A 70,660-nucleotide genomic window follows, 5' to 3' on the forward strand; every position below is an offset into this window, starting at 1 on the left:
TCCCACTTCCTGATTGTTTCCCACAACTGATTGTCCCTCTCATTATCTGTGTATAAAAACCCCTGTTTGTGTAGTTTGTGGTCAGATTGTCCTATGCGTTTGCCATACTATCCTGCATGTATTTCTATCTGATCTCCTGTTTGACCTGTTTTTTTTACTACTACTTTTTGGATTTCCCATCTGTTCTATTTTGACCCTTAGCTTTTGGATTCCCTTTGGTTTTTCAGATTTTGATTTTGGATTTTGTTTCTGTTTGGACTGCCTTTGTGTTTTCAACTCTTCACCTGTGACCATGACCACTCTCTGGATTATCTGTTTCCTGGAAGACCCGACCATTGCCTGAAATTTTGTTTACGAACTGCCTGATCTGCATTATATCTGTTTGCTGGTTCTAGGCCCCTGCCTGTCTGTTCTTCTCTGAAGTTAATAAAGACTTTGACATTAACTTCTGTGGTCATGCTCTTGGGTTCAGTGTTCTGGTGCCTGACAACATCAAACATATCTGTAATTTTCAACCACATTGTGGTCACGATGTAGAATTAAATTTAGTATCAGGACTATCTTGAGATCTTTCTCACCACATTTGGTGTGAATGTGAAGAACCCCCTTGGAGGAGTATTTAAAAGTCTAAAATGGCTGACTTCCTGTTTGTCTGTCTTGAGTAGATGCCCACCAAATTTGGTGCATGTAGGTGAAAATGTATGCCCACAATATAAGATAAACGCTTATTTCATGTATATTTACATGAGTTATGTAAGGAATAATCCATGACTAGGTGGTCATTACACAGTTTTAATGCACGATGTGGAGGCAAATAACTGTATAATCACCACCTTGGAGTGGATTATTCTGCTTATAACATGATCTTTTACTGGGTCATCAATATTTTTGCCGAATTCATCCAGGAAGACAACACTGATTCATGTGGGCCTTTAATGGGCTTCTGACATCTTAGTGATAGATAGAATCTAAATTGCCCACAAAATGTTTGTAAATAGCAGTGACGTAGGTTTTGTGAAAAGTACCCAACCCCTCGTACTCCACCTCACTGCTTTCACATTGACAGTGACAAAAGTGCAGCTTCAGTGGAGAGAACACAATAGTGAAGCATTTGTGAGAGGGATCAAGGAGCAAAATGACCAGTAAATGACTAACAACTGACTAACAAATTTAGAAGATCAACAGGGTTCTCAAAACAAGTCAAAAGGCTTTTGGCTTGTCCCAAAGATATTAGGCAGGCTCAGAGATTTATATTTAGCAATGTCATCCGATAATTATGCAAAAACATGCATCATGTCACATGGAAAATCATTTTATGAACAGCTCAGAAAAATAGCAGTCAAACACTAAAATATGCATAGTCCAATAAAAATTTTACGTGAATCAGTATGGAACACAAATCAAAGGCTCAATGATGATATGAAAAACGTGAAAAATATGCATAATCATCAAGTGTAACGTTAACTTTACAAACATTTGTATTTTAAACTAAACAAAGTACTGCAAGACAGATAACTGATCATTACACAGCTATAACTACAACATTATCCAAAAGGAAATCCAAAGTATGAAAGAGAGAAAGACAGGTTATTGAAAGGGGGTCAGGGGAGCCAAGGTGCTGTCTGAAGAGGTGAGTCTTCAGTCTGTGCCAGAAGATTTCCAGGGTTTCTACTGACTGCAGTGGGAAGCTCATTCCGCCACCAGGTCCAGTGGGGCCAGAACAAACAAGAGGCCTGGCCTGTAAGTGCAGATACGCAGTGGTGAAGCCAGCCAACCGAAAATAGCTGGATGGAGGGGTCTGGTACAGTAGGTGTGTTGGGTGATAACGATGATCCAACGGAGTTGTCCCTTTGTCAAACAGGCTAGCAGCAAGGGTTTGAATTTGAAGAGAGCCGATACAGGTGAAACAGGTGGCCAGTGGAGGGAGATGGAAAGGATGGTGCTGAGTCTGAGGACGTTGTAGATCAGGAGAGCAGCAGCATTCTGAGCTGCAGAGGTCTGATGGCAGTGGTAGGGAGGCCTGCAAGGAGGGAGTTGCAGTAGTCCAGACAGGAGATGATTGGTGCCTGGACTAAGAGCTGGGTTGTGCAGGCAATGAGGAAGGGACGGATTTCTGAATATTGTACAGTAAGAATCTGCACGTCCAGTCACTTCATTGTAAAGCGGTGCATTTTTTGAGCCAAAACGTGAGAAATCTGTTTTCACTAAGCTCTGCCTTTGTCACTGGGGTAATCCTAGACCAGAGAGCAATGTCCTGCTCTGCTCTGCAGACTGCTTGCTTCCATACCCCACTTACAGTAAAACCCCTGAATTCTCTAGAACTCCATTCCTTTCAGTTACCAGTAGTCATTGTTGCATCAGCAATGGGATGTTGGGTTAAAAACGTTCTAATCACATATTTCTGATCTTACACTTTAAAGGTGTCCCTGTCAATCCTGCAATCGCCCTGCCTGGCCGTAAGACAGTTTGATGCTGTAGAAGGTGATGTGTAGGGGTTGGAATATTTGTGTTATTTCGTATTCATGATGCCTTTACATTACAATGTGATTATCTTTACTTATGTTCGCACTTCTGCGCACAATGTCTTGAATGTGACAGGTCTTCCATGTCACTTGCGACAGGATCTACATATCAGCGCTTTGTTTATATACTGTATGTATCTGTAGGAGGAGTGTGCGTGCAACTAGGTTGACGCAGTACAACATGACACAAGCAGTTCTCCTGGTGTGATGTCACGATGGCGCCAGTGGCCTCTCTTCCTCCCTCTACACAATCGCTCGCTCCTCTGAACCCTGCAGGATAATGCCGAGTTAGTCCATTCGTAGCCTCAATATTCAGGCTCATAACTTCACAGTTCTACCAGCCTGATCCAGCTGAAACTGTGACATGTAGCCCAACAAGTCGGCTAAAGCTACTAGATGTAATGAGATTGCACAATGTGAACAGAAAACCAATTTCTTAAACCTGATTCATACTTTGTCGCACAATAAGTGTCCGTGTGGCAAAAATGAAGGCATATCAGACCTGCAGGGATCTGTTGGCAGCAATCATCAAATCTGGCCTCAAATCTAAATCCGGCCTAAATCCCAGACAATTAGCTGAACAGTTACTGCTACTGTCTTCACACCTGACTCCCAGGTAAAGGGAGGGTGGAAATACAGCAGTTCTCAGATGTCGAGGTCTAGGATTTGATGATTCCTGCTCAGGCGTGAACCAGGGTAATTTAGAGCTGTCAGCAAATTAAAAACAAGACAATTGGTTGGAACAAAAACCAGTATGCAGACCGGCCTTGTGCACCCCTGTTCTCGTGGTATGCCTCATTGAGGAACACTTGTCAAGAGGGTTGTCCGGCAAAGTATGAATTAGGCTTTAAACTGTGAATATAAAACATATACTGTATGTCAGTAAATGACACAGATTTTGCTTGTTAATCATTGTTAATTGTGTCAGGACTAATTCTGGGGTCATTTCTGAGGGTATACCTGAGTCACTCCATGACAGAAAATTTAATAAAACAGCATATCACTGCAATCTTTATAAATGCTGAGCGGGTTATCTTTCACATTTCCATCCGTGTAATAGGGACTGCCATTTGGCCTTCAGCACTCACAATATGAAATGAAGCGTTATCAAATCCGTCTTCTGGCTTACTGTTGACTGGGGGCACAGTCACTTGGTCCTGCTAAGAGATGGAAACGCACCATCATTACAGCTGGAACAAAGACCCCTTTATTATGGCCAGCATGCCAATGTCACACACCATCTTATCGCTGTTTCTGTCTATTAACTGATGAGTATTTCTCCAAAAAACTACCATGACTCACAGCTTGCTGCAGTGTGAGACAGTTTAATATGTAAAATGTGTACCGCAAAGTATATGTTGCACTTATACAGTATGTTGCAATAATAAAAAAATGATTCGCCTTTATTGGAAGTTTTTCAATTGAGGGCCATTGACTGTAACGTCACATACTGTGGTCTTTGGATCGTATGCTTCATTGGCGATGCCACAGCTGACTTGTGTCTGGGCTTCCCCCGAGGGGCCGGCATTTTGCTTCCTCCGCAGGTAAAACGCCAGCAGGCCAGCCAGAGTGACCACGAGCAGCAGCATCACAATGACTGACGCTGCGATCCCGCCGTTGTCATCAGAAGGGGGTGGGGCTAACAGGGGAAACAGGAGGAGCATCTATGCACATAACTGCATGGCAAGATATTAGATTGACACTGATAGACTCTCTCAGACTCATAAAAAGTCCAGAGAAATTACATTCAAAACTATTTACTGTGTGAAAGTGCACGGATGGCATCCCCAGGATGCCCAGGGGTCATGCAAGTGAATTAACAAGTGAATTGACCATGTTTGCTTTATAAACCTGCAGGAAACATCACTATTTTATTTTAAAATAGTGGAGCATGTGACAGTGTGTCTTACAGTCTGTATCCAATGCATTTAATGTCCTGTGGTACTCTGACGAGACATTTCCTGAAATGCTAATAAAGTCAGTATGAGAGTTGAATTCGGAGAGAGGCGCTGTCTCACGTTTTGTGTCTGTGTTCTCCCCCGCACAATTGACTCCTGGTGTGTACTGAATATCATCCAGAGCCAATGGACTGTTCCTCCCTTTCACCCCCTGAAACACAATCTACCACACACACGCACACACATTTGCATTAATTTAATTAGCTATTTATTTGCATAATTTTATGTGTGCCTGTGTTTGTGTGTATATTTGTGAGTAAATGAGTCTAAGTGTTTGTGTGATTACATGCATGTTTGTGTGTGTGTATGTGTGCATGCGTGTGTACTCAAACGTTAGCCTGTGTATGCACGTTTGCACGGCTGGGAAGCAACAGCGGCAATGCAGTACCTGGTATTCCTCCTGAGAGATTATGTCGATGTCAAAGCGTCTCCACACTTCAATAACCTGGCCCACACTCAGCAGCTGCACCTGGTCCTCTCCAAACAGCCTCACCACCAACAGATCACCTTCATCTGTAGGGGCGTCAATCAAACTCAAACACCAATCAATCAACTGGGCCTCTGCATGGCTCAGGCAGTAAGAGAAACCATGGCGATGATGGGCGGGGCTCTGCAGAGGACACATCGCAAGCTGGGCAGAGGGAAAAAGGGAACAGAAAGAGGAGAAACAGGAGGGGGAGGAGGAGGGGGCAGGGTGGGGCAGTTCTTACGGGATTCGGGCTTGTGAACCCAGAACCTTAGGCAGGTGCCGAGCGTGGGTGCCAGGTGAGGGCTCAGCAGCCACGCCTTCTGACCTGCCGTGTCCCGGGTGCTGCTGGGAAGGAGCAGGAAGTGACCTGTGGAGGAGGAAGCGGCAGGGCACGGTCAGCCTCAACAGAAAACGCCACCCACGCCACCTCCTCTGGGGAGGTGACCCATCTATCAGCACCTGTGAGCTTTCTGTTTCATCAAGGGGAGGGGTATTTAAATACGACAATATTTTCTAAGAATAGTCTCCTGGACTAAATTGTGTTTAGTATGGAGAACCTCCATTGAGAATGTCATTTAGTCTAGTTTAGTCTATTTAATTTAGGACTTGGCTTGTCTGTGAAACTGGCCCATGAGGATACACACAGACAAACACACAGTAAAAGGGTTTCCACAGTACATTTAGTTTTACACAATTAGCAAGTGCTCTTACCCAAAGAAGCTTACACAACTGTACATAGGTTCAGGCAACAAGTAGTGCCACGTACAAGGGTACAAGGTGGAAACGTAATAGAATGTAAGATGCATTCAGTCGACCGCACTGATGAATGGCCTGTCAGTACCAGACTGCGCCCGGTGTGCTTACTTGCACATGAAGTTTGGCATTTGCCATAAATAACATCTTACAGCCATTACATTTTTCAGGCAGAAAAATACATGGATTATAAAGAGTACAGTGGAGACTGAGACCTTGCATACATACTCACACGTATGTACACACACACACACACACACACAGGATGCAAGGGGATGAGGCATCACCTGTCTCTGACTGCAGGGTATGGTCAAGGGGCGGAGTGGAGTAGTGTTTCTCTTGTGCTGGGCTGGTCACCTCCCAGTCCAGCTGATCCCTAGACTGAGTGTTGGACCAGCCACATAGACCTTTCTCCAGAGTGCACTTTGCATCTGAAACACACACCCACAGACAAACACAAAGACACAAAGACACACAGACACACACCATTAGCATAATAGGGATGTAATTGTTCCACGGACAAATAGTGCAAGATTACCACTTGTACGGGTACAATCAGAATCATTAGACTCTCCTGTCAAAGACTTTATTTCAGATATGCATATTACACTACATTACATTACATTACAGGTGCGTTGAGGACCCTAGAGGAAAGTACAGTTCCAAGTGCTAGCATGATCACATAGATACAACTTGAACTAGATATATTCTCTCACTCTCAATTTCCGTTTTAATTTCGTAAAGGTTTGCGTTTTGCTTTGTTCAGTCCTTTTGTCCGTTTTCCGTTGTTAAAACTCACACACACACACACACACACACCCACCTCGTGGTGGACAGCTTTCAGCTGAGATGGCAATGTCGTCAATGGCAATGTGCACTTGATTGCCGCCTGCCCCCACCACCTCGAACTGCAGCTGAAACACACAACACCATCTCTGTCACCACAGATAACACAGGGCATCATCTCTGTCACCACAGACAACACAGGGCATCATCTCTGTCACCACAGACAACACAGGGCATCATCTCTGTCACCACAGACAACACAGGGCATCATCTCCGTCACCACAGACAACACAGGGCATCATCTCCATCACCACAGGCAACACAGGGCATCATCTCCATCACCACAGACAACACTGGGCATCATCTCTGTCACCACAGACAACACAGGGCATCATCTCCATCACCACAGACAACACAGGGCATCATCTCTGTCACCACAAACAACACAGGGCATCATCTCCGTCACCACAGACAACACAGGGCATCATCTCCATCACCACTGACAACACAGGGCATCATCTCTGTCACCACAAACAACACAGGGCATCATCTCCGTCACCACAGACAACACTGGGCATCATCTCTGTCACCACAGACAACACAGGGCATCATCTCTGTCACCACAAACAACACAGGGCATCATCTCCATCACCACAGACAACACTGGGCATCATCTCTGTCACCACAGACAACACAGGGCATCATCTCCATCACCACAGACAACACAGGGCATCATCTCCATCACCACTGACAACACAGGGCATCATCTCCATCACCACAGGCAACACAGGGCATCATCTCCATCACCACAGGCAACACAGGGCATCATCTCCATCACCACAGGCAACACAGGGCATCATCTCTGTCACCACAAACAGGCAGGGCAAAGGCAGCAGTACACCGCTCTAGCCGAACTCCAGTAAAGCGCAGGGGTGCTGCGAGTCTGTACAGTACCTGCCAGGACTCAGAGCTGCTGATGTTGCCATTGGCATGGCGCCAACCTTCCCCCTGGTTTAGGCTGGTGGAGAAGATCTTTGTTCTCGTCTCACCAACTTCAGGCTTGACATACACATTCAGAGTGCCTGAAACACAACATTACACAGCATACTTCACACCCTGCCGGCTATCGGTGGATGGGCTCCCCCTCTACAGCCTGGTTCCTCCCAAGATTCCTCCCCACTGGGGAGTCTTTTTTTTAATCTCATGTGCTTGCTATTTGGAGGTTCAGGCCAAGTTTTTGCCCTTCTGTTACTCTGTAAAACATTTTAGTTGCAGTCTTCTGTAGAAAGCACTATACAATTAAAATTGAACGCACACTCAGAGTGTCTGAACCATAGCATGATATGACACACATTGAGAGATCACAACACAATCAAACGCAACACAACACAAAATATATCAGATAGCCTGGAATACAATATAACACACATGCAGCAAGCTTACTGTAAACACAACACACTATAACACACATTCATATAGCCTTGAACACAGCACAACACAAAACAACACACATTGAGCGGACAATGCAATCCTAAGAAGACTAACCTAGGACACAAAACAATTAAAATAATACAACACACACACACAAAATACACATTAAAAGACCCGGGAACAACGCACAACATGACTTACTGTAATATAACACACATAACATACTCCACATAGAACATAAAACACCATAGAATAAATGGTGTACCTACCTGGCTTGTTTCCCCCCATGTGATACCAGAAATTAACACACTCTGTGTGGGGGGCACTGTTGCGCATCCGAGAGGTGAGAGTTGCGACATCACCCACAGGAAGGAACTTTGCGCTGCTGTCCACAATCATATAGTACCCTAAATACCAAGGGACAGACCAACCCCTCCACAATGAAACATAAATGGCTGACAGATTGACTCCAAATGATAAATACAACGTAGGGAAAGTGCAGTTACACATACTGTCTATTTCAATAGTACCTGTCTGTGGGGCCCACTCTCATACATTCCAGTAAGCTGTACAGTATGCTTTCTGGTTTGAATTTGTTCCAATGCATGTTAAACATTTGAATCCACATTTTCTAACTACTCCCTTGCTACTCCCTTGAACTCCCTTGAACTTTCGATGTAATTCAAGAAATGTCATCGCAAATTTAAGGCCCTCCAATCACAGCAACACAGTCCTAAATTATCCTGAGAAATGTAGAATAGCATCTAAAAATGTAATTCAGGAAATTTGTATTGAAAACTATCCTCAGAAATGCAGAAAAGTGGAGGGTGTCCCCAGAGTTACAGGGTGTCCCCAGAGTGCACAGACAGACCCTCACCCTGCTCCGTCTCCAGGGTGTGGTCGGATTTGGGGCTGGGCGTCACCCCACCGGAGATCTTGTTCTGGTGGACCCAGCGGGAGGAGCCAGAGGAGATATAGCTACAGGTCTGGCCCTCGAAGGAGCAGGCGAATGGAACTGAGCAGGGGCGGGCCAGAAGCGACACGTCATCTATCCCAACCTGTCCATCAAACCCAGAACGAATCACCTCAAAGACGACCTGGGAGAGAGAGGGGCAGGGAGTGGGGGACCATGGAGAGTGTGGGGAATGAAAGGGGGAGAGGGAGAGCAGGGGGAAGGGAGAGATAAAAAGAAAGGTGGACGAGAGACAATAATGTTTTATCAGTCTTTTTCTCACCTTTACCAAATTTGCAATTTCCATTTACAGAAAACCTGGATACCACTTTTTAAAACGCCACTGTACAGAAGCATAGGAACAGGCTGGCCGCACCCTTCCAAAATGGAGGCTGTTTTGGTTGATGAGGTGAGGGATAACTGTAAACTAAAGCCCTGATTGCAACCAATTACACACCGCCTCACAGGAGTCCTGTCCCAGTCATGATCACCTCACAGACTTTATTGAGAACCATTGTTTTACCTGGATTCACCACCCACAAATCCTCTTCAGTGAGAGTTCTGTGAGCGTATATCAATGAAAACATCATGGTATAAATGGCGGTAAGTTACCTGAAATTGGATGTGCTGGTGGGGGATGGGGCAAAGGCCCTGGAGCCATTGGTTGCCATGGGCACCTCCGCGCGTCCAGACCAGGACCTCATCCCCGCCCGAGAGCAACTTCACGTTGAGGGAACCTGGGAGGGAGACAGAAGGGTCCGTTTCAAAAGTCGGGGGGAGCGGGCGATTTATTGATTCAGGGAGAGTGACTTGTGGGGATGCTCCTCAGGAGGAGCGACTGATTCAAGGGGAGGGACTGATTCAGGGGGAGCGATTGATTCAGGGGGAGGGACTAATTCAGGGGGAGTGATTGATTCAGGGGAAGTGAGGACCAGCAATCACTCTCCTCTCAGCACGCTCGTACAGCTGGTTTTCCCTCCGCGGTGCAGTCAGCGTTGCTCAGCAGAGCACGTCACGCTCAGCCGACATGCAGACAACCTCAAATCCCTCCCACCCTAAGTGACGGTACAGTGCAGCCCGGCCCCAGGCAGCGCTGGCTGGGTGCTGCACGACCTCACCTGTCTGAGGGCCGTAGAGTTTGTAGAAGAAGGACAGGCAGTATTCAGTCTCTGTGGCGGCGTGAGGGAAGGACAACAAGCGAGCAGTCAGCCCTCGGAGAGAAGAGTTCCACATGTCCACAACCAGACTTCTACCTACAGGGAGAGCAAGAGAGATTCATTTCTTTCATGTGTAGTCTACATAATAGACTATGTTTCACATGTCCAAAACCAGACTTCTACCTACAGAGAGAGTGAGAGAGAGAGAGGGACAGAGGGACAGAGACAAATTTCATTTTTTTCATTAGTAGTCTACATAATAGACTACATTTCATATATCCAAAACCAGACTTCTACCTACAGAGAAAGCGAGAGAGAGAGAGAGAGAGAGAGAGAGAGAGAGAGGGATTTGATTTTCATTTGTTGTCTACATAATAGACAGTCAATAACCAGACTTCTACCAGACAGAGATAAATAACTTTATCGATTAACATCCCCTCTCGTACATACCGATGCCTATAGTGTGGTCCATTCCATTCAGCAGAGTCCAGTCAAAGTTGTCAGACTGGTCCTGATACCACTTGCAACTATCGGTCTCAAAGTTGCAGTATAGGTCTGAAGAAAACACAAAATCACCATTAAAAAGCAACATCAAGTAACAATATGCATCTTTTGAACAGTAACATGTCAAGTAATCAAGTAACAGTTACACCTCTTTCAATACTATTTTATATTTTAGGACATGACTAAACCTCATCTGGTCTTAAAGTCCTAACAATAGAAACATCTAACCTCTTGTGACTCAAAAGTTGCTGCACAGGCTTAAACAATGACAGAGCTACCTCAAGCAATGTAGACGGAATAGCGGTTAAAGTGCTTTTACCTTTAATTTCATATCAACCAGTCAAACAAACTCCAGAGAGCTTACAGTTACATTTGAGCACCCGAAAGGAATGCTGGGTCCTAATTGAAAAACTATATTCATGGAGACACCGCTCACCTTGGTTAGTAGCTGGCAGATCTTGTGCGTGACAGTTGAGAAAGCGGACATCTGTCACAACTATTTGAGCATGTTTGTATTTGGCGAGGGCCCCCAGTTCCAACTGTTGGGTGTGAGAAACATTTTTTTTAAAATGAGCAGACAACATCAGAAGCACTGAGTCACAGAGCACTCCAAACAATGACAGCGGGGGACGGGGGCGGGGTCAGTCCTCTCTGATGAGCACAAAGGGGGGGACATGTAAATGGTAAATGGTTGGAATTTATATAGCGCCTTTATCCAAAGCGCTGTACAATTGATGCTTCTCATTCACCCATTCATACACACACTCACACACCAACGGCGATTGGCTGCTATGCAAGGCACCGACCAGCTCGTCAGGAGCATTTGGGGGTTAGGTGTCTTGCTCAGGGACACTTCGACACAGCTTGGGCGGGGGATCGAACCGGCAACCCTCCGACTGCCAGCCGACTGCTCTTACTGCCTGAGCCATGTCGCCCCACACATGTCTGACGGTGCACGACAGACGCACTTGGAAGCGGTGGCCCCGAGCACCGATGTACACCTTCGCCTTCAGCCCCTCGCCCTCAGTCTTCCCGGCGGCCTCCCACAGGCGAGACCGGGTCCCCAGAAACCCGTCGATCACACTGACGGACAGCTCGCCTGGGGGGCGTAGAGGAGAATACCATGATTAATGTGGAGAAAGGGAACGGGGGAGGATGGTGGGAGAGAGACAGGTTAAAGAGACAGCAGGAGGGAGCAGCAGTACCGATGTGGGAGTTGTTCCCGCTCAGATTGTAGGAGAACTCTAGGGTGCAGGCTGGGCCAGACGGGCCCAGGAGAGGAGTGCGAGTTTGAGCCTCGGTCAGCTGCTGCCCTGGGAACTCAGTCACGTAGAGATAAGCACCTGAAGGGAGAGAGAGGCACAGTCACACACTCACACTCACACACACACACTTATTCAAACACATGGTTGTTTTTACACACTCACACAACTGCACACTCCCCCCCACACACACTCATTCAAACACACACACACACACACACTTATTCAAACACACGGTTGTTTTTACATACTCACACACACAACTGCACCCTCCCCCACACAAACTCATTCAAACACATGTGTGTGTATGCGTATAGTGGTGTGTGCATGTGTGTGTGTGTGCATGTGTATAGTGATGTGTGCATGTGTGTGAGTGTGTTTGAGTGAGTGTGTTGCTGTGTTTGTACATACACAGCCACATTGAATTATATACACGTATAGAGGCACAAATTAATTTACTCTCACACATATACAGTACCTTGCGAGGACCCATTCTGTGGTTGGTTCTGAGACCAGCCTTGTGTCCCAATACTGGTGTCAGTCCAGCCAGTGATGCCCTGAGCATAAGAGAAGTCTCCTGCAACCACACAATATAGGCCCACCATCCGTCACAGAGAACTAAATGGTAAATGGTTGGCATTTATATAGCGCCTTTAACCAAAGCACTGTACAATTGATGCTTCTCCTTCACCTGTTTATTCACACACTCATACACCAATGGTGATTGGCTGCCATGCAATGCACCAACCAGCTCGTAAGGAGCATTTTGGGGTTAGGTGTCACTCAGGGACACTTCAACACACCCAGGGCGGGAATCGAACCGGCAAACCTCTGACTGCCAGACGAATGCTCTTACCACCTGAGCTAATGTTGCCCCATACTAGCCAACAGAACTTACAAAAACAATTACACTTAAATATTCCCATATATACAGTATACTGTATTCATATACACTCAGACAAAAAGGGAATAAAACATTTGCTAAACCTATGCACATAAAAAAGCATGTATAAGTAGTACTGTGAAGGAGTGGCCCTAACACTGATGGCTGGTGAAGGCATGTATTATAGGCGAGCATACTCCCACATGTACGCACACACACATACACACACATACACACACTCACCACATTTGGCCTCGTCTTCAGAGATCGCACAGTCTTGGTGAAAGTCACACATCTTCTCACTGGAAGTGCAGGGGTGGCTGGGGGGACTGGGGTGGGTCACCGCTGGGGAGGACTCTTTGGAAGCAATTAAAGGGAAGAAGAAACAGGAACGATAGAAACGGCTCTTTCTACCAACTATGTATCTTATCCGTACTTGTGCTTATCGTTGCTTCTCTGGCCCTCCATTCCAACCCGTTCCTTGAAGGAGCTGGGAGCCAGCAGCTTCCAAAGGAAACATGAAAACAACCTTTGTGGAAGTATTCTTTCTGAATATAAGACGGCCTGTAGCGTAATGGTTAAGGTACAAGACTGGGTCCTGCAAGGTCAGTGATTCGATCCCCGGTGTAGCCACAATAAGATTGCATTGCATTGCTCTAGGGGAGGATTGTCTCCTGCTTCGTATAATCAACTGTACGTCGCTCTGGATAAGAGCGCCTGCCAAATGCCGTTAATGTAATGTAATGCTGAGAAGCACTTACATTATCTAACCCAAACAGGAAGTTCAGAGGGAGGGGCTTTGAAACCTCTACAGCAGGGGTGTCCAAAAAAGGGCCAGTGTGAGTTGCAATCACTTATCTTTCACCTCCTTCTTCCTTGCCTTGCCCCTCTCCTTGCTCCTCATTCCACCCATCAGGGGAGGCAAGAAAACGAAGAGTTTTCATGTTTTTTTGCTCAATAAGACTTTGCCTCCTAGCTCAGGCATTTAGCTTCTAGAATGAACATCAAAGGGACTGGATTTTCCTTAAAGACGCAGACCTTGATCGTTTTCCGGCTCAGAAAAGGAGGTGAAAGGTGGTGCAAAATAAGCTATTTTGTGCAGGATTAGTTACATTGTTAAAACAGGTGTCATGACATTGGGTTAAAATAAAAGCCTGCACCCACACCGGCCCTTTCCGGATAAGACTGGGCACCACAGCTCGAAAGCAACCCAGAGGAGAAGAGGAGCGTCAGACTCTCACAGACGTGCTACTTCCCAAGCTGAACAGATACACCTATTCCTGCATCTGTTCAGACAGCTCACTCTCATGACTTGGCTGGCTTTGGTGGGTGAAAGAACAAATGAACAAATACTCACCATTGATGATCCGACAACCTGGTGACATTCTGATGCTGTCCACAGCGATCCCGCCAAATTCTTCATCCCTTATGGCACCCACCAGCACAAGCTGAGAGTGACAGAAATAAACTGAGAAACATATTGAGGTATTTATGATGTTAAATATATGTGTTTGTGTGTGTGTGTATGTGTGTGTGTGTGCGTGTGTGTGTTTTCATGTCGAATAATATAAACATTGTTACTTATTTCCGGTCATTCTTATATACAGTCGTATGCAAAGATTTGGCCACCCCTGGTCAAAATCTTGGTGAACAGACGCAAACCTGAACTGTAAATGTTATACATGAGACCTCTCTGCAAATTGTAAAGCAAGGTTGCTTTTTATTTTCATTTTTACTGTCTGTAAATGATAAAAAGGCATACGACCGTTTTTGACTATTTGAAAGGGGAGGAAGAGAGAGATAACGACATTATTATTGTTCATATAGTTGTTATTTCTGCCATTGTTGTTTTGCAATACCATACTAATGGTGTATCCATGCCAATAATGGCTCATTTTAGGGAGGACGGTTATAACAAACAGGAAAGAGTAGACAAACTGGAAATACGGCCTGCTGCCACGTCCCAGAGCCTTGCCGCAGAGTAGTGATGTTACAAATGTGTTGAGTCCGTAAATCAGTTTTCCCTGAAGCCTCGGCTTCGAAGTTTGTATCATTTTCAGAAAATCTTGTGACTGACGACAAAGGAGGCCTCGTTTGGAATAGAACGATGTGATCGGTTCCGTTTTGAGTTTAGGGTTTTACATATGAGGAAGCAATCCCCACTTTAACTTGTGGGTAACTTGTTAACTTGTTAAGTGCCAAGAGTGTCTCCCCAGTCACGAAAACACTTTCATTGCCCATTTGAAATTATCCCTCTTTATTTCAATTTTCCTATGTTCCCCATTTTGTAGTCAACAGTCACTTAGCATAATTGTATGGAAAATTAGTAGGGAATAATAACACCAGCAAATGTAGCCTAATGATAACTGTAAGTGCAGTGAAACCACAAGAATCCTGTTACACCAGTGGTAGGCTACACTTACCACTAATGCCATTATTTGACATTTTACACTATTTTACCATGGCCGGAAAGCCACAGAAAATCTTTTCACTGCGAAAAAAAATCTTCCAGCACACCATAAAGCCTCATTTCCCCTTCACTACCGCAGAGCTCCCACCTGCTTACCTGGAAGGTGGCGTTAATGACGAGCTCTACCCGCGCCTTCACCCAGAGGTCTTCCAGCTGTCTTCCCCTCTCCCACACAGGGTACATCCCGCCATCCACCACCATCACAGACAGCCCCCCTGACCGGGGCCCGAACTGGTGCGTGTACAGCACCATCTGCAGATGGGACAGGAGAGAGACGCGTCAAATGCCTGGGTTTTGCTACAGGCTAGACCGAGCATATACTCAGCTCCAATGTTCCCTCTGCTCCTTAAATACTGGAGGTTCTGCTTGGGTTTCCTGCGCTATATTATAGAGTAGTCCAGAATGTACACTGCCAACACACAGCACTTGGCCACATAATACATTTTCAGAAGATGCAATAAATTAGAATGCTTTGGCTTCAACTTTATGGAGATGACTTTTAATGCTAAGAATTAGGAGGTGAGTATCTGTAAATCTGTGGGTCTCCTACAGGCCAGAGCACATGCAGACTAACTACAGTGTAACAGTTTATAAAATGCCTACAGCAGGGGTCTCAAAGTCCAGCCCTGGAAGATCACAGTCTCTGCTGGGTTTTGTGATTTTCTTTCAATCAACTGCCAATTTAGGCCTTGGAAACAAGGTGCACAGACTCTAATGAATGACTTTATATAAGCACATCTAAAACCTGCAGACATGGCAGCCCCCCAGGACTTGAGATTCCTCACATACAGGGAAACAATCTCAACAGGCGACAGCCTGGCTATATTTACATAAGCATTCGTTCCAGATAGTCTATTTTGGTAAGCCTATTGCAGGCCTATTTCTCAGCCTCATAATGGCTTCCTTGACTCTCATTGGCGCAACTCTGGTCCACATGTTGACATGCCAATAACAGACTCCAAAGTCAATAAAAAGCCTAGAATCAAGACTAGATACTCAAAGCTTTCATATACCTGCACGAAAGAAGAGATTAAATACACCGGACTAGCTGAGAAGCCAACTTTCCAATTACATTTGGTCCCCTAAAATTGGAGGACTGTGTATAAAAAGGGATGTAATTCCTACACAGATCACATGATATTGATGTAAATGCCCTGGTGGCAGACTGCACAACCAATGACTACAGAGCCAAAAGAACAGAAATTGTAGCACTGTGCAAATACTTACGGACTGCACTGTAGTGTATTACATTATGAGTGAAGGCAAATACCCTTTACCCCAAGAGTGGATGTCTCTATCGGTTAGTGGGCTGAAACAATTTACTGTCATTTGGTGGAAAACATTAAGAGAAACCTGCACAGTGATGCCACCTTAATATATGAGGAAGAGTTAGTCTGGGATGAAGAAGAATCTATAGTCATACTAAAATGCTTTCCATGGCCAATGTACTTTAATTTTCAATGGCAGACAAATACATCTGCCCTTCTCTCCATTGTAAGGTCTTGTATTGATTCAGGAGAGCACAAACCAGCATTTGAGGAGTGTTCTTCATGTGTAGCATGAGTGGCAGATTACATCAGAGGATGACATTAGTACCAATCTTCCTCAAACCCTCCCTCCCTGGGTGATGCTGGCACTGGCACATATGGGATTCAATACCAGACCATGGGGACCATTCACATAGAGGAGCCATGTCTTAACAGGGTGAACCACCTTCCATGGCACCCTTATTGGCCTTAAGCTGGACAGGCCTTTTCTGAGGGTAAGTCTATACACCCCTGCCCCTGTAGAACAGCCTGACACGCTGTGGAAACTCTACCTGGCATGGATGCGTGCTATTGGTCGCTTCTAGGACAGGGCTCTGAAAATTTGACCAATCATCCTTCAGGCTTTCTGGTTTGGTAAGGTATAGGAAGGAACCTAAAAAAAAGTTTACATGTATTATTATTGTTATTGTTATTATTATTAGCAGTAGTATTATTATTAGTATTAGTAGTAGTATCGCAGATTTATTAGTATGAGTAAGTATTTAAAAGTTTTAAAACCAGGAGAGCATTTGTTCATTGTTTGCCTGTGTACACCTGAGGCACTGTTAGTGCTGTGGTCTCGGCCCGGACCAACTCTGGGATCACTAGAGGACAAAGGTAGCTGGTGCTGATTGGTCCTGCTCCATTTCAGTGAGGAAAATGTCCTCAGGTCCCACCCACAGAGGTCTTCCTCAAAGTCACAGCCCCAGTACCCACCTGGATGCACACAGACAACATTTTCCACCATGTCCCACCCCACCATCACATCTCTTTGATTTTTGTCCAATATTTTTATTCAAGAGATAAAAATGAATTATGTAAGCATAATAACATATTTCAAGGGTAAGAGTTAAACACCAAACTGGCCCATACGATATTCTCCCTCTCTCATACATACAAGCATGAGAGTGGAAAATGCTAAATCAATAGCTAATATCTTTTCTCTCATTTGACAGCAATGTATAACAAATTATGCAACTAGGTCTGTTGCGTTCGCTTTATTCCCTAATAATATTCTTAACGTTTCATTATCCGACCAAATAGAAAAGGTGGGAATTTCAACAATAACTTGAAATTAAGGATAAAGAGCAGAGCAGGCAGGGGTAAGTTGTACATTAGATTGCCTGGGAAAGCCCTCATGCCCCCCCTCCCTCCTCATTCTCACCACAGTCTGCCTCATCAGTGCCATCACCACAGTCATCAGAGCCATCGCAGATCTGGTGCCACTCCACACAACTCCCCCTGTGGCACTTGTACTCACAGTGCCCGTGCTGAGGGGCTGAGAGAGAGAGAGAGAGAGAGAGAGAGAGGGAGAGAGAGAAGGGGGGAGTGAGAGAGAGAGGGAGGGGAAGAGAAGGAGAGAGGGAGGGAGAGAGAGAGAGAGAGAGGGAGAGGGGGGAGAGAGAGAGAGAGAGGGAGAGAGAGTGAGAGAGAAGGGGAGAGAGGGAGGGGAAGAGAAGGAGAGAGGGAGAGAGGGGGAGAGAGAGAGATAGAGGGAGGAATACAGTGTGGTAGGGAGAGAGGAGGGGAAAGAACATGGGGATAAAGAGAGAGAAAGTTTTGAAAAAATTTTGAAAAAGAAAAATGCCAAGAGGACATCATACGGATGGCCCTAACAAAGCTGACAGTGAGATCATAGTGTTTCAAACCTACAGAAGAAAAGGGATGTGGCCCCCTGTCCTCTCCCCCCTCCCCCCTCCCTCCTCACCAGGCAGGCCGCAGTTCAGGAACTCCAGCTGGTCGATGGCCACGTCTCCAGGATGCCCCTGCTTCCGGCGGGAGTGCAGGTGGAGACGGAAGCCCTGGGATACGCGGCCCAGGTAGACGGTGTCCTCCCTCCACCCCCGGAAACTGGACGTCTGGGGCCGCCACACCACGGCCTGCTCCCCGTCCGCCCGCTGCAGCACCCCCCACAGTGCGCCCCCGTCCAGCCCCGTGTGGCCTGGGGGAGGCAGGGAACCCCACATCAGGCCCCGGTCACGCCATCACCGGGCACAGCGTTTCGGCTCAATAGGCGGTCAATTCAATTGAAATTTGTTTATTGAATTGAAACAATCTGCAAAGAATATGTCTGAGTGTTTTGAAACTGAACTGAGCCCAGGCCTGAATCACAGCCAGTGCCTTCAGACTACAGTCCATGTGTTACACTTTAACACCACTGTTACAGAGATACAGAGATGACATTTGTGTGCATTAGCGTGTGTCTGTGTGAAAGAGGTTCTGCGTGTGTGCAAGATAGTTTGCGACTAAGTGTGAGTTTGTGGGTGTATGTGTGTCCACATCGTCACCTGAGTCCCATATGAAGTATCTGAGCCTGAGCTGGCAGGTGAGTGCTGATTGCTTCATCATGGGAGACACCAGCATGGCTGTACTGAGGGTATCTGTGTTCACTTGTGTCACTCCCATGAACCACCCTGCAAACACAAGTTACTCAGGTTACTGCAGGACCCCAATCAGCACGTGAACACCACTTAACATAACATAGCAATGGGACACACTCCCTTCCAGCCCACAGCCTACGAGGCAGCTTCACCAACCGTTCACTACCATTTAGAAATACTGCAATCTGCATGGTAAACCACATGAGTCCTGTCACCGTCATAGTAAGATTCAGAAACACAAAGTCACACTTGTAAGCACACAGGATATGTGTTCCTGCTCAGGTGAGGCAGTGTGCACCTGTACAGGTAAGTAACAAGGCTCGGGTAAGGCAGTGTGTACCTGTACAGGTGAGGGGAGTGTGTGTCCCTGTACAGGTAAGGGAAAGGCTCAGGTGAGACGGTGAGACGGTGTGTACCTGAGGAGGTGCCAGTTGTGTAGTCGGAGGATGGTCCACTGTCGGGCAGGCTGGCTCCCCGCTGGCGTCTCTCCCAGGTGTACTGGGAGCTCACAGACTGGTCCTCCCAGCCACACATCGCCGCATCCTCAAAATCACACACAAAGTCCCCGTTGTAGCCTACACACACACACACACACACACACACACACACACACAAACATGCACACACACAAACACACATGAAACATACATACCCACATGATGGATTTACATACAATAGTAGCTTACAAGGCAGAGATTACACCATACCTATCAAATGAGTGATGTCAATAAGCCATAATGATATTTAGTAATGAGCTTAGATTACATTTTGCCTGACATTTGCCTTTTAAAGAAAATGAGTTGTAACTAACATGGAAATGCACATTATGTCATGTCTTTTTTCTATATGGCAGATTGAAAATGTAGAATTAACATTTTAAACATGTTTACACCAATGTAAGTTTCATATCCACAAACAGCAGATATTTGCAGAAAATTACAATTATAAGCTCTAGAACAGCCAGAAGCATAGATAGGCTAGGTAAAGTTGTGGACCACTTTATTATCCTAACACTGTCTGCCTTCACAGTCTATGACTGTCACTGGCAGTGACTCATCACACGGACACACACAAGGGATGAAATGGGGTAAGGACTTGCTACTTGCTATCAGTTGATACAATTTCAATATTCCATGGTGTGTGGCATACCATATCCATGTGCATAAATAAAATGTGTACAAGACAAGATACCAAGGTACTGGAACAATGCTATTGATATTATTCCCCATGTGAACAATAAATGTGTGACCTGGAATAAATTTATATTTTCCTCAACCACAATATGCAAGTTTTTTGCAGCTTCGGAGGCAATTCCATTTCAATTTGATCAACTATGGAAATGAATGACTGGAATCACAGGAAGTTTGACAAGCGCAGCAATTATCTAAGGTAACCCAACGAACTATTAGTAAAGAAAACGTTCACTCAGTTCAATCAGCATTGCATACATATGTAGCAGTAGAGTAGAGTAACTGTGTTTCAGCTTTTATCAGTGCATTATACATGTCAATGGGAATTGGCATATGTATTGTGTGGTGTGTTTGTTGTGCTTACCGCAGTTTTGCTCATCGCTGCATTCCAAACAGTCGCACACAAAGTCGCACTTCTTGTGTGTCAGGCACTCCTTTTCCAATACACCCGTCGCTGCAAAAGTGAGTTCACACTGAAAACTTCTGTATGACAGAGTATGCACACTTCTGTATGACAGAGAGTTACAGGAAGCGTGTGCAACAATGTGCCCACAGTGTAAGCACAAAAATGCCATATACGGCTAGGTGTGACATCACTCGTCCAGAAGAGTCATTCATAAAAATAATATGAAAAATAACTTTACGAGTTCAGAGACTGAAGTCCTGCTTTCTGAGATGGATAAACAAAACGCTTTGATACGTACATGCATAGGTTACGGTGTATTGCCCCTATGATGCTGGGTAATCCAGCGATGGCATGGAAGTCATTCCTGTACTTGTTCTATGGCGCATGTGGTGCAGCTGGGAGAGAGCCTCATGGCCAAGGGGAGCAGACCAGTAGCAGAGGATTCTGTCCCATATTCTGTCCCATGACTCTATTAGACTTTATTATTATTATTTTATTTATATTGCAGGATTATACAATAACCTCAGCAGCTAACCTCAATAGTACAGTACCAGTCAAAAGTTTGGACAGACCTTGCCCTTTTCTGCTTTTTCTGATTGATGACAGAGGAAATAAGACATCAAACAATTCACATGTGAATTCACATTCCTCAGACCTTTGATGACTAAAAACCATTTCAACCACGAATGTGTTCCATACTACTATCATCATAATTTACAGCTGAATCAAGTCCCAACCCCCAATTCCCAAAAAGATCCAATTAAATGCAAAGTGGTTTTAGTATCGCTCGAGATATCCAGACTCTAGTGATGTTGATAGATTTCATGGCATACAAATATATGCAACCAAGTACAAAACATGACTTTCATTTCACTTTATGTTAATTTGCCTCAAACATTGAAATGTATAAAAAGTGGTGTGATTGCTACATGGTAAAAATTTATAAATGTATAAAAATACTCTTTAATAAAAGCTGAGAATCTTCGTATTGACACAGGTGAATTGTTTGATGAAACAGAGAAAATAAAACACTAATCAGAAAAATAACAAAAAAGGCTCCAAAATGTGTCCAAACATTTGACTGGTACTGTATATCAATATACTGATAAATTCAGAATTATAATTTAAATACAGTAAAACATGCCACTGTCAAACAGGATAACTTCAACAGGCTCACACCTTGTTCCTAAGAATTTATACAATGATGAGCCGAAACATTATGACCTAATACACTGTTGGCCCTCTGCGTGCCGCACAAACAGCTCTGACCCGCCGAGGCATGGACTCAGCAAGACCTCTGAAGGTGCCCTGTGGTGTCTGGCACCAAGACGTTAGCAGCAGATCCTTTAAGTACTGTAAGTTGCAAGGTGGATTGGACTTGTTCCAGCACATCCCAGATTCCCAATCGGACTGAGATGTGGGGAATTTGGAGGCCTGGGCAATACCTTGGGCTCTTCATTATGTTCCTCAAACCATTCCAAAACAATCTGTGCTGTGTGGCTGGGCACATTATCCAGCTCAAAGAGGCCACTACCATTAGGGTATACCGTTGTTATGAAGGGGTGTACCTGGTCCGCAATGATGTTTAGGTAGGTGGCACGAGTCAAACTGACATCCACATTTATGCCCAGACCCAGGGTTTCCCAGCAGAACATTAGCCAGAGCATCGCACTCCCTCCACCAGCTTGTCTTCCTTCCACAGCGCATCCTAGCGCTATCTCCTCCCCAGGTAAACGGCGAACACATCCACATCCACGTCCACATGATATGACCAAAAACTGGACTCATCGGACCAGGCAACCTTCTTCCATTGCTCCAAGGTCAGTTCCTCAGACCACAACCGGTAGGTACTCACCACTGCTGACTGGGAGCGCACCACAAGCCTTGCCGTTTTGGAGATGTTCCAACCCAGTCATCCGGCCATAACGTTTGGCCCCTTGTCAAAGTTCCTCAGGTCTTTACGCTGGCCCATTTCACTTGCATGCATGTAGTCATGTCGACTACAAGACTCAACTGTTTGCTAACCGTTTAATATATCCCAGACCTTGACATGCCCTGTTGTTATGAGATAATCAATGTTATTCACTCCATCTGTGATCATAATGTTTTGGCTCATCTGTGTATATATAAATTATTTTTGAAAATGGAAGGCGAAGAGCACGTGAGTGATATGGATCAGTCAGAAATTTTGTTCGTACCCAAGAAAATATTCCAAATAGGAGAAAATGGGTGAGAGTTCTCTTAAAAGCGATTTAAGAACAAATCTGTCCGTACAAGTGATTCTTGGATGAAGTTCATAAAGTGGAATGCGCTTTATTCAGAAATGTTGCTAAATACAATCTAATCTACCTCCCAATCAATTAGAAGTTTTTATGGGACATCCGGAGAAAGGAAGCTCAAAGGCCAAAGAGTTTCCTAACCTCGCGAACAGTGCCAATACCTTCTGTCAGCCAAAGGTCTCAGATGAGAATCAGATAAACGGCAAATATCACCTTTTAGTGGATCCATGAAACTGGACTTGATTTCACCCATGCATTTTTAAAGGCCATGCTCATGAAGCCAGTTGTGTGTACACAGTGTGTGTGTGTGTGTGTGTGTGTGTGTGCACGCATGTGTGTTTTTTCCCACTGGAATGGCATCTTATAATGGCCCTTGCAGTTAGCATATAGCACAAAATACACACAGAGTGTGTGAGATACAGAGATAACGGAGTATGGGTTGGATCATTAGCGAAAGTTTAACACAGATATGACAATGCTTGAAAAATGTTTAAATTGACTTTGAGGACAATGCACGGTTAATAAAAGCTAAATACTTACAGCATGAGGAAAACTGAATAACAATGAAGTAAACTTAGTTACAGGCTGGGTGAACTGAAATCTATCGGCAAGAAAGCAGATACGCAGATACGGCTAGTATCGTCATTATGCCATAATGCTAACCGTCATTCTAGAACAAAATTTCATTCCACAAAATTCTACGAATTGGCACTGAGGTCAGTAGCAGAGAATAGAGCAAGAAGACACTCCCAATTAAAGCAAAATAACGGCAGTGTGAATACTGAAAATCAGAAGTGCGACCTCCTCTCCTCTCCTCTCCTCTCCTCGCTCACCCCAGTGCACCTCAGCCAGCACCAGCAGCAGGGCCCAAATTCTGCCACACAGAGCCATGTCTCCTCTCCAAGAGCCGCGTGGAATATCCGTGCGTCACAAAGCTCAGTTCTGATAGCGCTTGTTTCTTCCCTCTCCTGCCCTCCCTTCACCTCCCATCAGAGATAACACCTGGACTTTAAATCCAATGAATAATGCTTGCGTAGTTGCCCATAAATAACTGCTGGTGGCTGTAAGCATTACCTCCTAGTCACAATCTCACAGTTTTGGTTACACCTGCATCATCCGCCTCTTAGCTAGCATCAGCTGGGGGTCCCTAAACTGCTGCCATTCTTCGTGTGGTGCAGTGATCCAAATCAAACTCTTTAAATTCAGTTTATATTTGGTATTGCCCACTGATGGTGGCAGAGTTGAATGTGGCCATTTGCTCTCCTGGGCATCACAGTGTTAGCTGACCCCTCTGGTCAAATGAGAGCCTGCAGTCTACCTGCATCAACTGTGCATAGAGGATATAATGATGTAATAACTGTGTGCAACTCAGTTACATTTTCAGACTTTGTGTGTTGCTTTCTTATTGTCTCCCAAATGAGAAATATGAGAAACATCTCATTCTGAGGTACTGGACGTGAAAGTTTGCCACCAGAATCATCCACAAAGACAAAAATAGAAATGGTTTTAAATTTTAGTTTCAGTTAATTTAAGTGTACATTTTCTTACATTTTATACAGTTAAAGAGGGTCAAAATAAGCCCACACAACACATGCAAAGTTGGTACAGGACTTCTGAAAACAAAGAATTATGTTTATTGCATGTTTACTATTTAATCCCACCAAAATAGAAAATAAAAAAAAAACCATACAGTATCAAGATTAAAAAAGGGGGAACTGATTTTTAAGAGATGTCAAACACTGAATGGGGTCGCATTGACCCCAAACATAGCAGGAGGGTTAAAAGAAGCTGCATGCATTGAGATGTGGCATCCAACAAGGGCCATTTGGACACTAACCTTCAGACCTACAATGTGTGTGATGTACAGCAATTGAAACATAGCTTAGATACGAGTTTGATATCAATTGGATGTTGAAATGTCCTGCTCAGGGCCAGAAGTGCTGACATGCACACATTTGAGGCATATCAGACTGCATTTATGACAAGTGTGTGTGCACATGAAATTAAACTGTAGAAGCAAACTGTGAAATATGAAAGAAAAAAATATGTATCTTTTTTTATGACATGTTGAAGGTTTGACAAAGGTTTGACTAACTCTGGGTGTTCATTTCAGAGTATAATCACATGGGCAAATAATAACTATCAAGAATCATCCATAACTCACTGTGTGTATGTGTGCGTGTCTGTATGTGTGTGTGTGTGTCTGTTTATGGCAGCAGCCCCATTTTGAAACCCTCATAAGTGTAGGTCAGAGATTAAATATGTTATCCTGAGGTGTCAGGAAGTAATAACCCTCCTGAATGTAAACCAGGGACAGACAAATATGTATGCACACAAGCATGCACAAACATCCAATAACAGTGTACAAGACAAGCATAGGTCTCAATCCCACTTATCAGTCAAAGTGTAAAAAATGGTGCTAAGATGCAAAACAACCTAAGCAAGTATATGAATCAGGCTCTTCTTAACACATCAGAACTTTACAGGTGATGAGGCTGCTAGAATGACAGAAGTTGTTTTTAATCTCCGTATGTTAGCACTTCCTCCCATGCCAATTGTGATGAAATTGTAATGACAAATAAGGATGATCGACATTTATTGCGGACTTCATTTTATTTTAATTAAACTTTTTACAGGGGCCGCACTGAATCCATTAAGTATGCAATAAATCCTTTTTATTCAGATAAAACACACATGCGGAAGTTACTTTGAGTAATTAATAACTATTTATAGTTATACAGAGCGTCATCGATCATTATTATTATTTGTTGCATTTTCCATGCAGTCAGCCACTGAAAATAAAACCCAGAGCGAATCAAACCCTAAGATTTGTGAATCACCATGGAACACATATTTATTTTCATCCTTTCCACTTTCCATTTGCGGATTCATTTTGCATCCTTACAGATTATGAAAATGGAAATGTATTATGCATCTGTAAGCTTGCAATTGATCCAAAATCATTTATGCGCATACTTTTTAAATATTTCTTTTCACTGTTACAGCTACAAAAAAAGCACTTAACTAAAACATTCAAATATTAGGTAGGCCTATATTTACACAAACATAAATATAAATAAAAAGTCTGTTGGCGGCAACAAACCAACAGGGCCAAATGTAACATAAGATTAAGCCTCACATTCCACTATTCCAGCTGGAATGACAGCCTCTATTCTCACAATTCAGGAAACATTCCAGTTAAAAAATATGGCAGTGGTTCAAGCCCAACTTAGTTCAAATCTTTGCCAAGTACTTGGTGGTGATTAATGCTCACTACAATACATAGAAACTTAAAAAACTCAACACTCCTCCATCACAAGCCCAGTGTTATTCTTCCACAGCAACCCGTTCAGCAAATCCAGCCAGGTGTGTCCAGGCCGGCTCTGCTCCAGTGCATTTCTGAGCCACTGCTGCCAGACCATGGTCAGTACCCCTCGTCAGCCCAGGTCACCTCGTAACTAGGATACCGAATCTTCAGCTTCTCTGTGGTAATAGAGTGATTGGCCCGGCCAAATCCCTGCAAGAGAGAAGCCAGAGGGGCAGATTCATACATTTTGTCCTCACTGTGTTGACTGGAAAAAAAAAAAAGATCACACTTTGAATGGAATGCATCTATTGGTTTAATGGCAGGTTATAGTTGGCAAAATAACTAGCTTCACAACAGTACATTATTAATAAAACTGCATTCAAATGTAGTAGAGTCCAAAACCATGAGGATTGCTGCTACAGGATATGAGCCTTGAGGACCAATTCACCAAAAAACACAAACACATTTCAGCGAAGCTATCTGGATGGACAGACAGTACTCCGAGAAACATACCTTAATTTCATTTTTGGGTGAACTGGCCCTTTAAGTGTATGATTACCTAGGATAACACACATGGAGTAGGCATAGCAAATTTACCATGGAGTAGCCATAGACATGAAGCTTCTTGGCTTGGCTGTCGTGCTTAATTCTTCCCCCACCCAAACACTCGCAGTCAACTCCGCCTCCCTTCTCGAGTTCAGTGGCTACCCGTTCGTAGATATCAGCTGGGAAGGACAAACGTGCAAACACGTCGAGAATACATTTATTTAGTCTGCAAACGCTGTGAGAAAACACGTCTTTAGTGTGCAAGTCATAAAGGTGCAGGCTGACGTTCAATTCATGTATTTTTCTCGAGAAGCACTTCCGTTAGATCTGTATTTCTGCCGAGAGCTTCATACAGGCTGAAATCGCTCGCCATGCCAAAATAATTAACCAACTAATTTAACGTTACCCAACTAGACAAATTAAGACAGTTTGCTAGCTACAATGTAACTTGCTGAATTCGTCCATCCGTCTTCACACAGTCATCCTCGATACACCTGTTATCTTGACTACTAAATTTGCGCACGCTGCAGACAAGTGTTTTCGCTACAAAAGCAAACAAACATTAAAAGCCTAGTCAGACAAAAAAAAACAACAACATTTAATGAATTCACCGACTTCGGCTCATACCGTGATAGTTTGCCCATGCATAACCTCGTACAATATCGATACTCGAGTCATCCCCTTTTTCAGAGCTGCGTACTCGTATAAGGACGTATTTAAAAACGCCGTCCGGAGTGATGTCCACCTGGGGAATATTTGCCAGCCGTTCAGCAGCCATGACAACAGTCCAGAATAAAACGAGTAATTTGGTCCATTCCTTTCCAGCCACTGTGTGCATTTGTGTCTGATGTCCGTGAGGCCGCTGATCTGAGCTCCGTTCCTGGCACAATTGAAGATTTCCGGTTGAGATTTATCAAAATAAAAGTTGGGTAAATACAATTATTTATGAACGATAATTTTGTCGTTTTTTTTCTACAATTGGATATAACTGTGATTGCAGAGGATATAAGATTGTACACTCATTTCTATAAAACCTGTTTGTCAGCATTTGTGCTGCATTTCATGTGTGGCCCAAGCATGCATTGATATACACTGTCAGTTCACGACCAGCTTATCATCATAGATGATTACTGCAATAATTTAAAATGGTTGCCAAATGAAAGGGGTATAAATTTAATCTAAGGGCCCATATCTTTAAGATTGTGTACAGGGCGGCCTATAGTGTTGTGGTTAAGGTACATGACTGGGACCCGCAAGGTTTGTGGTTCGAATCCCAGTGTAGCCACAATAAGATCCGCCCAGTCGTTGGGCCCTTGAGCAAGGCTACATGGCACCAGGGGAGGATTGTCTCCTGCTTATAACAATAGATGATCCAACCCTGCGATCATTTAAAAATTCAATGAAGCATATCAGAGGTACAGTTTAAAAAAGTAATTTCATAATTTTCAGTTAATTTTGCATAATCTTTCAGTGTTTTACATCCATCAATCTGTTATTAGGGAGTTCTTGGGGATGGATTGTGCAATCCCATGAAGTGAGGACTGAACACTTTATAAAAAGACATGCATGTAGGGTTAGGTATACCTGTGACCAAAGCACTGGTCTCAGAATTGGAATTGATCCCCATCTATAAACGTCTAGAATCCGTCGGTAATTCTAAGGTATTTTTTTTAAAGCAATTCCTATGTTTGTTTAACATTCTATATATGTTTTATGATGCCCACAGATAATGCTTACAGTAAAATAGCAATACAGTAACACAAGTAATTCAATAATACAAGTCATCCTTGGTCTAATCTGTCCACAAGACCCTTTATCAGACTTTTTTCGGTATGACTTAGCAAAGGCACTATATCGCCTTGGGATCCCCTGGGATGATTTAGAGGCAGTTGCTGGGGAGAGGGACTGGGGAAATAATTGCAATAACATGCTCAACTGTAGCAACAGTAATATGTGCTTGAAGTTTTAAAAAAATCAGTGGGCTGTTGCTGCGGGTAACAAATGCAAGTAAACACATTCACTGATTGGTGCATTTAATCGCTTCAGTCAATCACAGAAAGAAAGACTGTTTTTTGCCTTTAATGGAAAAATTGTTAGAAATAGATCATGCTCAAATTGCGTTGCTAGTTATCATGTGTTTGTTTTATTTAATTAAAGTTTGTTTTGGCAGCCTACATCATTCAGTTCCTTGTTTTATTTTTAAAAAATCCTACTTGTTGATCTGGGTGTGGCTGAAACTGATACTTCATACGTCATTAGGTGAGAGGAAGGAATGTGACCTGGAAGGAATGTCAATGTCATCGCATGTATAGAATGCCAAAGATGCTGACTGGCATAAATCAGTAAATCATAAATCATACCTGTCATCAAGGTCATACAGAGAGATAATTATATTTTGCTTAATAATATGTCTATGTGTATTATGAAGGCTCTTGGAAAGCCAGCCCTTTTAATAGTCTTGTTATCTTAACATTGGAAAATGCTACCGAGGTAAAACTATAGGTAGTAGCAGAAGAGCATCTCTGAGTGCACAACTCATTATAACTCAAAGTGGCTAAGCTACAGCAGTAGAAGTCTACAAAAAAAGTCTAATAAATATCAATAAAGTGCTCGGTGAGTGTATGTGTGCCGGATAAAGTTGACAGTTATTGTAGCCTACTGTAATGACATCACTAATTAAATATGCCTTCAAGTATTTGATTGAAGATAGTCAGTTATTGCTTTGTAGCTGACTACAATCAATATTTGACAATTTGGATAATGAATCAAATCTGAAAGAACTGATAATACGTCTATTATAGCCCACACTTGAAGAAATGTTGAATTAACAACGCAAATTGTTTAAAAGTGTAAGAAAAACCACACTCATTTAAAAAAATATTAAATAAAACTTTCAGTTAGAAAACAAGGGGCTAAGTAGCAGGAATGTCTAGGCATGCTGCTAAACATAATATAGGCCTAATTGTGATGTTTGCATGCACAACACCCCTCAGTTGGACAACTTGATTGCTAAGATGAAATGAAACTCCAGCTTGGCTGGGTCGGTAAGAAAGTAAAGAAGCAGAAGAATGACACTTAGAGAAACAATACCAAAAAGTTGAGCGGTCCCCACCCTATAGCTATGCAAATGAGCTGCTAGCGAACTGACAAAACATGCCTGGGCCACATTGGAAATACAGCAACAATAGCTGGGAGCATAATTTAAGAGAATTAAAAGTATAATATTATAGATATCGGTCAATAGATTTAATGCATGCCACTTTTTATTTGGTAATATATTTTATTACCTAGCCTACATCATAATTACAAGTCAAATAGCAAGCTAGCTGCTTCCTGATTTTCATAAATTGTATCAGAAATGTATTTTTTAAATGGTAATTCTGTTAATTCTGTTACTCCGTAACTTTTATTTTGACGAAAACCTATATGAAGTTTCCACCGGAAGTTCTGTACAGGAAGTCTAATTGTTGCTAGCTTCACGGAGCTGCTGCTATTGAGGCCTTTTCGAATAGGAAAAAAACAACTGAAAATCATGTTATCAAATAGAGTGAGCACCATAATTCATAGGACACTTTTTTTTTTTTTTTCGTTCTGTGCTCTAGTACTTTGAGTTCAAAAGCATACAATCACAATGATGTTGATGTGCAGACTGTCAGCTTTAATTTGAGGGTATTTTCATCCATACCGGATGAATCGTTTAGGAATGACAGCACCTTTTGTACATGATGCCCCCATTTTAGAACTAAAATAACAGAAAATATGTCACTGTCCAATTAATTATGGTGCTCACTTTACATGACATGATGGGCCAATACTCATTCCTGACCAGTGATGATGATACTGTGTTGTTGGTGACGTTCTCCTTTCGGGTGGACTAACTGTGGTGATTTTTCTTAACATGCCACAACATCCTGAAAACAGTTGACATGGTTCCTGGTTTCCAGGGACAAAATTATCCTATCTAAGTCATCTAATCAGCACCCTATTATTTCATTATAGGCTATTATTTATTTTTAAATGATGACAACTGTAGTACCCATTGTTGGTTAGTCATTATACAAAGCAGATGTACACAATAATAATAAAAATATTAACTTTTATTTTATGCAGCATAAAACGTTTTACACTGGCAATACACATTTTGTGTGAAAATTTACATTTAAGCACTTTAAGCACTTTTTATGTTGCTTTGTTTTTGTAAAACATAAGACAAGCATAGTTTGGTATGGTCAAGTCTAAATGTGAACTCATGGTTGTTATGGTTGCCAACTGTGACCAAAGTGAATGAATATTAACAAAAACGAAGAATGTGAGTATGAAGACAGATAAATGTAAAAAGAAAATCTAGTGGCAATCTTAGCACATTCAAAACAAATATAAAAATCAAGATTTTATTAAACACAAATGTGTTAATTACAAGGTGTTAAATCCCTCCCCAACCCACCCCACTGTTAAGAATGACTATAATACATGGGAGGCATTGTATTGCATATTTGCATGTCATTTGAATTGTCTTAGGTGAGTGTTTGCCAAAGGAGAAGAACTTTAAGACGCTTCTTTTTAATCAAAGATAGTAACACACATGGGTCTGTGATAGTTGTTAGGACTGGTTGAATGTGTGTGAATTCTGGAAATAAGCCTCATAATGGCCTGTAATGGCCAGTGTTTGTTTTTTCCTTCATCCATTATACTACACAGTCCTTCAGACAAAGGAATCCAGAAAATTCTGAAAATGCTATATTTTACATAGTTCTTGCATTTGCCCAATTCGTCAAGTGGTGTTTGGCTCTGTGAACGAAGAAAGTATGAAAATTAAGTCCAATACATATTTTCTGAAAATTATATTGTTGGATTTGCCAGAGACTTTGATGCCGGCACTATTCACAGCAGTACACAGTGTGTGAGCGTCTTGGCCCCCCCCGCGTCGCCCTCTAGTGGTGGTTAGACACAATTGCTGTCCTGGTTTTTCCTGCGAGAGGTGAGTAGGAGGAGGTATCCCAGACCAGCGATGAGGAGGAGGACACAGAGGAACAGCAGGGTGCCCCAGGCGCCTGGATGAAGGGCCTTCCTCAGCCCCGGGCTCTCCCCCGGTAACAGGCTACTCAGGGTCAGCATGTACCCCAGGGCCCAGCCTACGGAGGCTCCCCCCGCCTGCGGGAGCAACACAGCACAACACAGTCACACAGCCGAACAATAGGAGTCACGTGAACTGGCAGCGCTTATACAATGGGCTGGCTTTTTGGAAAGGAGACTGTGAGTGCACAGTTGACCAGCAGGGGTTGCTGGTGAGCACTGAGGCACAGTTATCCTACCAAAATGATTCCCTCCCTCTCCTGGTGAGGCTCACCTTGCTCTGGAAGGAGACGCGGGGGAGCGAGAGCTCGTCAAACTTGTATCCTTGCAGTAAAAGCACCTGGATGTACACGGAGGCGGGACAGTAGTGCTGCAGACGTTTCTCCTGACTGGGAGCCATGGCCAGCATCTGACTCAGAGAGAGGCGTGAAGAAGGACAGGGAAAGAAAGAAGAAAAGGAGGAAGGAGATAGAAAAAGAGATACCGGTATAAAGCGGCCAAACGGATGTACTGTGTGATTTTGAAGAGTGTAACGGTGAACACAAACACTCATGTACACATACACACACAAGCACACACGCATGCATAAACACACGCATGCACACGTATGCACATTCACGTATGCATACACACACGGGGACACACACGCATGCACATGCATACACACACACACAAGCGCACACACGCATGCATATGCACACGCATACACACACACAGGGACACACGCATGCACATGCACACACATACACACACAAGCACACACATGCATGAATATGCACACATGCATACACACACAAGGGGACACACACGCATGCACACGCACACAAACACTCAGACACACAAGTACACACACGCATGCATATGCACACACGCATACACACACACTGGGACACACGCATGCACACACACACACACACACTCACACACAGCGCAGCGGTACCTCCTGGAAGGTCAGGTTACAGACAGCGCGGGCTGCTTCCTCCAGCTGAGTGGGGCTGCTGACAGTGATGCCTGTCGTGAGCTTCAAGAATGAGTGAACATAGTAGAACGCTGCAAAGGCCTAAGAAAAAGGGAGAGAAGGAGAGAAAAAGCAAAAAACTTAATGTGCAGGAAGACTGTGGGTGCTCAATTTACCAGCAGGGGTCACTGTTGAGCAATGAAACAAGGTCATCCTCAGTGACCGAGTCACCCTCCCTGGTTGATGCTATTGGGGGCTACTGGCCACAATCAGCACCGGCACAGTCCAGATTCAATCCACACACAAGTGCCATAACAGGATAATAACCCCGGCAGACGGCAGGGCCACCCCTCCCTCACCATGAAGTCTCCGCTGACGTTGGGCTGGAAGACCTGGTCGAAGGAGCACTGGGAGAAGGAGCAGCGGCCGAAGCTGAAGAGCTCGGTCACGTTGCCCAGGCATTGCTGGTAGTGGCCAGAGCCGAGCACGGTCACTGGAGCTCGGGGGTCGTACGGGGTCGGCTTCCTCTCCGCCGTGCACGGCGAGTCGAACACCTTCCCCATCGCCGTGGAGACGCTGTGGCCAGCAGGAAAGCAGGGGTGGGTGACAGTGCTCGGGTAGCCCTGGGTCTGTGAGTGGGAGAGACAGAGAACAGGGGTGGGGTGGGGTGAGGGGTCAGCACAGCTGGGCTCAATTCCATTTCAGTTCAGCCAATGAAGGAAATTACTCAAATTGAATTCATAAAAAATCTCCCATAGCGTTCTGTGAGTATACTTTAAAATGTACCGTTTATATTTCTGTTATTTTCCTGAAACTGTCCAAATTGAAATGGAACTGACCACCAAACCTGACTCTTACACTTTTGATTCCTGCTCTTCTTCATTTTATGTCACCCCTCTGTGTTTGCTTTAAGGTCTGTATTTAACACCAAACAGATATTCACCACCGGTAAAATTTATACTTATTTAAACAGCAATTTTTAAATCTCTCATCAGGCATCTCTTGAGAAGAAAAAAAGCGATATGTGAAAAAATCACAGAATGAATGAAGTGTATTATTTTCTATATTATAAAATAAGATAACCATTTATTGTCTCAAAGAAAAATTTGTGGAAAGTTGTGGATCTGCTACAATACATACTCACAGCTTAAATTTTTTGTTTAAAGATATTTTTTAGGCCTTTTTCAGCTTTATTGGACAGTATATAGTGTAGAGAGACAGGAAGAATGGGAGTGAGAGAGAGGGGAAGACAAATGTCGGACGGTCGGATTCAAACCGCCGACGTCGCGGCTCGCAATGAGCATGCGGTCAGTGCTCTACAGGCTGCGCCACCGAGACACCCCACAGCTTACATTTACGAAACAAACAAAACGTAATTGACCGTGGAACCTGAGAGAATTCATATCTATTGAACTTCCAGTTTGGCAACCTTTACCTTCTGCCATATCCTCATATTCTTGATGAAGAACATGATTTGGGTCAGCAGTCATTTTGAGAGCCTGCTTTATCACTGTCTCTTCAAAGATCTGCTGAAGATCTTATGCGTCAATATTGCTACTATTGTCACCCAGTAGTGGACAAATTTTCTACTCGGCACAGGATGCCTCAGTCAGGCTTCTACTGCGAGTCAGTGAGGGAAACAAGTCGAAATTGAGTTCATGAACTGAAAAAATTATGATAATGTTCTATGAGGATTTATCCCTGAATCCCCTGAATTTCAGTTTGTTTCCTCAGCACGAGCTGAAATGGAAAAGACCCAAACTCGGGAGAGTGTCAGCGGTCCGTTTCGCCACGCGCTCGTTCAGCAGGACGCCCCCTACCTGCAGCAGGAGGGCCAGTAGCCTGCGCAGCATCTGGTCCTGGCCGTAGCACAGGAAGCTGTGTGTGTAAAGCCTGTAATCCTGGCCGTAAAGACGCAGGGTCATGCTGTTCTTCTGGTCCTCCACTGTGTCCCGGGTCGAGAAGGTGATCTGGGTGGAGGCGCCCCCGAAATCCAGAGCCCCCACGGTCCCCCTGCCCGGGCTCAGCCAGCGGCCCACATAGCCATACTGGGGATGGGGGGGAGAGGGCACCGAGCATGGGCATGAGCTGCACTTCCTCAAATGACCACCAGAGGCCCCCAACGAACCTCCAGTGTTGTGAAATACTGGAGACAATTACGTAAAAAGAGGTAACAACTGATCACGTAAAAGCTGAGGTGAATCAATCTCCTAAATACGATGTTTTATGCAAGAGTTTAAGTTCTTTCATACTTTTTTTAATTAAACACAATGCAGGTTTGTCCTTATCACCTTATCATTTGCCTGTCTTCTTCATTATCTACAAAATGGTGGTTTTTAGTGGCCATGTTTCCACACTTTCACCAATTGGGAGCTTATGGATTTGTCCTCTTTATTTTGTCTTTATTCTTTATTTTGATCAGTTAAAACATTTTATTAAACATTCTTATTCTTCATGACGTATGTACATATTTCTGACATAATGTGGCTTAAGAGGGTAAAAACATGAAAAGCACATAATTATGAAAGCTTGTTAAAATTCTGAGAGTGTAACTGTGATTGGAATGAAAAGCAGCATTCAAGAGTGGTACCCCCAGGCTCAGCTGCACAACAAGGAATGTCCACTAGGGGGCCTCAAACCACTGCCTGATTGGTCACTTGCACAGCACCAACACTGACTGAAATCACAGTCAGCATTTTCCTTTGAGTTATGATCAGTAGCCTGGAATAGCTGAGAGGGATTCACCCCAAATACCCTCACTGTTCATGGCTGTGGTTACCTTGATGAAGTTCTCCAGCAGGTAGTTGACGGTGACCCAACCATATGCCCCTTCCTCCTGGCCACTCAAAATGGCTGCACCTCGGAAGTTGAAAGGATAGGACTTGATTTTGTCACCCACTTCCTGCAGAATTTCCTTTGAAACACTGGGGTCTGAGATTCTGCGAGAATAAGAGAGAGATGGATGCAGGAGAGTGAGGGCATATGTCAGACTATGTATGACTGCTGGGTGTTTTCTTGTGGTACACACCAGTGTCCGCAGGTGCGCAAATAAAGCAAGAGCATTTATGAGTTTAAATCATTTCTGTCAGTCAGTGTTCATGTATGTATATGTGAGTGTGAAACTGTGTGTGTGTGTGTGTGTGTTTGCGTGTGTGTGAGTGATAGTGAATCATGTCAGGATAGAACCGTCACTGATTTAGAACCGTCACCAAACCCCATCTCTCTCTCTCTCTCTCTCTCTCAGATGCACAGACATTTCTCTCTCCTGACACACTCTCTCAAAACACACACACAGACAGACACTCTTACAGACACACACACTGCATGCCTGTGTATACTTACCAGCTACGACTATATTTAGCTTTATGCAGCCTCAGTAATGATGAATGTAGAAGACTAATGCCAAAATAGGAATGTGCAACCCGGCAATCCATTACATTACATTCAATGTAATTTGGCTGACTCTTTTATCCAAAGCAACTTCCAGGTGATCAGACTAAGCTGGAGACAATCCTCCCCTGGAGCAATGCAGCGTTACAGGCCTTGCTCAAGGGCCCAATGACTGTGCGGATCTTATTGTGGCTACACTGGGGATCGAACCGCCGACCATGCGGGTCCCAGTCATGTACCTTAACCACTACACCCCACCTTTTATGAGTTTATGTATAGCTCAACCCATCTCCTTACCCACTACTCACTGACATAACTCACTTCTTTAGATAGGAATCATTTCAGATAAGAGGGGACCAGTCAAATTCTTAGTGCTTTATAAGTGCGTGTGTTTGCGTGCATGCGTGTGTGTGTGTATGCGTGCGTGCGTGTGTGCTTGTGTACGTGTGTGTTTGTGTGTGTTTGCGTGCGTGTGTGTGTGTTTGCATGCGTGTGTGTGTGTTTGCGTGCGTGTGTGCTTGCGTGCACGCATGTGTGTGTTTGTGTGTGTGCATGTGTGTGTGTTTGCATGTGTATGTGTGTTTGCGTGCGTGTGTGTGTGTCTGGGGTAATTCCACTCACGTCAGCAGCCTCATCCCTGCTGTTGCTCCCAGGTACACAGGAGTGAGGACATGTCTGGATTTTGGGATGTCCTTCACCGCCTTCTGCAGGCAAGTCTGCAGACTGCGCCCTGCACCCCCCTGCTGTCCTGCATAGCTGGAGATTCCCCCTCCTGCAGCATACAGTAACACTCTGCTTACTCTGTCCTATCCCACAACCCCCTTTAGAGGCTGAGGCATAGGCTGCCTGTACTGTCAGCAAAAATGGCCACACAGAGGATTAGCCTCACAGTTCGGGATAAACAGTTGTTAGTTCATAGGAAAAGGCAGCAGCAAAGCCTCCCGCTTACCGAAGCTTGACCATTTGACAAATAATAGTGGGTTCCTACGGTCTGAACCAACTTGGGAGCTTTAGGAAAGTGTGGGTTTCGAATTGTGGAAAGCTAAAGTGAGGATTGGTTCTCCCTCGCTGGAACTTTGAGAGCCCCAGTTCTTTAAAAAAAAAGAAAGAAAATAAAACTATTGTTGTTATGGGAACAGGACTTGGACAGTGGTAGGGTCTTTCAAGCATGGATGCCTTCCACAGTAAACTGGTGTTTATGGTTGTTTGTTTGTTTTTTTTGAAAATTCCACAGCTTTCGAAAATCAAGCAACATGATAAGACACGTTTTTGGGACAATCACAAAGCTAAATTCTCTGCCTGCCCTGACCGATAGCTCATGAAATGTCAAGTATGCCTTCAGGAAACATGTGCAATCTGGATGGATGATTCTGGAAGAAAACGGAGCTGAGGGCGTCATATCTCCATCTGGCTAAGGGCTTATAGGTGGACAGAGGTGTTTTTGTTATTTGTTGCTGTTAGTTTCGGGCCATTCTGAGTGCATGCTCTCCTGTTCCAGAAACACGGAGCAGCAGCGGCGTAGTGTAGGCGGTTAAGAGGGGGGATAAGACGCCCACACAGGAGCCTTGCGTGCTCACCCTTGACGTGACACTCGCCGTGCTGTGTGACGATGCCAGTGCCATTCTGCTTGTCCGCCGGCCACTTGTAAATGTACATGGCTGTGTGGGAGGAGCCTGCATCCAGGACTATACCATACTAGCAGGGGAGAGAGAGAGAGGGCATTATTACATCATCAAAACACTCAGGACTATACTATTCCTCAGATACTATATAAGTGGCAGATATTATTAATACAGAGTTTCCACACTTTACATGACAATACAGGGAAACGTTTGATAGGAAAACGTTGATTTCATTTCTCTCATGATTCACATCATGATCTGACAAAGTTACCACGAGGCCATGACAATGGTTATTCTGCACTATAATATAGCACCAGGAAATTCTATGTAAGCTGTGAATATATCTTAATTAATTATCACCCATGTATTGTATTGTGTATTTGTTTATTATTCAGTGCATTGTATTTGCCCAAACTATTTTATAGCTGCTTTTTGGTTGGTCTGTTCTACAGGGTTCATGTTTTTATCGATGTGGTCACTTCTAGCACTTGCAACTGTATATCCCTCTAGGGATTTCAGTGCACTTGTCCCTGGTTATGGGTATGCACTTTGCTGCATTTCACTCTTTATAAGAGTGTATGTTAAATGCCTATAATACAATGCAATGTAATTTAGCAATTGTGTGCATTGTCTCTCTCTCATACCCTCTTTCTCTGTCTTTCTCCCCTGTGTCTTCCCGATACATGCTGTTCTTTTGGATGGGTGGGATGGGTTTGGGGGACTCCCTCTGCAGTGGGAGCCAGAAGCCGGAGGCAGTGCAGCCGTGTGTGTGAGAGCTGAAAAGCGACCAATGAACTCTGACCCCTTCGATGGGGAGAGACTTGGAAAACGGCCCCCATTAACTCCATCTATCTTTCTCCTCTCAGCAGCTGCATTCAACACTCTCTCTCTCTCTCTCTCTCTCTCCCTCTCATCTCTATCTCTGATTATTACAGTATCATGTTCAGTCTATTCAGATGGGTGGTAGGAAACCTTATTTTGCTCTTATAAGGCCCGATCTTACCAAGTGTATAAAACGGACAACGACTGCACGTCTGGCTGCTGACATTTGTAGCTCTCTCTGTACACCCTGAAAGAGTGCCCCCGCTCCAAAGAGCTGGCACAAAACACTGCCACCACAAACAAAGGGAAACTAAGAGCTTCCCCTGCACTTTCTCCCTCTGAGTGAGCGCCATGATGGAGAGAAAGACCAGGAGAATGAGAAACGAAGAGGGCGAGAGAAAGAAATCTGGCAGCACAATCTACAACTGCCTCACAGCCTGAGAGAACATAATTCCTAACCTCTATTCCTGAGAAAGATAAAGGGAGGGAGGGGGATGGGGGTCAGTTTTTTAAGAATTTTAGAGAAACAAAATGGGACAGTTTAAGAAGAAGAATGACAAGAACAAGGACATGAATGAGCTTTGGGAGGTGGAGCTCCCCACTACTGTTAGAACAGCAGGGTCACTGTCTACAGTTAAACGACGGAAACAGACCTCTTCAGATTGCACATCTTGGTTATGCAATGTTTAACTTCATATCCTCAGGCTAATTTGTTATGTCAAGCACTACATCTCCCTGTTGCACCTACTACTACTACTACTACTACTAAACTTCATGTTTTAGGTTTATGTCCTGACTACTACTGTCATCCGTGATAATGGTGACTTGGTATCAGCTCTGCTTATCCTTATGTAGACAATGATGTAAGTTGCTCTGGATAAGAGAATCTACTAACTGCCTGAATGCAATGTGATGTAATGCATGAATGAAAGACAAGGGCCTGAAACACGGTCATAGACAGAGAGACAGAAGAGCAGGCAGACACAAACAGAGAGAAACAAACAACAGGATGAGTGAAATAGGTGGCGTATGCGTGCGTCTGTGTGCAAGTGTATATGTGGGCGTGCGTCTGTGTGCGAGTGTATATGTGGGCGTGCGTCTGTGTGCGAGTGTATATGTGGGCCTGCGTCTGTGCATATGTGTGAGGTTGTGTGAGTGTGTGTGTGTGTGTGTGTGTGTGTGTGTGTGTGCTGCATGCACTGGCAAGCCCACAGTTCAAAAGGAATAATTGGAAAAATAATGCAGCAGAAACATTCCCACAGCACCGCCTCTGGACACTCCACTCAAACCCAGGATCAGGCTCCGCTGTCACTCAAATTCTGCCCCATGCAAATTTGACTAGAAGTACATTTAGTGCATCCGTCCATCCTCTACAGTTCTGCACGGGCAAATTGACCTGTCCTCACATGGCTGCACTCTCATTGGCGGATGAGATGTCAAGTGACTACTAATATGGATGTAATCCAAAACAACTGCTGAATAATATCATGTGACCTCCATCTTCAGATATGTCCGCATTTAATGGGCAGCTCTTTGGGGACTCCCTGTGCAATAATAATGTAGGCTGTCAGTGCACAGATACATAACACTAAAACAATGGCTGTCTAAACATGTCGAGCATGCATGGATTCTGTCTTCATGTTCTCCATGAAGCGGACACCACATTGGGAAAACATAACCATAAAAACACCAGTCATAATTATGACATGTTCAACAGCTAAATGTTCCCAAGTAACACTTCCCTGGAGGAGAAGTCTGAAACTATGTAGAGGCACCAACCCAACCAGGTGGACAGGTGCCTTAAAAATCAGTGCACGTTATATTGCCGCAGGAAAAAAGAGTTGATCAATGAAATGCTGAATAGTTACAGCTATCATACAGTAATAAACTATAATGTAACGTAACAAAGAACATATGAATGCGAAAATAAACGTGATCTGTGAAATCCAGAAATTCCAGAAAAAAGTATGTTTCTTTCCCGTAAGACTTTCAAGGCAACTTCATAAAAAAAGTGTAACACCATGAGTTACATTAAACAGCCAGAGGAAAGTACAATGTCTTTAGCATATTAGCGCGCACATGTATTCATTTACTTCTTACTCGACGTCTAACGCTGCTAAATGCATATATGCGTCTTTAGTACAGATTACACTTTCCACTGAATGTCTTCTGCATGTTATTCAACAGTGGTGCTTATGAAGTCCAACAAGTTTTATGTAGCCTACATCTACATTGCTAATGAATCAAAATCCTCTTTAAAAACAACGCGGTCAACAAAAATACAGCAACTGCAGAATGACACCTGTAATATATTCCCGCAACCAGCTGTAAAATGAATCATATTAAAACACGTGACCACGCTACACAGTGTGGTGGTTTATTGTACAATAATAATTTAGCTAACACCACCGGCGTGAAATCATGGTGTTTACAGCAATGATCGAATGAAAAAACCGTACTTTAAAATGATATCATCGTAGTTAATTATAGTCAAGTGCAGTCTGGAAGGCGAGATGAAAGATGCTCCTTCACCGAAGCGTCTCTACGAATTTGCAGAATTCTGAGAAGTCCATTCACGAGAACACCCAATGCATTTCAAGAGCGTTCGCAGAAACACAGACTGATGCCAGAGTCTTACCATGTAATCCGGGGGTTCTTTCGCGTCTTCGGTAGGAATTGTAAGAAGTAGAATAGCTAATACCCCAAGCAACAATAAAGCGACCGGAACTACAACCTTACAGTATTGACTGGCCATGAGTGTCAATAGGTATTCTAGGGTCCCCGGTAACTAGGTCTAGTGACGGTATAGTGTTGGTAGCAGTGAATAGCTACAATTACACTTCTACAGCATGTGCGCCTGAGTGAGAGATGACTGAAGGGGCAGTAGATGTCCTAAGAATGGGTTTGGCTTCATTTACATTGTCGTCCACGCATATTAACCATTGAGTCTACTGTTGTTTAATTACTTGGGTGTCGGACAGGGCATCGTGAGTTTAAATATTAACAATAGTACCTCCGAGTTGCTTTTGGTTTAATTATCCGTTTGAGTTAATTCTGCACTACACGAAAAGCCCACATTAGCCTATATTAAATGGTTACTTGCTATGCTACAGTCCCCTCCAAAAGTATTCAAACCGCAAGTCAATTTCTTTGTTTTTGCTATACACTGAAGACAATTGAGTTTGAGGTCAAAATATGTACATGAGATGTACAGACCTTTTGTATCTGACCACCCAATTTTTAGGTGAGCAAAAGTATTGGAACATGTGACAGACAGGTGTTTCTTGTTTCCCAGATGTGTCCTTTTAGAAATTCTGAATGTCTACTCTCGGTTTTAGCCTTGGGTTTTGCCTGTGAAGACTGCATTTGTTTTAGAAAATATAAGCCAACATGAAGACCAGAGAGGTGTCTTTGGGAGAAAATCAAGCCATTTTGAAGCTTGGAAAAGAGGAGAAGACGATCAAAGCCATTGCACAAGCATTGAGGATAGCTTGTACAATTTTGAATGTCCTAAAAAACAAAGAAACTGCTGGTGTACTGATCAACAGACATCAAACAGGTCGACCAAGGACAACAACAGCAGTTGATCAGAGAAACATTGTGAGAGCTGTGAAGAAAAAACCCAAAACAGCAGTCAGTGACATCACACACAATCTCCACAGGGCAGGGGAGAAGGGATCTCAATCAATCTTTTGAAGAAGACTTAGAGAGCAGCAATAGAGGGGCTGTACCCCAAGATGAAAACCACTTGTCAGTAGTAAAAGATTGTGTGAGATTACAATTTGTACATAGATGAGCCACAAAAGTTCTGGACCAAAGTTTTATGGACAGATGAAACCAAGATTAACCAAAGTAATGGAAAGGCCAAAGTGTGGAGAAAGAAGGGATCTCCTCCTGATCCAAAACTAATCTTTACTGATGATGTAAATCATGATGGTAGCAGCAGGATTAATTCAGAAGTTTACAAAAACATTCTGTCTGCCAACTTATGGAGAAACTAATTGGGAGGAACTTCATCATGCAGCAAGACAATGACCCAAAACACACTGCCAAAACAACAAAGGACTTAATTTGGGAGAATAAGTGGAAGGTTTTAGACTGGTCAAGTCAATCACCAGACCTTAACCCAATTAAGCATACATTTCACCTCTTGAAGAGGAGATTGAAACCACTTAAATACTATCTGTTCCAATATGTTTGCTCACCTAAAAAATGGGTGGTCAGATACCAAAAATGCTATGTTCTAAGTATTAACAGGTGTAAATACAAGGAAAGAAAAGCTGAAAAGCTGTTCATCTTTTTATCTCAACCCCAAATGTATTCAGTGTATTGAAAAAACAAAGGAATTGGCCTTGCTGTTCCAGTACTTTTTGAAGGGACTATATATGTTTCATTCAGGATGCTTAATTCAGTGTAGATTAAAAATGTTTTCAAAAGTTGCTATATTTAAATATTATTTTAAAGTGGACAAATGATTCTCCACATTGTTGCGATCCACGAGTTGAATGCAGGGGAAAATATATTTAAATGAGAAAGAGAAAAAGAGATTATAGGAATATTCCGCCAATCCTGTGATATGTAAAACAATATTTATGAAATACACAAGGCAATGAATATAGCTCATAATGCAGATAATTGAAGGAGTACGGGTCCGAGTAAACAGGTTTACACCTCCCTTGAAGTGACATTGCCATGAAACTGCCTGAAAAATGGCTCCAAAAAGCAATGAAAAGACTGTTTGGTGTTATGTAACTGGTTTGGGGGCTTTGTACGTTCCAGCCCCACAGGGTCCCTCCCAAGGTCACATGGGGAGCACAGCAGAAAAGCTGTGCACAGAGAAAAGTTTTGTACTTCAAGATTGAAAACATGTAGTACAGTTGGTGTATTTTACATTTTAAGCATTTAGCTGATGCTCTTATCCAGAGTGACTTACTTATTATTATTTGTATAATTATGAAGAATAATAATAATACAATTATTATACATTATTATTGTTATCCTTATAATAATAATAATCATTATCATTATAATAATGTTTGGTTGCAGTTGTTGCTGCAAAAGATGGTGCATCCATCTGGTGATTCTGGTAACTTTTTAAAAAACGTGATTTGTTTTTAATCAGGTTCCCTTTGTCTGATATCAGATTTTGTCAAAAGATCTGAAACCATTAGGTGTGACAAATATGCAATAATACAAATATGTTTTCTATGGCAATGTATATGTAATTCTATTTAGTGCAGTTCAATGGCACTTTCTGAGAATTCTTACCAGAAGTTGGGGCAACGGAAGCATTTGCTGGAGGGAAAAAACTTCACTTCTCACTGACAGCCCATGACATTGTGAAAGACAGATCATTAAAGGTGTGGTGCTCAGCTCTGGAAACTACTCTGTAAACAAGACTTTTCATAAACCACAAATGAATTTATTACTAAAAACCCCTTTTCTACCTTTATGTCACACGGCATATACTTCAAATGCATTGCAACTTTTTTTTTTCTATTAGTGCCTTGCTGAAACCATATTTAATGCACCAAAAGCATCAAGCAAAAGCAAAGTCACTAAAAGCATCAAGCAAAGGCATTTGGATTGTACCTCGCAGTGATCTTGAAGACAGCGGTTGATGGAAAGGAAGGTGCATCAAACTGTCCCTTTATTTGGATTGTACTTCAACCCGCCCAGATGCAGGGTGAGTCCGTTCATTATTCAGAGATTCAAGCTTTGGGGACTACAGGTACAAGATGAAATCATTAGGCCCTTTTGTGATATTTTGAGAACATATGAATACAAGAAAAAAAGAACCTACTGTAATGATACAGAATGACGAAAAGAAACCCCTCAAATACACCAAAAGGCGGAAGTATCCGAGAGGTGAAGGAAACGCGTGTAGTCTGGAACTGGAACAGGATTAATTTAATTTTGTTCTCATTTATCTGACTCCAAAATATAAGTTCAACTGCTCCTCTGTTCTAACAGTTCAACAAAAGGAACTGCAAATGTCCGCCAATAGTGTGGCTCTATATGATCGCTATCTATTTGTATAGACGCGGACATGCCTGTGGCCTGTATAGCCTACAATTATACAATTGTATCTTGTGATGGCACTGTTGTATAGGCGAGTGACTATGGGGTGCAGGTATTCTAGGTTGTCTATGTCTCTTAGGACTCTAAACTGCTAAGTGTGCAGTGCTGCGAGCCAAGAGGATGCAGGTTCAAATTAATACTTTAATAAATTATTAAACAATGTGCATTACAGAAATAGAATGACAATGTGTTACAAGAATTTGTAATATGAAGTTGTAATATGAATGGCTATTTGCAAATAGCGAGCAGGAGATCGTATTAGCGAGTCTCCTCAAACCATTCCACATTCCCCTCTATATCAATTTACAGAACAACAAATCATGAAATAAAGAGTCACAAGATGGCGGTTACAATGGTCCTGCTGATGTTATGTCTGTTTGTCCAACAAACCTGGTTAACCTTTGTATTACAGCTGGATGCTGACTCACAGGTAAACTTGCATTACCTGTGGTTTATTCCTACAAGATCTTTATTCAGCAACCGGTGTACTACACCACCAATGACACCAAAATATTTCCCACATCATTACCTATCTAAAGACACCAAACATGGTTTATACAGTGCTATTTGAACTCAGCAGTTCTGGGAGCATTCCACTGAGGTGGCAGAATTGCGCAGAGGCAGCACAATGATGGGAGCATTAGTCCTGTATTGACGAGCACTGTCTTTTCATCAAACCTTGTTGACCCTGTGTCAACATGGCCAACACAGTCTGTTTCCTTTTGGGGGTCTGCAGAGAGGCACACTTATGTAAAATGCCCTACACTTGCCAACAGAAAAAAATCTACCATCTATGCCTGAAAGCAGTGTCTTCAGATTTCACAGATTGCACCGTGACCAAACCAGTTGAGCTGGCCATTAGAGAAATTAATATATTTTCAATATGTGGATGTTTTTGAAAATATCATGACATGTACGTACAGTGCCATCTGTAAGTATTTGGACATTGGAGCATTTTTTGTTGTTTTTTGCTCTGTACTCCAGCAAACAAACAGTTGAAATAAAACAATCACTATGTGGTTACAGTGCAGACCGTTAGCTTTGATCAAAGTTTTTACATCTATATTGGGTGAATAGTGTAGGAATTGTAGTCATATTTATTTATAGTCTTCCCAATTTTTGTCCAATGGGGACCAAATGTAATTGGACAATTGGCTGATCAAATGGTTCTTGGACAGGTGTGTTAAGTTTCAGCTTTAGTTCATACATAAAAGAGCTAGCCAGAGCTGATTATACGAGTGCCATCTGCATTTAGAGCCTATTGTTGTCATTGTCATTGCCAGTAAAGCAGGCCATCATTAGGCCGAAAATGTAGAGTTCTGGAACAGAAAGTGTAATGGACGGATGAAGATGAAACTGTACCTGATGAAAAAAGTAAACTGGGGAGGTTAAAAGAAACTACCCAAGAACCAAAGCACCCCCCTCACCTGAGAAACATGGTGGTTGTGGTATGTATGGCATCCACAAATGCTGGCTCACGTGTGTTCATTGATGCGAATGGATCTATGAGACTCTAGACCCGTGGGCATTTTTAAAAGAAATCTTAAGACACACCTTTTTTGCTTCACTTTTACCTAAGGTGCCTCTTGGTGTTAACTTCTCGAGGGGGTTAGACCGGCCTCAGGTGTCTTACAAAGGGATGACTGGATGTGGCTGGAGATGGACCTCATTATTGTAAACAATGACGGTTGGACCCCAAATAGAACATCACTGTTACCCATCATACTTTGATGCAATAACATTTTATTTTATTGTGGGATAATTTTGATGTTATATTTATTTTTTATTTTTTTTTATCTATTTCATGTTCATTTCTCATATTGCACTTCCTTGAGTGTAGAATACCACTTGATAGTGAAAGATCCCTTACCTGTTACTTCATGGATACTAGACTGAAAGCTGGATCACACGGAGCTCAGAGCAATACACACTGTTTAATGAACAGGGAGAATTTAGTCTGTATCGATTGTTCTGGGCTCTGTGAGCTACAGTTTCCTGTTTTCCGGCTAATCCCTGAGATTTTGTCCGGATAAGAAGTCTTTCACTATAATCTGCACCTTTGCTCAACTTTGGTCCTATTTTATTTAGCTGGGTTATAGCACATTGGGAAATTCCTTTTCTTATACCACTTGATACTTTGTGTGCAGGGAGGGGTGTGGTGCTACCCTGCAGCCTTGTGTAAAGCTTAAAACAGGATGTACTCTGGTCCATACTGTATAACCTCTAGTTCTGACTGCCTGCTCAAGAACGAGCCTCCATCCTTCCCCCATGTCACTGGGTGTCCAAAGCAAATAACCTACTATTTGACGTTAGCTTTATGTACTGTACATTACTGTGACCAATATTTGTTTCAGAAAGGTAGTATTCGACATATCCTGTATAAGTGCCGTTAACTTGAATCCAAATGTAACCTTGTCCTTCTTCACAAAGAGTGATAGATAATAATAGTTAGTCGTTCATGATTTAGCCCACAGCCTGATGTGCTGTGGGGGATAATGTGGTGGGGGTGAAGCCTATTCCCAAGACCTATTCTCCTAATATTGTGCTTTCTTAATATCATGTAATGCAGTGTGGTTACTCTTGATGGAAGAATACAAGTTATTACAACATGTGTCTGTGAGAAAGATATAAACAGGAGGGGTTTGTGTGTCCGCGGAATCGCCACCTTAACGTGGTGGAGGGGTTTGTGTGTCCCGGTGATCCTGGGAGCTAGGTTGTCGCACTGTTAGCCCCCAGTAGGGTTGTCGCACTGTTAGCCCCCAGTAGGGTCTCCCAAGGCAAATTGGTCCCGGGGGAGGGGCCGGACTAAGAGCGATTCAAAGACTCCCATGACACGGCCACACAAAGACCCAGTTACCTCGCCCGGAAAAGGGAAACCGGGGCCCCCTGCTGGAGCCAGACCCGGGAGGGGAGCTCGTCGGCGAGCGTCTGGTGGCCGGGCCTTATCCCATGGGGCCCGGCCGGGCACAGCCCGAACTGGTCACGTGGGGTCGCCGCCCTGTGGGCTCACCACCTGCAGGGGTCGGCATCGGAGTCGGGTGCTTTGCCCAACGGGCAGTAGGCAAAGGCGGGGATCTGGGCGTGCTGATCCTCGGCGTCGCAGACTGGTTCTGGGGACGTGGAACGTCACCTCTCTGGTGGGGAAGGAACCGGAGCTAGTGCGGGAGGCGGAGCGGTACCAACTAGATATAGTTGGGCTCACCTCCACGCACAGTACTGGTTCCGGAACCAAACTCCTGGAGAGGGGCTGGACTCTGTTCTTTTCTGGAGTTGCTCAAGGTGAGAGGCGCCGGGCGGGTGTGGGGATACTCACAAGCCACCGGCTGAGAGCCACTGTGTTGGAGTTCCACCCGGGGAACGAGAGGGTCGCTTCTCTGCGACTACGTGTCGCTGGGGGGAAGGCTCTGACTGTCATTTGTGCGTATGCACCAAATGGCAGTTCAGAGTATCCGGCCTTCTTGGAGTCACTGGGTGGCATCCTGGAAAGGGTGCCACCCGGAGACTCCATAGTTCTGCTGGGCGACTTCAACGCTCACGTGGGCAATGACGGAGAAACCTGGAGGGGGGTGATTGGGAGGAACGGCCTGCCTGATCTGAACCCAAGCGGTGTTTTGTTATTGGACTTCTGTGCTGGCCATGGATTGTCGATAACAAACACCATGTTCGAGCATAGGGTAGCTCATAAGTGTACTTGGTACCAGAGCACCTTAGGCCAAAGATCGATGATCGACTTTGTGGTCGTATCATCAGACCTGCGGCCGTATGTCTTGGACACTCGGGTGAAGAGAGGAGCAGAGCTGTCAACTGATCACCACCTGGTGGTGAGTTGGATCAAGTGGCCGGGGAGGCTGCCTGACAGACCCGGTAAACCCAAACGTGTAGTGAGGGTGAACTGGGAACGTCTGGCGGAGGCCCCTGTTCGCGAGGTCTTCAACTCCCACCTCCGGAAGAACTTCTCACGCATCCCGGGGGAAGCTGGGGACATGGAGTCCGAGTGGGCCATGTTCAAAGCCTCCATTGCAGAGGCGGCAAGCAGGAGCTGTGGCCAGAAGGTCATCGGTGCCTGTCGGGGCGGCAACCCAAGAACCCGCTGGTGGACACCAGCGGTGAGGGAGGCCGTCAAGCTGAAGAAGGAGGCCTTTCGGGCTTGGCTGGCCCGGGGGTCCCCTGAAGCAGCAGACAGGTACCGGGTGGCCAGAAGGGCTGCAGCTTCGGCAGTCGCTGAAGCAAAAACCCGGGTATGGGAGGAGTTCGGGGAGGCTATGGAGAAGGACTTTCGGTTGGCCTCGAGGAAGTTCTGGCAAACCATCCGACGACTCAGAAAGGGAAAGCAGGGCTTGTCTCAGGCTGTTTTCAGCAGGGGAGGAGAACTGCTGACCCGGACTGGGGATATTGTCGGGCGGTGGAAAGAGCACTTCGAGGAGCTCCTGAACCCGAACAACACGTCCTCTGTGGAAGAGGCAGAGCCTGAAGACTCGGGGGAATCTGCACCTATATCCCTGGCGGAAGTTGCTGAGGTAGTCAAAAAGCTCCTCAGTGGCAAGTCGCCGGGTATAGATGAGATTCGCCCTGAGATGCTGAAGGCTCTGGACATTGTTGGGCTGTCTTGGCTGACACGCCTCTTCAGTGTCGCGTGGAGATCGGGGACAGTACCTGTAGAGTGGCAGACCGGGGTGGTGGTCCCCATTTTCAAGAAGGGGGACCGGAGGGTGTGCTCCAATTACCGGGGTATCACACTCCTCAGCCTCCCTGGGAAAGCTTACTCTAGGGTACTGGAAAGGAGGCTCCGACCGACGGTCGAACCTCGGATTCAGGAGGAGCAATGTGGCTTCCGTCCTGGCCGTGGAACAGTGGACCAGCTCTTTACCTTGGCAGGGTTGCTGGCGGGGTCATGGGAGTTTGCCCATCCAGTCCACATGTGCTTTGTGGACTTGGAGAAGGCTTTCGACCGTGTCCCCCGGGGAACCCTGTGGGGTGTACTGCGGGAGTATGGGGTACCGGGGCCATTGTTACGAGCCATCAGGTCCCTGTATAACCAAAGTGAGAGCTGTGTCCGCATTCTCGGCACAAAGTCAAGCACGTTTCCGGTGGGTGTTGGACTCCGCCAAGGTTGCCCCTTGTCACCGGTCCTGTTTGTGGTATTCATGGACAGGATCTCAAGGCGCAGCCGAGGTGAGGAGAGTGTCCGGTTTGGTGACCTCAGAATCGCATCTCTGCTTTTTGCGGATGATGTGGTTCTGCTGGCTTCATCGGACCGTGACCTTCAGCACGCACTGGAGCGGTTTGCAGCCGAGTGTGAAGCGGCCGGGATGAGAGTCAGCACCTCCAAGTCCGAGGCCATGGTTCTCTGCCGGAAAACGGTGGATTGCTCCCTCCGGGTTGGGAACGAGTCTTTGCCCCAAGTGAAGGAGTTCAAGTATCTCGGGGTCTTGTTCACGAGTGAGGGTAGAAGGGAGCGTGAGATCGACAGGCGGATCGGTGCAGCGTCAGCAGTAATGCGGGCGTTGCACCGGACCGTTGTGGTGAAGAAGGAGCTGAGCCGGAAGGCGAAGCTCTCGATTTACTGGTCGATCTACGTCCCAACCCTCACCTATGGTCACGAGCTTTGGGTAGTGACCGAAAGAACGAGATCGCGTATACAAGCGGCCGAAATGAGCTTCCTCCGTAGGGTGGCCGGGCTCAGCCTTAGAGATAGGGTGAGGAGCTCGGACATCCGGAGGGAGCTCGGAGTAGAGCCGCTGCTCCTTCGCATCGAAAGGAGCCAATTGAGGTGGTTCGGGCATCTCATCAGGATGCCTCCCGGGCGCCTCCCTTTGGAGGTTTTCCGGGCTCGTCCAACTGGGCGGAGACCCCGAGGGAGACCCAGAGCCCGCTGGAGAGATTATATATCTCTCCTGGCCAGGGAACGCCTCGGGATCCCCCAGGAGGAGCTAGAATGCGTTGCTGGGGAGAGGGACACCTGGAATATCCGGCTTTGCCTACTGCCCCCGCGACCCGACTCCGGATAAGCGGGTGACGATGGATGGATGGATGGATGGGTATGACACAATAATATACACTCACTGAGCACTTTATTAGGTAGACCTGTACACCAGCTTGTTAATACAAATATTTAATATGTCAATCATGTGGCAGCAACTAAAGGCATAAGAGCATGCTCAAGACATTCTGCTGTTTTTCAGACCAAATGTCAGAATGGGGAAGAAATTATCTGAGTGACATTGACCATGGAATTTGTTGGTGCCAGACAGGGTGGTTTGAATATCTGAGAAACTGCTGATCTCCTGGGATTTTCATGCAGAACAGTCTCTGGAGTTTGCAGGGAATGGTGTGGAAAAACAAAAAAACATCTCGTGAGCAGCGGTTGCGGGCAAAAGCGCCTTGTTAACAAGAGATCAGAGGATTATGGCCAGACTGGTCAATGGTGACAGGAAGCTTACAGTAACAAAACCAACCACAAATTAAACAATGGTATGCAGAAGAGTATCTCTGAACACAGAATACATCACACCTCTTAAGTGGATAGGCTCCAACAGCAGAAGATCAATACGTCTAAAAAATAAGTCTAATAAATACCTAATAATGTGCTCACTGAGTGTATATGACCACTGAAATGTCCATAATTGTTCTGCTCCACAGTGCAGTCCGTAAGTATTTGTACAGTAACATATTATTTGTTGTTTTCATACTGTACCCCAGCAAATAAAAAGAAATGACCACTTTATCTTTAGCCACTTTAACCACAATCAGCTTTAATTTGAGGGTTTTTACATTCATGAACCGTGTAAGATTTACAGCCATTTTTATACATATAGTAGGAGCAATAATTATTTGATCCCTTGCTGATTTTGTAGGTTTGCCCACTTACAAAGAATGGAACTGTGTAGAATTTTAATCATAGGTACATTTTAACATTGAGAGCCAGAATATCACAAAATAATCCACAATAACAAGATCATATAAATTTTATGAATTTTATATCATATTTTTATATGAAATAAGTATTTGATCCATAGAATCCTTAAGGTTCCGAGGCTGTCCCTTGGCAACTCGAAGCTTCAGCTCCCAACCACAGATTTTAGATGGGATTTAGGTCTGGAGGCTGGCTAGGCCACTCCAGGACCTTAATACCGTAAATCCTCAAATTGTGGCTGGGGTCTTTTATTTACTTAGGCTGCACAAAGCACAGGCCTTTATTTGGGGCAGGCTTGTATTTGAGGCAGGCCTTTATTTCGTATTAGGCTTCTGTTGTAGAATTTTATTCTTAGAAATAAAGTAAAAGGCTACACTTAAAGTGGGCCAACACTGTTCAACACTTCCTTTAACCGTTCAGAAATCAATTAGTGTAGGCTAATCAGGAACACCCTTTGGTAAGTCATAGTGTCAGTCTTAACAGACTTAGTTTATTGCAAATATTCTCAAACACAATAAATCACATGCAATAATAACCATAAAATAAAAACATCCGTAAAATAAAAACTTGCCAGACACGCCTTCATGAACAATAACAAATTAGCTATTGTGAGACATGCGTACCGGTTTTATGTAGTTGAAAGAGTGTCGGGATTTCCACCCGTCTGTTTCAACGTGCGCTGTGCTGTAAATACATGGAAACCTTATTGCGTAGCCAAGTAGCCTAAATTGAGTTAATTTTTAATTTTCCCTGATTTACTTTTTATTAAATTCGTAGGCTGGAATGCCCCGCGGCAACAATTGTGTTTAAAAATGTATACTGCTTCAGCCTTTGGCAAGCTATTCAGAAGGGGGCGGCAAGCGACTGGTAGCTTGAGAGCAACGTGTTGGAGACCCATCATGTAAGACAACGACTTTTCATTGGCAACAGTATTAAACCAACCAACAATATAAAATACTAAGAAGAGCTCTTTTATTTCATTGAGCTAAATTTAAACAATGTCTTCTAGTGCTCATGGACTGATAGCCCTACTGGTAGGCAATATTATTATTATCGGCCTTTATTTGTCCGAATCGACCAGCCCCCGGATACAATTTGAGGATTTATGGTATGCTTCTTTTTGAGCCACTCCTTTGTTGCCTTGGCCGTATGTTTTCGGTCATTGTCATGTTGGAAGACCCATCCACGACCCATTTTCAGTGCTCTCACTGTCGCCCAAAATTTCCTGGTCATGGCCCCATTCATCCTCCCCTCGATACGGTGAAGTCGTCCTGTCCCCTTAGCTGAGAAACACCCCCTAAAGCATAAGGTTTCCACTTCCATGCTTCACAGTGGGGATGGTGTTCTTGGGGTTGTACTCAGCATTTCTCTTCCTCCAAACACGGCGAGTCGAGTTGATGCCAAATAGCTCTATTTTGGTCTCATCTGACCACATCACCTTCTCCCAAGCCTCCGCTGGATCATCTAGGTGTTCTTTGGCAAACTTCAGACGGGCCTGTACATGTGCCTTCTTCAGCAGAGGAACCTTGCGCGCGCAGCAGGAATTTAATTCTTCACGGTGTAGTGTGTTACTGATGGTTCTTTTCGTGACTGTGGTCCCAACTGCCTTCAGGTCATTAACAAGCTCCTCCTGTGTAGTACTGGGCTGATCCCTGACCTTTCTCATGATCATTGATATCCCACGAGGCGAGATCTTGCGTGGAGCCCCAGACCGAGGGAGATTGGCGGTGACTTTGTGTTTCTTCCATTTTCTAATAATTGCTCCAACAGTTGTTAACTTCTCACCAAGCTGCTTGCTTTTTTTCTTGTACCCCAGCCTTGTGCAGGTCTACAATTTTGTCCCTGATGTCCTTAGACAGCTCCTTTGTCTTGGCCATGGTGGAAACGTTGGAATCTGATTGATTGTGTGGACAGGTGTCTTTTATACAGCTACATAACGATGTAACAAGTTGACACTGGTGTTTTGGGTAATGAGTTGAGATTAGGAGTGCTTCTTCATGGAAAACTAACTGGTCTGTGGGAGCCAGAATTATTGTTGATCGGAAGGGGATCAAATACTTATTTCATGCAAAAATACGATAATAAATTTATAAAATTTATATGACGTTGTTATTGTGGATTATTTCATGATATTCTGTCTCTCAATGTTAAAATGTACCTATGATTAAAATTCTACACAGTTCCATTCTTTGTAAGTGGGAAAACCTACAAAATCAGCAAGAGATCAAATAATTATTTCTCCCACTGTAATTTTTTGTACAGGATCCTGAAGGCGTTGGACCAGTCAATTGAAACATCACATGAGCTCAACCACAGGATTTCCATCCTTGAGGGTGTAGATCACAATCTTATGATTATAACAATATTTGTAGCTGTTGTATGAATATAACCAAACAATTATTTCTCAATGATGTATATGCAAAATCAATGCTTATGCAACAGGACACTAGCTGATAAATACCTTACCTTTCTGTGAAGTCCCTCAGACCACTCTGATTGCTTGAAAATTCTGCCTCTGTAGAGTTTTGTCAGAGGTTGCCAGAAAAAGATTGGCAGTGATATACACTGACTTAGCGATAATACATTTTCTTACTAACCTTAGCGATACACACTAATATTGTTAGTGTAAATTCGATGCTGACCATTTGTTCAAGAGTAAACAATGCACAGTAGCAGAGTAAAATGTACACAGGCACAAAGGTTGACCAATTTCAGACCAACTCCAAGATTGACATGGTTTAGCTGGTTGCCCAGTTCAACCTCAGAAACAGATGGTTGCTGGTTTATCAGCTGGATTTTACAGCATGTTCTGTTTTTTGTTTTTTTATCACAAGCTGTTTTGCTTTTGTTAATAATTCTGCTCTTAAAAAACTGCAATTGAGATCCCAGCTGTTGTCATTTCGCCAGCAAAATTTTTACCATGGCAATTTGCCTTGTTCGGGGATTTTCAAAACAGTGCTATATTGTACTACCAAGTCCTTCAGGAGGAGCTTGTAGGGCTTGTTTTGCTGAGAAGACACTGGACCCATTTGAACTCAAACAAAAAACATCACTGAATTTCTTTTTCTTTTCTAAGTTTCTCTCTTTCCTCACTCTGATCCTTTGCACACACTAGTACTCTCCACACAAACACTGGGCGTCGCCAGTTTGCCAAAGAACTTGAATTGTCACAGACTTCAAAGCTCACATTTCATTCAGCTTTATACTGAAAATAATCCTCAAAAGGTCACACCTCTCATTATGTCAATACAGCCTCAGGAGCATAAGGCCAAAATCCACAGAGTCAATTGACAAAAAAACACAAGAACAACACGGCTCTTGTACTTATATCCATTCTTTAACCTTGATGTACACTAAACTTAAATATAAATCCCCTTTAGTAGAAGCTTTACATGCAATTTGATGCCCCTTACACTGAATATATCTGAATAAAAACCTTTTCAGCTATTGGGATGGGTCCATCTCAATATAATTTGTTCAAAAGGTTTTTGAACATCACAAATAACGGAAGAATAAATTCACCTGTAGTACAACAAAAACACAGAAAGCTGCGGGGGCTAGGCAGAAATAAAGAGAGCAGGTGTACTCAAAGCTCAGAAAACTAAGCACCTTTAATCCCCCGAGACTAAGCATGTTGACAAGGAGTTGGTTCATTCACATTTCACATGCTTACTTGCATAAATTGCACTGTGACTTCTTTGTTGACAGGCCAAATGGAGGGGAGTTTTGTTCAATGCAAACTACCTACTCATCATTTGCAACACAAAGCCTAGGTTCCTGTCCCTGTCACTGTCTATCCATATGATCTAGAGATCTCTGAAGACTTTGGACAAGGCAATCTGAAACCAAGAGCAGACTCATAAATGGCAGAATAGGACGTTTATTGGAGTCGTACAGTCCAAGGCCAATAGCCAGCAAACAGTAACAACAAAGATAGTTCATAACGATAGGACAGATGATAGTCAGAAGCTGGGCAGACAGGGCAATGGAGATAAGGCAGAGAGTGGTCTAGAGCGAGAGTGGTTTGATACCAGGAAGTCAGTCCAATGGGGCAGGAGCAGGTCGGAGGCGAAGAGGTAGAGGGCTGGAGACAGGGCGGGACATGAACACAGGAACACAAGAGCAGGTAAACAGGAACACAGAAACAGGTAAGCCGGACACACGAACAGGTAAGCAGGGCACAGGAAACAGGCAAGCGAAAATTGTGACAGTCGCAATTGTTTTCCCCCCTTTTGTATATAAGGCAGAAGTGATTTTTGGCACACGCAAATAAACTACCGTTGACTGAATTGTGAATTGATGGGTGTGATGGAGATTTAGGGGAGAGGTATGTGAGTGTATAGCTGTATAGCCTATAATGTGTTGGATTGTCAAAAAGAGAAAAAGATCTTTAGCTTATTATATTTATGTAAATTTACAAAAGGTTCCGAGAATATTAGCAAATATTACCAAATTACCAAACCCTTCTCTATTTAGCTGGGGATATTTTTTTCCACCCCTCCACGCCCCCGGTTGCAATCTCAACAGAAAGGCTACCGTGCATGTGTATATATATCAGAATTGCATTTGTGTGATTTATGTTCATTGTAAAAGAGATCAGTGGAACTGCAGTTTGCAGCATTACTTCAGAAGAAATGCCGCCCCCACCCCACACTGAAGGAGATCGTAATAGGTCACATGACTGCTTGGGAAACAGTTCTTCCATTTAAAGGCAGGTCATGTAAACAAGTTGGCATGGGCACTTAATTTAATGTACCTCCTGCTGCCAATGCAAGCTGTGCCAAGGGTGAGGAGGGAGGGGAGTATTGTCTTACATCAAAAACTCAGTTAAGCACAGAGGCGACTCAGTAGTCATGTTGATGTTGTAGTCAAACACAAGCCAAGGAATTGTCTTGACAAAACAATTGCACAGTATTTACTTCAGGATACACTGGCAGGAAGGTGTCTGCATACTAACAGTACAGTAGATACCTGTGTTTTCCAACCCTACCGGATCTACCGTCCAACCCTAACAAAGCACACCCTAATTCAACAGTTAGAAATCTCATTGAGCTGCTAATTAGTTGAATTAAGTGTGCCAAATTAGGGTTGAAATGAAAACCTACAGGACACTAGATCTCCAGGAATCAGGTCGGGAACCACCGATATGCGGTACATAATGTGGGCTTTGTCTCCCCCCTGTGGCAAAACACACTATAAATGTATTTAACACAGATACAGAGAAACTGAGTGTCTTTGAAGAATTTTGGAATTTTGGCAGAAATTTTCCAAACAATAGTAAACTGTATGTGCATTTTGAAAGTGAAAATAAACTATGTATGCTACAACTAGGTACAAGTTACAAAAAAATCCCATGATTGACATTAAACGTACAGTCATCTTCCATTTAATTGGATTAAATAATACCACACATTTAAGACATTCAGCTTATAATCACTGCTGCTGTTCTTAAACTATATCTTACATTTTAACCTCCGTGACATGGACATGCACTGCACCAGTTGCACCATAACAAACAGGAACTACCGGATGACTGTCCAATAGAATCAGGCGGAGGCTACACATGGCAATAACATCATATTTGCAGCATTGTCACATACAAAACTAATTTGAAGATCCATGGCCATGCTAACTGGCCCAAGTGCAGGATTCTGTGGAGCTATTCGCTTTCGGCCAGTCACAGTCAGCGATGGCATGGTCCAGGTTCAACGGCAGACCGTGAGGCCCATCCATGCACCGGAACAGTGCCTTAACACGACAAGCCATCAAGTAAGTAATGACATTTACTTACTGCTGAGCAATTTTTATGTCCAAACATTTTGCCTTCTATTTAGCTTTCTCTGATCTGCACCTAGCAAGAAAACTGGATGTGCTCTTGTTTATTATCTGTCCAAATAAATCACTCACACCAAGCCCTCTCTCTCTCTCTCTCTCTCTCTCTCTCTCTCTCTCTCTCTCTCTCTCTCTCTCTCTCTCTCTCTCTCTCTCTCTCTCTCTCTCTCTCTCTCTCTCTCTCTCTCTCTCTCTCTCTCTCTCTCTCTCTCTCTCTCCTTCACGGCCTCTCTCTTTCTTTCACATGCTCTTCTTCCTCCATCCCTCCAAATACTGGGAAGGACGTGTACTCCTGGTCGTGCAACAACTTCCAGACCATGATGTACTGGTAGTTCCAGAAGAGCAGCAGCAGCATGAGAGTGAAGACCAGCAGGATGACAGCAGCCAGCAGGAGGCCCTTCCTGAGACGGGGAGTAGAGTCCACCTGCTCGCTCTGCCCAGCCGGATCCGTCCCAGCAACCCGCTTTCTGAAACTGGAGTCCCGGAAGCGCTGCAACAACTGTTTCATCCAGGAATTATGGGAGAGGGGAATGGGGCCCTCACCCGGCCGTAGCCCAGCCTCCTCCATCCACAGGAACGCCAATTATGTCGCCCTACCTTCACTGACGCTGTGATGCTGCGCTGGAGAGAGAGAAACCTCAGTTCACTCCCCTGTGCCCAGGCAGGGTTCACTGAACCACAAAAATGTGATGGTCTATGGGGCACCACAGAATTGCTTGACCATGAAGAAAAGTTGACTACAAGTTTCCAGTCCTATACTGTAAAACATTGTTGGGTTTCAATGCCGCGCTATTACATATAAACAAGTAATCTCTTCTAATTACCGCGGCTATGTTGCGCAATTACTAATATAGCCTATGCCACCAGTTTATCGACATCACAGCTGGTGATGTCAACAGTACCAAGGCAAAGCTGGTAACCCTGGTAACGGCATTGCTACTGTATAAAAACTAATAGTATTATTGAGCTCTGTGCTTACCTTACGTGTAGAATCTAAGCGGTGAGCGATGAGCTGCCAATTGGTTGAGTAGTGAGCAAAAATATGAACGATGAACTATGCGTAAAAACAACAGAGGCAGCTTTCTACGCTGTCTATGAGGTTCTCGCTCCGCTCCAGTCTGTTTCTGATAAGTGGTGTGCGCTGCACCGCCCCCTTGTTAAGTCACTCAAAAAGGCTGATCCAGGTCAAGGGAAAATAAGCTGTAACAGTCATCAGCCATTCAACTAAAAGTCTCAGAGCGACACTCTATTTTTGTGCACTCGACTTTCGGGCGTGGTCTCAGTCTGTGTTACCTCTGACCTCCCTGGCAGAGAGCCGAAGTACCACAGCTTTTTATATCAGTTAAAAAAAGGTCGAGCGCCATATTTGTTGATATCTCCTTACGAGACGCCATGTACCACACAGTCTGTTACTGTCGCTACTACCAAAGTATACGGTAAGCCCCTGCCCTTTCCTTGACATGCCAGCAAGATGTTTCCAGTAAAGTAGTCTATGGTCAGGCTACAGAAATATGCACCATTATTTACTTGCAGTTGTATCAACTTGAACTTTTGTTACGCAAAACCCAGACAGTTTACGACCCCACTCATTAACTATAGACATATCATTTTGCGTCTTGCGGGGCTCTGTATGTCCAATTCCCGCCCCAATTTGGAATTTGCTAATTGTCACCTCAACCGCGTTCATGACGCACGTGAGACAGGGTTGCCAGCTTTCTGAAGTCAGAACTCAAAAGGAAAAACCTTGGCAATTACAGCTGTTTATAAAATGCAAAACTATAAAAAGGCAAGTCATATGCTTTAGATATTTTAAGAAAATTTTTCAATCATCATTTTTCAGAATCAAGCCAAAAATCTTGAAAATCTGGCTTGAATAAAATTTATATTAGGCTAAGTTCAGTGCAGCTATACAGCCTTTCATGTGTTTTGTTTTAATTATGACATAAACCTCTGTGATCAGACCTAAACGTTACTATAGGCCACATACCAGTAGACAAAATAAATGCTAGAAGTGTGGAATATGTTTTGTTATAACAGAATATGGGCCCACTAAAGAAGCTGCACGGTTCACATCCTGGACTCTTTGCCAAGCCTTGCAAGACAGCTGCAGTTCTTTTTGCACAAGAGGTATGTACAATTCTATTTATACCATGAAGCCAGCAAGTCAATTTCAACCTGCATTTATGTCACATTATGTCACTTATTTATTCTCTCAATTACACTCAGTGAGCACTTATTTTATTAGACTTATTTTTTAGACTTTTACTGTTGTAGCCTATTCACTTAAGAGGTTTGACACGTTGTGTGTTGAGAGATGCTCTTCTGCATAACACTATTGTAATGATTGGTTATTTGCGTTACTGTGTCCTTCCTGTCAGCTTTGACCAGTCTGACCCTTCTCCTCTGACCTCTGTCATTAACAGCGCATTTCTTCCCACAGAACTGCTGCTCACTGGATGTTTTGTTTTTTTCACTGCCACACCATGTAACGGGGGCCTAAATTAAGAAATGTGTCAGTGTGTGTTAGCTGACACTACTGCAGAGTTATCTCTGTGATGGAGCTGTAAACAACTCTGAGCTGTGCAGCAAAGCATTCCTGGTGACAGAGGTACACCACCTTCAAGCCAGAAGATGTGTGTGTATGTGTGTGTATGTGTGTGCGTGTGTGTGCGTGTGTGTGTGTGTGTGTGTGTGTGTGTGTGTATGTGTGTTTGTGTATTCTATTCTTTTTTCTCTCCTTACATGAGCATCACAAAATACCAAATGATTGGAATGATTACTGTTGATTCTACTAAGAAAGATTGTTGTTGTTCACCTCTTCACATTGCAATTTTAAAAAATTGTCAAATATTTATATTTGTTCTGTGTTCTTCTTTATGTTTCCAGCCATGGTAAGCTGGTAGCTGAACCAGCTCTGACATAATTATTTTGTGTGAAAATCAAACACGCTACTAGTAGACTTCAAAGTGAAAAGTCAATGGGTTCAAAAACTCATGGAACCGAACAAGTCAAGACTGTCTTCTTTATTAGTGAACGCCATTTACACAAGTTTAAAAAAAATTCAAAAATACTTAAGATCTGGGTGTGCATGGCCTGTCATAGCCAAATACAGCTAGGTAAAGATAGCATACAGTACTATATACTGTACACCAGACTGTAACTAGTTCAAGTGCCTGTGTACACCTAGGTGCAAATAGTCTTGATGCATCCGGTGCAAACAGCATGAGTTACTATAGTATATAGACCAGGGGGTAAATAGCATGAGTTACTATAGTATATAGACCAGGGGGTAAATAGCATGAGTTACTATAGTATATAGACCAGGGGGTAAATAGCATGAGTTACTATATAGACCAGGGGGTAAATAGCATGAGTTACTATAGTATATAGACCAGGGTGTAAATAGTTGAAGTTTCTACGTACACCTGGGTGCAAATAGTTGCTGTCAGAAGTTTTAACATAACCATAACCCAAGGAATATGCTATTTAAAAAACAATATCTAAAAACAAACTTGTAAAATAGGTGGAAAATATCCTTATCATTCACACGGATTTCCATAACTGATCTTTCTGGACTGGACCCCCTGCCCCCTTGAAATCCCTGAAGTCCTCTGTACCTCCTCACTGATCACTAGATTCAGTCATCCAGTTTTTGAATCTGTTGCTAAGGCTGTCTGAGGTTGGATTCCTAGCCTTCCATAAATCTCCTTCAACATCAGCAGGACAGTGTCTTCTGAATCCCTGAAACGTACACAAGAGGTCAATGACAGTTTTACAAAGACAGAAATGTGTAGTACAATTGGGTCAGAATAACGATGTTACAGTTGGAGTTGAAGACCGAAGTCATGCAGGTCTTATATATGTTAGCCAGTGTTAGGTATACAGGCCAATGGTTGACATGGCTTGATTCACCACCTCAAATAAGAGACGTGATTGGGTCAGGCTCCATCAGAGCCTGAGATCTTACCAGTAGCAGAGGTGGCTCTGGAGGGCGAACAGATACTCGTTAAAGCTCTCGAAGGGCGTTTCCTGCAGCACGTAATCGATCCGCCGGCCACCGTTCAGCATGCCCATCTGGACGTTCTGCTCCTCTACCTTTTCACCTGGTGACATCACAGCAGGTCGACCAATCACAGGGCTGGACAGGGGACTGGGCCGGATTAAGAAAGCGTCTTTGAAGAGCAGATGGTTTGTGTGAGTAGCGGGTGAAGCTCGGCTAGTTCACCAGTGAAGCACAGGGAAAGCCTTGTAGCAGGTTACTGCGACAACACTCTCTGATGACATACTGTAACTCTCAAAGTTAACATAAAAATAACATAATTGCTCTTGATTTCACCTTTAGCTTACTGGTAAAGACGGGAACAAAAAATATCCAATAAATTAGGAGTGCATTAATCTTATAGGTCTCATTGCTTTGAGTAGGCAAGGATGTTTATATTAATTTCCTGAGAGAGTACATTTACACACACACTATAAAGAGGTCCAATACTGCTAACCAGCTGGTGTTCTCTTCTGCCAGCTTTAGGCTTTTGGCTTTTTTGTGTGTAGGGGATAGAAGGCTGCAGTAGAAAGCTATGCCATGAGGCTTTTCATTGTGATGTTACCTTGTTCACCGGAGAAGTAATTCAGTTGCACTGCTTTTGGCCATTCCAGGGGACTTATCCAGAGATTAGTCTGACCCGGCTGCCATTGGCCATCCTCGGCTCTGGCTGCACAGACAAAGATTCAGAGCGGAACACAAGGAATAGGAGGAAATGGAGACATTTCTTTTGTATAATTTTACAATTATTGCCGGTGGTATTTGCAGCAGCAGGCTATTATTCATATGTTTTTGCCTGAGGCGGAAGAGTGTAATTGGGCTCAGCTTCCTTACCTTGCTCACTGTCAGATGTGTCCATCGTTGTGCTTGTTCCTCCGGCCACCAGGGGCAGTACAGGGATGGGTAACTGTGAGAAGGACTGCCAGGCAGTGCGCAGGGACCCCATTACGTCACTGCTCATCCGGGTCAGGCCCTCTTTCAACTCTGAGGACACAACAATGGGCTTAAGATGCTCACTGAATGATTTGTTGTGTTTTGTCCCCCCTTTTAATAAACTTCCCAGTTTGCATGTTCTCCCCGTGTTTGCATGGGTTTCCTCCGGGTACTCTAGTTTCCTCCCACAGTCCAAAGACATGCAGGTTAGGCTGATTGGAGAGTCTAAATTGCCTGTGGGTATGAGTGTGTGAGCCCTGAGATGGACTGGCGACCTGTCCAGGGTGTGCTCCTGCCTTTCGCCCAATATATGCTGGGATAGGCTCCAGCACCCCTGCGACCCTGTTCAGGATAAGCGGGTTAGGATAATGGAGGGATGGATGGATTTTTTTGTAATGAAACAAAAACAAAAATAAAACCAATGAAAGGGTTCATCGAAAGGGTAAACTGCAGCCCCGTCCCTGCTCCCTCTTAAGCTCTCTCTCTCATCTTCCACCCCAATCATCTTCCCCCTTACAGACAGCCCACTACACTACAGTGGGAAATGGGTAAACAGGGCACTACTGGGGCAGGTCCGGAGGGGCTCACCCAGGTGCATCCGCTTCCTGCCTTTGTGATGGGGGATCAGCACCGCCTCAACCTCCGAATCTGGAGCCCCCATCATCGGCTCGATCCTGTAGGCCACTGGGTCAAACTGGTGGGGCAGAGAACAAGCGGCCTCTTAAAAACAGACAGCTACAGTGGTTCGGTAAATAGTGCAGTCCAGAAAACCTTTCGGATGGAGGTATTTACACCAAGTGTCCTGGGAGGGACATATTACATTACATAAATTACATTAGACTTAGTTTGTGTGTGGTAATATAATATATATTTACTGACTTTTGTAATAGAAATATTAGATACTAATCTTTTTCACTTAACCACTGTGTATTAATTAAGTAGTCAATCATATAATTTATATTCATTCGTTTGTGTGTACCCATATATTTCATATACAAAGAATATGTATTGGAAAGGTGGAAAAGTACTAACAGCATCAATTGATCACGCCATTGTTGTGCTTTCCTGATTTCTGTGTCTGTTGCACCACTGAGCCACTGGGAACTTTAAAAAAGCTTCCCTGGAGATAAGAAAGAGTGCTTCTGAGTGTGCGTGCAAAATTTTCTGAAGGTCACAACTGAGCTATAAGACAGCTGTTTCTGAAATATGTTTTTGAGATATGTTTTTTATAGCACACCTGAATGGTGTGTGTTAACCTCTTCTATTTGCAAATAAGAATAGTTAAATTTAAAGGAGCTTTCTCGTTTTCATTTTCTCTCTAATTACTGTCACGTTGTGTGGCAAAATTCAGACACTTTCTTTTCAGCAACGTGTTAAAAGTAGTTTGAGATCCCTCTTATATACTGAGTACAGTGAGGAATACAGTTATTTATACTTAAGAAACACGACCTAGACCTAGATGTAAGATGTAAGATACCAGGTGGTAGCTGTTGTTTGTTATTACTACTGGGTGGTTGATATTGGGTGGCTGATCATACTGTAAGTAATATGTCTGTCTTGATATTGTAGTATGTAGATTATATGTCAGTACCAGGTGGTAGATATCATACTAAGTAGTATGTTTGTGGCTTTTCAATACTGGGAAGTAGTGTTGGATGTAGTATACATGTGGTTTGTCTGTACCGGGTGGTAGATGTTGTATGTAGCATGTATGTGCGGGGGTTTGTCTGTACCAGGGGCGGCCTGCAGCGTAGTGGTTAAGTGGTGGTTCTAATCCCGGTGTAGCCACAATAAGATCCGCACAGCCGTTGGGCCCTTGAGCAAGGCCCTTAACCCTCCATTGCGCCAGGGGAGGATTGTCTCCTGCTTAATCTAATCAACTGTACGTCGCTCTGGATAAGAGCGTCTGCCAAAATGCCAATAATGTAATAATGTAATGTACCGGGTGGTAGATGTTGTATGTAGCATGTATGTGCTGGGGTTTGTCTGTACCGGATGGTAGATGTTGTAAGTAGCATGTATGTGCGGGGGTTTGTCTGTACCGGGTGGTAGATGTTGTAGAAGCTCTTGCAGGTGGGTAAGCTGTAGTTGGGGTCCAGGCGTTTTAGGCCTCGCACTGTGAGGAACATTCCTATGGGGGAGCCGAGGGCAAAGAGCGCCTGGGGCTGGAAGGACAGCTGGGGGTACCTGACCTTCACCTGTGGGCCGACACACAGGCGCACAGCGAGGGGTTAAACCACACACAGGCGCACAGCGAGGGGTTAAACCACACACAGGCGCACAGCGAGGGGTTAAACCACACACAGGCACACAGCGAGGGGTTAAACCACACACAGGCACACAGCGAGGGGTTAAACAGACCAAAGGCGAAATGTTGAAATGGATTACAGGCAGTGGAACAGGAACAGAACTGGGCCTCCGTCAGTGAGGAAGAAAGCCAGTTGCTCAGACAGACTCATTCACATCCGTGTTTCCTGCAGCGGTTTATAGTTAAGGCGAGCCACGTTAACAAAAAAATGGCCCCGCCTTAACTAACGTTGGATTAAAAAAAGAAAAATAAGAAATACGAAATACGACTGCATCGCAGGATGACGTTGAACACTGGCATTTGCCAGTTTAAAATAACATTGCGCAGTTTGTTTTATCAAATTGGACCAACATTGAGGTGAGAGTGAATTACTAATCGTAACTCCTTAAAATACCAGCATATATATATAGTGTAATATTTCACTAGTTATTAAGATAATTGTTTTGTCCTTTCTAACCTTGACTTTTGCACATCTGTTTCTCGACATTTATCAGTTGAGTAGCGGCTAACAAGCAGACCAGCTTCCCCCCCGGTCTCCAGTCCACCTTAACTGAAACATTTCCTGCGGAAAACACTGCACACGATCATCACTTGGCCACATACCTGCCCGGTCCTGATATCCAGATACTTGCAGCCCTCTGTGCAGCTGGATGCCTGCAGGCTGGGGGCCAGGAGTGGGAGTCCTGCTCCAACCTCCTGCAGGGGGGAGAGGCCAGAGACACAGCAGCTTTTTTACGATGCTAAAGAGTCTGCCTTACACACTCCTGTAGCACTGTGCGGTCTGACTGCCAGAATGACAGCAAGAAATCCCACAGTAATGTCTTTACACAGAGTGAGAGAGATATTTTTGAATTTTCTGAAGATATAGGATATAGCCTATAGATTTAGGATGGGGGGGGTGCTTGTTAAATCACTCAGACCTCAGAGTCCCGCCTTCTCTTCACAAAACTCAGAATCTTCTTCCGTGGTCCCAGGGGTATCCCAAGATCCTTCAGGTCATTCTCAGAGCACAGAGCCTGAAAGATATATAAAACAGAGCCGGGGAAATAAATCAAGAGAGAGCCACCAATGATAGACAAGGACAACGCAAAACATAAAGATCGAGGAGGAGATTATTAGTCGACCAGTTGAGACAGAGAGGTGAGAGAAGAGGCCATTTTGCTTTTGATGTCAATAACAGGTATATCTTCTGAAACTGAAACATAATGTGAGCAACAGAGGGTTTCACAGAGTTGTGGCTGAATGCTCTCACTCTGAAAATGAACATTGAAATTACAGTAGCTCAAAATGGGAATCAGCAAAAATATTACAGCCACACGGTCAGAGACTCACCAGAGAATCCATGTCCAGCTGTTCCTGCTCAAACAGGTCCATGTACTTCTGAAGACCCACCCCTTCCAGACCCTCCTCCAGGCTCTTAAAGTCCAGTGAGACCCCATTACTGACAGCCTCTCCCTGCAGACGGGGGCAATGCAATTATGCCATTCCAGTGTTTCATTTAATATAAGAGTAATGTTTTGAGAGATGCCAAGGCCAAAGCACTACGTGTATTGGTTAGCATTACAGGTCAATGCAGATTAATATTAGATACAGAAGTGTACACATTAATGAGGTGTATTCATAAAAACACTCAAACTACATTAAGGACATATTTCATACATTATGCATTATCTTCACTTGCAGAGAAGAACAGCATATGTCAAAATAAGGATATTATGTCTGCAATCTTGGGTGAAAAGACAGGAGGTCAGATCAATCCTGAGTGCATGTGTATTTGACATATCGAAGCCCCTGTTAGTTATCTAATCCTGTCTTCCAACTGCAAATAATGAGGTATTGCGTGAACCCGGAAACCATTGTTCCAACACTAGATGGCAGTAAACACTTACAAGCACCAACTGATTTCATGCCCACACCCCAACAGTCCGCAGTTTAGCTCTGCTCCCCCCTGACACTCTCTATCTCCTCCACTCTCATCTAGGGTGAGATGCCTGGCTATGCTTACCTCCTCACTCCCAGCAGCCTCTGGGCCTGGGGCCGGTTTCTGGTTGGTCAGGAGGTCAAAGAGAATCAGTGAGCCTACAAGGGGACAGAGCAATGCCAAACATGTAGTAATTTCAGCGACGCGCCGGTGAGTGTTGATGAGCTCCGCAGGAGCATTAAAGGGACCCTGGTTGGGTCGGCCTTACACCAGGGAGAGTAAAACGCACCCAGGCTGTGTCCGGCCAGCGACACGGCTCCGGCGAAGCCCGGATGTCGGTGGAGGAAGAGGGCGTGCACCCGGTTGATCTCTGACACCACGCTGTCCACAATGTTCTGGCAGTAGGTCGGGCTGTTGTAGTAAAAGAGGTCCAGCACCGTGTCGGTGGCAAAGTCCCTCAAGCGGGCCAGGCTGGGCAGGCTGATCCTCCTGATGTCCCTGGGGGGGGAGGTGAGAGAGAGGTTGCAGGGGGCTTTGCTTAATCTACCTGCGGTCCAATTCTCATGAACGACTGTGTCAAACAGCTGTCACTCAGTGTAGGAAAGGTAGGCATAGGGTATCGCTGCATTCACGGTAACACCAGACTGCACTTATTTCAGTGACAAGACAATATTAACACATGCAGTCGGTAAAATTACGGGTAAAGTTGCAACCGTAGGCGGAAAGGAATGCCTTGGTCACGTCACCAGTCTTCCATAAGCTCCATGTGAGTCATACGTGATTAAAGTGCGATTAAACTAGAGCCCTCAGGCTCTGCACTCACTGGTCCACCCCGGTGGCCTCGCTGTGCAGGGCGTCGTGCCAGTTTACCGGGAGGAACTCCACCCTCCCCACGCTGCGCTCCTCTTGCGACGCACTAAAATGGGTGCTAAGGAGGTCCAGGGAGGTGCTCCTGATTCCATTCACTGCATACGTAGTAAAACAATATTTACTACATCCAGTAATCTCTGTGAATGGCTATGTTTCATCATGCAGTACATTTGCAATGAACATATCACAAAATGCAAGATGTCAGAGAACAGAAATGATTGGGCCAATTAATTGAGATCCATAAACAGACACAGCTCTCTTTTCTCACCCCTGAGCTAGGGGTAGAGAACAGACGATACAAATAATTCAGACCATTCTGAACTTAAATTACTGTTTGCAGCTCAATGCTATTTTTTTTTTTTACTGTAATGTATTCAGCACTGTATAAGGTGAGTCGGGCGGAGTCACAGGTCAGGCGTACGCACCGCACTGGACGAGGGGCCGGAAGCTCATGTCGCAGGTGGAGCCGATCCCGTGCACCATGAACACCAGGTGGTCCACAGCATCTGGCTCACCTGGTGACCAACAGTACACACAGTGTGCCAAATATGACACACCAGAGCATTACTAAAACACTGTACACTCCTTTCTCATTGTTGTAGAGCTGGAACCAGGCTGGTTCATTATACCCCTTTCCTACTGTAGAGCTGGAATCAGGCTGGCTCATTGTCCGCTGCAGAACTGAAACTGGGGGCAACTGCTCACCTTCCGGTATGTTCACCATGATCTCCTCCAAACCCCTCTTCACAGTTCGGGGCTTAATCTTCTCCAAGGGGCAGTTGGGCCATTGGTCCTGAGTTATTAGCTGAGGGGGGAAGAGCCGGGTGCCACGCAATATAGTCACTCACCCACAATCGACTGTGGCTTCCCAGAAACTAATTTTAAACTGCCTTTCAATTTCCCATAATGACAATCAGAATACTGAATGAGCTCATGATTTATGAATCCACACACACAGGGACGTGCAGCAAACCTTAAGTCGAGCACAGTGACATGGAGCAAGTCAGGGAAAATTAACACGACATGTTGAATAGACCTTGAATGCCAGAGAAGGGGACAGGCTAGGGCAGTAAATGGAAGAGAAGGGGAAGGGGTCCCACCTTCAAGCTATGTAGTGTGAATGTGTCTCCTGAGGGAAACACCAACTTCTCCCTCCACTTGTTCCGGGTGACCGCCATCAAATAGGCCTCCTGTAGAGTGGGAGAGTAGACGCACAGCTGTGAGGTGTAGACCTCCCCCAGGTCCTCTGTGTGCTACACTGGGGCATTTGGCAGACACTCTTAACCAGAGCGACATACAGTTCATTAGAATAAGCAGGAGACAATCAACCCCTGGAGCAATGCAGGGTTAAGGGCCTTGCTCAAGGGCCCAACGGCTGTGCGGATCTTAGTGTAGCTACACCAGGGATCGAACCACCATGTACCTCCCAGTCACGTACCTTAACCACTACGCTACAGGCCGCCCTAAGAGATGTTACCCATGTTTCTTTCTCTGCTTTTTGGGGGTGCTGTTATCACTGTCATATTTGTATTTTATTGCTTAAGGGTCATGCAACGGAAGCATGTGTGCATTTGAAAGGGACACACACACACACACACGCACCTCCAGTCTGTGGCTGAAGTCTTCAGGGTAGGGAGTGTAGTGGCTTTCCTTGTCCCCTTTGTAGAACCAGGTGCACCGGCGCACCTCCGCAGGGGCCTGCTCCCAGAACACCGCGCTGCGCGTCCTCTCAGGCAGCCTGACGTCATAGCGCGCCCCCTCCGTGGCGACCGTCACCCCCCCACCCTGCTCACCTGCTCCGGAGACAACCACGTCAGTCCTACCCGCTCACTTTTCATCTACTTAACAGCATTCTCATCCAGTGTATTCATGGTCTACTTACAGGACCACCTTGCATACTAAAATAAGTAGGCAGTATGTTTAGAGGACACAACATATTGAGGACATAGTAGCTAAGGCTGAGGCTTCAGACCCCCCCCCCCCCCCCCCCCCGCCCCCTCCCCGCCCGTTGCACTTTTCCCCATTCTGATGGTTGATGTTAACAGTAACTGAAGCTCCTGAACCGTATATACATGATTGTATGCATTGCACTGCTGCCACATAATTGGCAGAAATGAATAACTAGGTAGAAAATTTTTTCCTAATAAAGTGATTGATGAGTGTATTTTCTTTATTCACTACTTTGCCTGCAGTTGCTATTTCCCTCTGCCTCCATAATGTGCATATGCATGGGTCACAGTTTCCGTAAACGTACACCAATTTCCACAGCAATTTTTTTTTTCTAAATCACAATTTATGCTTAGAAAGTGGCGTACGCACATTTCAAGCCCTTTTTTGGGGCCCCTGGTCTTAAGCAAACCTGCCAGTCACAAATAGTTAGCACAGAGGCATAAAACCGGAGTCCTGGAGGGCTGCAATATCTGCTGGTTTTCTGGTTTCTTTCAATAAGCGGCCAGCTTAGCCCTTGGAATCAAGTCTGGCGGACAAGTGAATCAATAGCGCTGAAGCACAGCGAAAATCAGCGGTACCCAAAGAAACCTCCAGAAATGGAGGCTGACTGTCTGATTCCCCTTTAGAAGCCCCAGGCAGGGTAAGTCCTTACAGGCCTGGTGGGCTTCCTCCAGCCTGTGGGAGTCCTCACTGCTGAAGGGGAGCCAGGTGTCCACAGTCCCATCCTGCCAGCGGTAGAACCAATGGGGCCGCATCGACAGGAAGAGGGGTGAAGGCAGATCCATGCGCACGATCTGGAGTAGGCCAACTGGGGGGACAAGGCCTCATTCGCCTCTGCTGCCTGTGATCGCAGAGGGAAACGCCTGCCACCCCAAAATCTGATATGAAACAAAAGAGCAGGGGTGGCCACCATTGAGCCGTGGGGTCTGCTGTCTGCAGGTCGAATCAGACTAAGAAACCAGGCAATGCGAGGTAACCGTGTAATCAACTGCTTTAACAGGATAATACTTTTCGGAGTAACAGCGAACATCAGAACACCTTGTGACTGCCAGGACTAGGAATGGCAATCCCTAGCCAGAGGAAGAGGAAGAGGAGAGGAGAGGACAGGTCCTGGATGATGGAACAGTGGTCTGTATCAGTCAGTGTTACTTGTAAATGCAAGTGGT

General features: G+C 44.4%; 4 protein-coding genes and 2 long non-coding RNA genes across 7 annotated transcripts in view; 1 reads left to right on the plus strand and 5 right to left on the minus strand.

The window, feature by feature from the left end:
* Positions 1-1,412: 1,412 nt before the first annotated feature.
* mamdc4 (MAM domain containing 4) lies at positions 1,413-23,820 on the minus strand. Its single transcript, XM_061262127.1, has 29 exons — positions 23,763-23,820; positions 20,609-20,698; positions 19,471-19,629; positions 18,962-19,087; positions 18,382-18,615; positions 17,839-17,952; positions 17,229-17,390; positions 16,967-17,067; positions 15,244-15,399; positions 14,035-14,125; positions 12,921-13,034; positions 12,273-12,371; positions 11,738-11,875; positions 11,501-11,631; positions 10,969-11,071; positions 10,479-10,583; positions 9,990-10,124; positions 9,484-9,608; positions 8,797-9,016; positions 8,189-8,326; positions 7,443-7,570; positions 6,526-6,616; positions 5,990-6,133; positions 5,191-5,316; positions 4,869-4,993; positions 4,541-4,643; positions 3,974-4,161; positions 3,611-3,682; positions 1,413-2,792 (listed from the first exon to the last, which is right to left on the minus strand). Exons 1-29 carry the CDS (start codon positions 23,818-23,820, stop codon positions 2,766-2,768), a joined length of 3,603 nt encoding a protein of 1,200 aa, XP_061118111.1. The 3' UTR covers positions 1,413-2,765.
* Positions 23,821-24,426: 606 nt separating this feature from the next.
* Positions 24,427-27,671, minus strand: LOC133142097 (14 kDa phosphohistidine phosphatase-like). The gene is made up of 3 exons (XM_061263074.1): positions 27,410-27,671; positions 26,834-26,961; positions 24,427-26,446 (listed from the first exon to the last, which is right to left on the minus strand). Exons 1-3 carry the CDS (start codon positions 27,618-27,620, stop codon positions 26,354-26,356), a joined length of 432 nt encoding a protein of 143 aa, XP_061119058.1. The 5' UTR covers positions 27,621-27,671; the 3' UTR covers positions 24,427-26,353.
* A 3,190-nt stretch (positions 27,672-30,861) lies between these two features.
* On the minus strand, positions 30,862-41,506 carry LOC133142328 (ectonucleoside triphosphate diphosphohydrolase 2-like). 2 transcript variants are annotated; one of them, XM_061263491.1, is made up of 9 exons: positions 41,286-41,506; positions 37,781-37,898; positions 36,825-36,975; positions 35,593-35,752; positions 34,634-34,861; positions 33,173-33,442; positions 32,796-32,915; positions 32,130-32,264; positions 30,862-31,933 (listed from the first exon to the last, which is right to left on the minus strand). In XM_061263491.1, the coding sequence occupies exons 1-9, from the start codon at positions 41,400-41,402 to the stop codon at positions 31,724-31,726; spliced, it is 1,509 nt and encodes a 502-aa protein (XP_061119475.1). In that variant the 5' UTR covers positions 41,403-41,506; the 3' UTR covers positions 30,862-31,723. The 2 variants fall into 2 exon arrangements, with proteins under 2 accessions (XP_061119475.1, XP_061119474.1); XM_061263490.1 differs by lacking the exon at positions 41,286-41,506 and adding an exon at positions 38,470-38,703.
* A 13,999-nt stretch (positions 41,507-55,505) lies between these two features.
* Positions 55,506-59,060, minus strand: LOC133141649 (uncharacterized). Its single transcript, XR_009710105.1, has 2 exons — positions 58,453-59,060; positions 55,506-58,094 (listed from the first exon to the last, which is right to left on the minus strand). It is a non-coding gene; the product is annotated as an uncharacterized LOC133141649 (long non-coding RNA).
* On the plus strand, positions 58,538-60,295 carry LOC133141650 (uncharacterized). Its single transcript, XR_009710106.1, has 3 exons — positions 58,538-58,909; positions 59,511-59,600; positions 59,914-60,295. It is a non-coding gene; the product is annotated as an uncharacterized LOC133141650 (long non-coding RNA).
* Positions 60,296-60,481: 186 nt separating this feature from the next.
* Positions 60,482-70,660, minus strand: part of LOC133141559 (phospholipase DDHD2-like) — a 10,885-nt gene continuing 706 nt past the window's right edge. Inside the window, exons 2-18 of the mRNA XM_061262128.1 lie at positions 70,147-70,288; positions 69,147-69,337; positions 68,645-68,734; positions 68,250-68,349; positions 67,970-68,059; positions 67,498-67,639; positions 66,964-67,172; positions 66,759-66,832; positions 66,086-66,208; positions 65,674-65,769; positions 65,357-65,449; positions 64,488-64,643; positions 63,034-63,139; positions 62,347-62,496; positions 62,078-62,182; positions 61,441-61,645; positions 60,482-61,214 (exon numbers count right to left, since the gene is read on the minus strand). Of these exons, the coding sequence (XP_061118112.1) occupies positions 61,115-61,214; positions 61,441-61,645; positions 62,078-62,182; positions 62,347-62,496; positions 63,034-63,139; positions 64,488-64,643; positions 65,357-65,449; positions 65,674-65,769; positions 66,086-66,208; positions 66,759-66,832; positions 66,964-67,172; positions 67,498-67,639; positions 67,970-68,059; positions 68,250-68,349; positions 68,645-68,734; positions 69,147-69,337; positions 70,147-70,288 (2,172 nt within the window). The 3' untranslated portion in view covers positions 60,482-61,114. The remainder of the gene's footprint in view (positions 61,215-61,440; positions 61,646-62,077; positions 62,183-62,346; positions 62,497-63,033; positions 63,140-64,487; positions 64,644-65,356; positions 65,450-65,673; positions 65,770-66,085; positions 66,209-66,758; positions 66,833-66,963; positions 67,173-67,497; positions 67,640-67,969; positions 68,060-68,249; positions 68,350-68,644; positions 68,735-69,146; positions 69,338-70,146; positions 70,289-70,660) is intronic.

The sequence above is a fragment of the Conger conger genome, chromosome 12 (assembly GCF_963514075.1).
Source record: "Conger conger chromosome 12, fConCon1.1, whole genome shotgun sequence".
NCBI lineage: Eukaryota > Metazoa > Chordata > Actinopteri > Anguilliformes > Congridae > Conger > Conger conger.

What these genes read in the sequence shown, in the direction of transcription:
- LOC133142097 (XM_061263074.1), bottom strand. Translation starts at nt 27,620, where the DNA reads ATGCACACAGTGGCTGGAAAGGAATGGACCAAATTACTCGTTTTATTC. An exon ending in TGCATGGGCAAACTATCACG is followed by an intron (nt 26,962 to 27,409) that starts GTATGAGCCGAA and finishes TGTCCTTCCCAG; the next exon opens with CTGATATCTACGAACGGGTA. An exon ending in ATGTCTATGGCTACTCCATG is followed by an intron (nt 26,447 to 26,833) that starts GTAAATTTGCTA and finishes TCTCTCTTGCAG; the next exon opens with GGATTTGGCCGGGCCAATCA.
- mamdc4 (XM_061262127.1), bottom strand. Translation starts at nt 23,820, where the DNA reads ATGGCTCTGTGTGGCAGAATTTGGGCCCTGCTGCTGGTGCTGGCTGAG. An exon ending in CAGCACTAACAGTGCCTCAG is followed by an intron (nt 17,068 to 17,228) that starts GTGTACACAGGC and finishes ACTTTTTTTTAG; the next exon opens with GTTCCTTCCTATACCTTACC. An exon ending in TACCCTGCAGTCAGAGACAG is followed by an intron (nt 5,317 to 5,989) that starts GTGATGCCTCAT and finishes CCTCCTCCACAG; the next exon opens with GTCACTTCCTGCTCCTTCCC.
- LOC133142328 (XM_061263490.1), bottom strand. Translation starts at nt 38,673, where the DNA reads ATGGAGTTAATGGGGGCCGTTTTCCAAGTCTCTCCCCATCGAAGGGGT. An exon ending in CGGCGAGTGTCACGTCAAGG is followed by an intron (nt 36,976 to 37,780) that starts GTGAGCACGCAA and finishes TGTATGCTGCAG; the next exon opens with GAGGGGGAATCTCCAGCTAT. An exon ending in TACTGGCCCTCCTGCTGCAG is followed by an intron (nt 33,443 to 34,633) that starts GTAGGGGGCGTC and finishes TCCCACTCACAG; the next exon opens with ACCCAGGGCTACCCGAGCAC.